This window comes from Mustela nigripes, chromosome 5 (assembly GCF_022355385.1).
Source record: "Mustela nigripes isolate SB6536 chromosome 5, MUSNIG.SB6536, whole genome shotgun sequence".
NCBI lineage: Eukaryota > Metazoa > Chordata > Mammalia > Carnivora > Mustelidae > Mustela > Mustela nigripes.
This window is the reverse complement of record NC_081561.1, coordinates 42319112-42391200: the sequence shown is the minus strand read 5'-3', so window position 1 is coordinate 42391200 and position 72089 is coordinate 42319112. Positions and strand designations below refer to the sequence as shown.

The following is a 72089-nucleotide window of genomic DNA, read 5'->3' as shown; positions in this document are numbered from 1 at the left end:
ATGCAGCCATCAAAAAAAAAAAAAAAATCCCGCCATTTGCAACAACATGGATATTACTAGAGAGTATTACACTAAGTGAAACAAGTCCATCAGAGAAGGACAATTATTACATGATCTCTCTGATATGATGAATTTGAGAAATAAGACAGAGGATAATAGGGGAAGGGAAGGAAAAATGAAGCAAGATGAAACTAGAGAGAAAAAAACTAGTGAGACTTGTGAGAAAAAAAAAAAAGACTAATCAAGGAGTAGGAGCAGAAGATAAAAAAAAGAAGAGAGATAATAGCAAATCTCACCATCTTGAATATCAGACTCACACCTATGGGATGTACCAGGAAAATCATTCTAGCTGATTGGTCAAAGTGGACAAAAAATCTGCCATGATTTATATCTTGGTCCAAAAGCAAGTTGAACCCACATAGATACATGATGAGTAGATACATGATTAGTAAAGCCGTGTTCTTTATACATTTCAACTAAAGAGTGTATATAAGGCAAAAACAATGAAAGAATCAGAGAATGGTCACTTTCACCAAAGGTTCAGCCCCAAATGTTATGGCTATGGCATACTTTGTCTACAAGAAGAAAGGGGGAGCTGAGATATAACTAGTTTCTAAGGATTTGTCGAGAGCTATGGAAATGAAGGTCTTAGAAAGAAAGAAGAAAATCAGTCCTGGGTCTAAAACATCAAGGACAATTTCAGACAATGCACTTTTCAAGCTGTGAATATTTTAGTATGCTAGCTGAGTGAAACACATATTATGGAATGTAACATGAGAAGAATTTCTGAAGAACATCTAAGAGGAGTTTTGAAGGAAACAAAATACTTTGACAGAAAAAAAAAAAAGAAGATAACAGCATGAATAAACATGTAATATGTACCACAAACATGCTAGAGAGGATAATGGATATATTTCTCTCTCTCTCTCTCCGTTTTTGTTTGTTTGTTTGTTTTTTGTTGTTGTTTGTTTTATTTTTTTTTTGTTTTTTGTTAAGAGAAAGAAAATGACAGTGAGTGACCTGAGTTGAAATCAAAAGATCAGAGTGGAGGCTTAACCAGCTGAGCAACCCACTTTCTGGGGCACAGACAGACTTTCTTGGTTTAATATAAAGCATCACAATTTATAAGTTATTTGACCATAGGCAAGTTATGTGTCCCTCATTTATTCATAAGTAAATAGGTAAAAGAATAACTTGTTGTTCAGATGATACGTTTCAGAAAGAGTAAACAGGGAACCTATTAATAATTATGATGTAACCACAGGTACCTAACTTAGACAAACTAAGGCATCTAGTCACCCTATTCAGTCAGTGAAATATTGAAGTTAAGAAGATTTGTGTTTGCTGTTTTCTCTCTTCAGTGTTTTCAGTGTTGTTTTTATCCCAAAAGATAGTTCAAAGTCTATATAATAAGTTCCACCATTACTGTACTCTCTGTATTCTACCCACCAAACAATGAGCTCCTAATACTATAGGCTAAACTTTTCTGTAATCAAACCTATCCAATTTCCCCCTTCATGCTTGTGACCTCAGCCATCAATCATTTATTTATTTATTTATTTATTTTCAAAGAGGGGTTAACAATATAAAATAACTTGATCTGATAGTTCTATGGTTATCCTTTAATTATAACAGGGCACAGAGTCATAATGTCTTAAATTCAAGGATAAGGTCTGAGAACTAGAGGACAAATAAGAAATCCTGTTTGTGCTACAGGATGTCCTTAAATCCTTCGGGTCTTTAAATCCCTTGGCACAGACAAGTGTACTTCCCTTCTTCGCTTACTTTTTAAAAACTTGCTTGGGAAACCCTGGGGATAATAGCCTAGTTCCAAATTCAGTATTTGTTCATAATAGCTACGACTCCCCAAGAAACAGTGAATAATCTTTGGTAAATTGCAATCACCTCAACAATAAAATGAGGTTATTTCCTTAAAAATAGTACAATATTTTCATGAATATAAGAAACAGAAATGTTGAATATTTAGCATATTGCCTGATATACTGAATATTCAATATATGCTACTTGGCTATCATTAATATTATATCACGAATTGTGGGTATTTATGCTGTTTCCTAATAAATAGTTTTAAAAATGTATAATGCCTTCCAGTGAGGAATTCCTAGATATTTTATGTTGTATTTCATTCTTCTCTCCATTATATGTATAAGGATTCATAAAATGAAACAAAACTCTGGGGCCTCTGCTCTTTAAATAACTACTATAATCCCAGTTATAAAACTATATAACCATCGTAAACAAATTTCAAAATAAATAAGTATGGATAAACTCAAGACTTTCTATTCCCAAGATACAAATAACACTCAGACTATAATGTGGGCCATTTCTTCATCAATCATATATACTCTCAGTTGCTAGTGTTAGTGTTCTCTCTTGTACCTGATGTTTCCCAATTTAAAACATGGTAATATTTTTTCAGTTTCCAAAGTGAATTCTAATTTGTCAGTCTATAGAATTTTACTTCTCTGAGCAGTGGACAGAGAAAAAAAAGTGTAAAAAAGTGGACACATTTTACAGTGGACAGTGGGGCATATTCATATTTCTCTAAAACTAAGTCTTCAATGTCATTTCCATATAATTAATATTCCATTATTCTAACGCAAAAAAAAGAAGAAATATAAATTACATGCATGCATTAAGAAAAAAAATGAGAAATAAGCAGTGGAAGCAATGTAACAGACCACCAAACATTGTTCTCATTACATCTATAAACACATTAGCTAGTTCCCATCTCCAATTCTTATTTGTTGTGGTCTCAGCAAGACTCATTATTTCCTGGTTTTCTCAGTTTTTTTTTTTTTTTTTAAAGATTTTATTTATTTATTTGTCATAGAGAGAGAAGCGAAAGCAAGCACAGGCAGACAGAGTGGCAGGCAGAGGCAGAGGGAGAAGCAGGCTCCCCGCCAAGCAAGGAGCCCGATGTGGGACTCGATCCCAGGACGCTGGGATCATGACCTGAGCCGAAGGCAGCCGCTTAACCAACTGAGCCATCCAGGCGTCCCGGTTTTCTCAGTTTTAAAATGGTGTTAATTATATATACTTTACATAGTTATATATTCTTTACATAGTTATGTACATGTTATGTAGTTAGTATAGTAATTAAATGAGTTAGTTTAATTTAAGTTTCTAACAAAATTCCTGCCACATAGCAAAAGTCCCATAAATTGAGGTTGTTTTTGTTTTTGTTTTTTGTTTTTTGTATTTTTTAAGTTTTATTTATTTATTTGACAGAGAGAGATTACAAGCAGGCAGAGAGAGGAGGAAGCAGGCTCCTTGCTGAGCAGAGAGCCTGATGCAGGAATCCATCCCAGGACCCTGGGATCATGATCTGAGCGGAAGGCAGAAGCTTTAACCCACCGAGACACCCAGGCGCCCCTAGATTGAGGTTGTTAATAGTATTTTTTTTTTATAGGTTCTTCATTGCCTTCTGCAGATATTGATTAAATTGAAGATTTGGAATATTTAAAACTTTGGTTCTCACTGATGTATTAAAATGTTCTAAAAAAGTTGGTGCATTCATACTAAAGCAGGAACCATGCTGAACTTAAAGCAATCTCAGCATTCCATAACCATTTTCCTCTGGAATCCTAGATAAAGGGGCCTCTTTGTATATTGTTTTTTAGTTCATTGCATTAAACGGAGAAAGATTTAGGAGAAATACTCTTGAAAATAAGACAGAATTAATAGGAAAAATAAGTTAAGACTGCAAGTAAGGTAAAGTGATTATAAAAAGGCTAATACATATAATCAATATCTAGTTTGGGTTATTGCCACCACCTCTAATCCATTGCCTACCTTGGTTTTTGCCCTTCTATATTCCACTCTCTCCCTAGCAGCCAGAGTGCTTTTTGTAAAATATGAAATAAATTATGTGATTTTTCTGTTAAAAATCCTCAGGTGCTTGCATTACATTTAAAATACAACCTAAATTCTTCATCTTGGTTTACAAAACCTGCATGATCTATTCCTTGACTAACACTCTCACGTGAATGCAACCCATTCTCTTCCTAGCTCCTTAGACTTCACCCTTTACTTTCTATTCTTGGAATACATTTATGTTCATTCCCAGAAAAGATACTTTGTACTTGCCATTTCCTCTTCCTGGAAAGCTCTGGGTCTCGATTTCAGCACTACTGTGATATTTTTATAATTCAGATCTTAACTCAATGATGTCTCTTTTGAGAGGCATTCCGAAACCACCAGATCAAATATAGTTAAACCCCTTCCCTGTCCACAATTCACTGTTCACAATATCACTCTTGCATTGTCTTAACATTTATTCCTTTCTGAAATTCCTATTCATTCACTGTCCTACATGTTGACTACAAGCTCCCTGAAACCAAGTTTGTTGCCCTTTCCACTGTTGTATTTCTAAGCATGCTGAACATTATTTCCTAAATGGCAGTAACATAACACATATTAGTTTAATGACCTGGTTTAAAAAAAATATGAATTAGAAGTTTGTTTACAGAATTTCGTCAGTAAATTTGAAAAAAAAAAATGAAGGAAAAATATTCAATGGCAACAAGCAAGGCAGAGTGTGTCTCAACCTTCACGACCTAAAATATATTGTACAACAACAGCAATTTAAAAACAGTAGGTATGGACAGAAGTATTAATAAACACACCACTGAAGTAGTATAATTGGTACACTACCAAAACAATTCATTCATCACTAAATTGTGTATAGTTTAATTCTTCCTTTTGGCCCTTCCTCTGGATCCCCTTTGACATGCCTTATTTTAGGTTCTCATCATCCCACCCTGTCTTTTAATTAGATAATGTCTTTAAAATATGAATTTTATTCTTGTTGGAATCCAGCATCAGTGGAAAATCATTCTGTTGTAATCAGACTTGCTTATTCACACATACATATTAAACAGTGCTGTAAAAAATAAAGTGAAAACCTCACTTTGTTTTTTACAATGTCTTTAAAAAAGTACTGTGTCATCACCTTAATAGGCAAAACTTAACAATAATCTGATAACGGGGCTAGGCAAACTAAGGCTATGGACCAATCCAGCCAGCCATCTGTTCTTCCAAATAATATCTTATTGAATCACATCCACACCCATTTATTTATACATCATCTATGGTTGCTTTAATGCTACAAGGATAGAATAGTTACAGAGGAACTATATGTCCTACAAAGTCAAAATATGCATCATGTGTCCCTTTACAGAAAAAGTTTCCTTGTTCCTGCTTTATACCATTGGTTTGTAGTGATAAGAAGCCATACGTTATTCAAATCACATTGTTGCAGCAGCTTTATAATATATACCTCTCTAGCTTTATAATATATACCTCTCTTTCTTCTCCCATGCAATGTAAAGATTACCTCTTAAGAGCCCTTATTAGCCTTTAAACATTGGTGACATTGGTGAACAGACATTACTTCATTTTGACTAGCTTCTTAATAAAACTGTTTATTGACAAGTTACCTTGTTTAGCAGAAAGCCAATAAAATGCAGTATAAATCAGTAGATTATGCTACTTTAAACTTCCAAAGAAATGATTAGTTTCTCTGAAGGGGTGGGAGATTACTGCCATTTCTAAATAACTTTGTACCTAGAAACAAAGATCTTTAATTTGTTGCACACAGCTTTTAACACACAGCCTCTTGACACAGTGTATATACAATAAAAACTGCAGATTATAAGAAAGTTTAAGATCCTGATGTTTATATAAAAGTACAAGGTTTTGATGCTTTTCTAAACTTCCATAATTAATTTTTTTGGCATTTCATTCATGGTCATTGGAAGAGGTCTCATTTGGAAAAGAAAGGTTATTTTGACAACCCATACCAGGCAAAGATCCCTTCGAGGGGGGATCTTGAGATCCCTGTTTCCAAACAATATCCACAGAAAATGAAAATTGTAAATTCACTGGTGATTCCCCATGTATAAATAAAGTGGCTAATATAGTCAAAATGAATTTTATTTGGAACTAAGGTCCTTTTCTAGAAGCATATAACTTATCCATAAAAAATGTTTTATTTTGTTTTTTTAATTTAATTTAAAGGCTTCAAGCTTTCTTTATGGTTGGAATTACAAAAGATGAAATTTTTTTCCTTCTGTAATAGAGTTTCTAGCCTCTTTAGCTCTTCAAAAATATTAGTTATGTCTTAGGATCAGAGAAAAATAATACCAATTGCCAGAGATTGTTTTGTCCTTCATCATGTCAATAGCCATTCTTCACTGGTCATTCTGATCTCTTCTTTAAACTTCCTTGAATTTTCTCTGCCTACACACAGACAGTTATGATTCATAGAACACAAATTTCAGAGCTAGGCATGTCAGCACCACATTAAATTCATGGTCATTGTTATCAAATGATCCTTAATATGGCAAAACAATCTTGCTTTATTTTCTAGTCAGATTGTTCTTTCCCTCAGAGCTATAGTTACTTGAAAACTATTCAGCAAAACAGAGTTGTCGAGCCTGCACAGGTTGGACACACATGAGCCAACTATGGCTTTGAAACATAGGTGATCTGAAGGAAAGGAGTTAAACTCTTTACCTCTCAGCTTTCTTTTCTGAAAAATGGTGATAATAATAAACCTATACCATACACTTGTAATAGCATTAATGGCATCTGGTATATAGTTAGCCCTAATGAAACACATTATTGTCAACATGCTGCCCATCACCCTCCTTCCCCTCCTCATTTTCAAGCATCTAACTCATTTGCTTCTCTTCCATTGAGAAAGTAGATCCAATTCAATAAGAGTGCCCCTATACATCACTGTCTCCCCTTTTATCATGTTTCTTCCTATCTAAAGCCTATCTCTTTCAATCCCCTAGTCTCTATATCTTTCTACGGGATGCTATTCATTGTTAAACTATTTGCTCTTTCTGGATCTGTCCTGAAAGATATAAACATTTTTCATCAAAAAATAAATTGTGAAACTACAAAACTTCTGTCTTATGATTCCTTTTGCATAAACTCAGCTTTTGGTTCCCCTTGCCTTTTGGGGATTTTCACTATTATTAATCACTGGGTGCTTCACAATCTGTATAAATTCCTTTACCTTGATAACACTTCTATAAATAGTTCCTTCATTGAAATGTCATATTTAAACCCTTTGTGTGTTCTTCTGCCTTGTGCCAATGTCACAAGTGACACCAATACCTGTGAGCTTCATGGAGTCAGCAGGAGTACTAGGCTAACAGTTTCAAGATGTTTTGATCATTCAGACTCTATTGGTGGCTTAGTACATGCAAGTTACTAAGAATATTGAATAATCTGCAATGAATAGCGACTGAAGACTAATAGGAAGTAAATGACCTATATTTCATGTATTTATGTCTTTCATGGGAAAAAAAAAAAACTTGCTTTTTATCTCAGGAACTAATTTCTCTTCTTTTCCAAAATAATTACCATTTCCAATCCTCACTTTACCCGCAATGCTAGAATATTTACTCTTCATCATTACATATTTAAAAAAAGAAGCAAATGAATCACTGTCCTTGTTTCCTTGGCCACAATTGCAGATGTCCCACAGAGGAAAAGGCACATTACATGTAAGAGGCACCTGTATTTCTTTTCACTAAGACACATTTAACTACTCATCTTTTGAAGCACAAAGGAAGCATAAAACCTTATGAAACACACCTTTTCAAATGCTAAAAATCAATTTGTCTGATAATTATATTGTGGGATAGTTCTTATTATAGTAATTATACACTTAAAATTCTATGCTATGTTATATTTAAATTCTATGCATCTACTTTCCGTTTTTCTTGTTCCTGCCTCCCACATCCTATGGCATTTGTGGAGATTACAAAATTGCAAATGCCAGATGGCAATATGATCATTAAATTTAAGCCAATTTCTTTTTCAATCATGAAACAGAAAGATCAAATTTGTAAATGTTTCTATTCTGGTTATTATTTCTATCTACATGAGAACAAAGAGTTGGACTATTTAAAAACAAATTATATCTGTAGACCATAGTATTTTCTTTTCTCAACTAAAGTCACATTTATGGTTCTTAGGTTTGATTGGCTAAATAATAATCTATCCTCTGAACAGAGAAAGTAATATAAAGTATTTTATTCTACATAGCTTATTGAAAAAACAGTTTTGATAGCATTTGTTGATATGCAAGTAAGCATAAAAATTTCAACAAAAAAATCATTCCTCACTGAAAGGTGACATCAACAAGAGAGTGGAATAGGAAACCCCAAGCCCTTCTTCACCCACCAAGATATCCATTCAATAATATATGGACCAATTCCTATTATAAGGAATAATATCCTATTATAAGATATACAGAAATCAGTAAAGAGGCTCGTATACCCCAAACTGAACACAAAAGCAGGCACATCAAAACTGGTAAGACAATTTATAGTATCCACTTGCTAGAGTCCCTCTGTCAGGCTCAGCAAGGTACAATCAGAAGGAAATGAGAAACTATTAGATTCTCCTTCAGGAGAGAAAGAGAAGACTGGAACAGGCATTGAATATTCAGACTTTGAAGGGCAAATCAATGCACTGGTTTCTGTTTTATTTCAACTAAGTACTACAGAAAAGAGTATCTCTTTAGAGAGCACTGAGAACAAAAGCAATGGTTTGAATTAACATGAAACTCACTTGCCATTGACCTTCCCCCTGGCCTAGCATAGAGTCTTGCCCAATTCAGAGCACTGATGGAAACCATCATACTCTAGATCCCTTGGGGGCTGATGAACATACAAAAAGTGAGCTCCAATGGACTGTAGTACAGAAAGCACAGGCCAATAGTTTGGTGCTTCTTCCAGGGGTGTGGGCATGGAAAAAGAGTGGAACATATGTCCAATGTTCCATCTTTTTGGTTTGTTGCTTAAGGGATTAGTTTCTATCTCACCATCTTGAAGTGCTGAAACCAAGCATAGCATAGATACCTGGAAGCCACTGAGAACAAAAAAGAACTGGGTTGCTTATGGAAGTCCAAAGAACCTGCAGCGCTTCAGATAAATGTCACATGGAACAAGGTGTTAGAAACTCTTGGAAAAAGGAAACTGAGAAAATCCCTCTAATTGGGAAATCACACACACACATACAAGTACAGAGAAGGCTGGTCTACAGAAAAGGTTTCAGAGGCCTCCAGAATCTCTAGAGGGCCTGACTGGTAGAGATCTTTTTATGAAGCCAGTTCATAAGGACTGGGAAATGGGGTCTCCTTGATCAAATATGTGGATCCTACCACAAAGCAACAATGCACACAAAAAAAATTGAGAAAAGATGGGACAGAAAGCTTATTTGAAGAATAATTGCTGAAAACCTCCCAAACTTTGCAAGGAAATGAGCATTCAGGTTCAAGAAACTCAACAGACCCAATTAGGATAAATTAAACTAAAATCAATCAATCAACCATTGAGACATGTTATAATAAAATTGTTGAAAGTCAAAGACAAAGAGATAATTTTGAAAGCACCAAGAAAAAAAAAATCATCACATAAAAGGAGCTACCATAAGCTTATCAACAAAATCAGACCAAACCTTACAAACCAAGGATGCCTGGGTGGCTCAGTCTGTTAAGCATCTGCCTTCAGCTCAAGTCATGATCCCAGGTCCTAGGATGGAGCCCTACATCAGGTTCCCTCCTCAGTGTGAAGTCTGCTTCTCCCTCTCTCCTCCAACCCTGCTCATGCTCTCTCTCTTTCTCTAGAATAAATAGATAAATCTTTAGGGGGGAAAAAAGATAAGACAAGACACGACGACAAGACAAGAAACCTTGTAGCCCAGAAGGGAGTGGGATGACATACTGAAAATGCTGAAAGCAAAGCAAAGCAAAACAAAATCTCTACCAACCAAGAACATTATACCCAGAAAAATTATTCTTGAAAAAGAAATAAAAATAAAGATTTCCCCAGATAATGCTGAGGGGGTTTATCACCACTACATCTGCTTTACAAGAAATGCTAAAAAGGAGTTCTTCAAATTGAAGTGAAAGTTCACTAGACAGCAACATAAAACCATATGAAAATATGAAGTTCACTGATAAGGGTAAATATATATACAAATATAGATTACTATATTAATGTACAAATTATTTTTGTGGTATAGAATTTAAAAGACAAATATAACTGAACTATAAAATATGTTAAAATGGGTATGCATGTGATTTTTTACATCAATAACAAAAAAGGATGTGAGAAGAAATAGAAGAGCGGAGCTTTTTGTACATGTTTAAAATTACATTATTATATCTAATGCAAGTCTCACAGTAACCACAAAAAATGCCTAAGAAATATATACAAAAGAAAATGAAAAAGGAATCAAAGTATGTAACTATTTTTTTTTAAAAAATCAATGAAATACAAAAGAAGATAGTAAGAAAGGAAAGCAAGAACAAAAAAGCAAAACAAAACAAAACAGAAGAAAACAAAATCCCTGTAAAACAGAAACAAGATAGCAATAGTAAATCCTTCCCAATGGCTGATTACTTAAATATAATGTATTAAACCCCTCAGTCAAAAGACAGAGTGGCTGAATGGATGAGAAAACAACTATATGTTACCTATAAAAGACTCTGCCTTTTATAGATATACAAGAATACACAAAGGCTAAAAGAGAAAGGATAGAAAAAGATATTTCATTGAAAGAGTAACCAAAAGAGAACAGGATTCACTGTACTTATATCAGACAAAAGAGACTTAGTCAAAAATTCTCACAAGACCCAAAGATGGACATTATATAATGATAAAAAAGGTCAGTTCACCAGGAAGATAAAACAGCCATAAGTAGATATGCAGCCATTACCAGAGCACCCAAACATATAAAGCAAACACTGATAGAACTAAATGAAGAAATAGCAACAAAACAATAAGAGATTTCAGTATGTTACTTTCAACTGTTGACAGAAGCACCAGACAAAGGATCAATAAGAAAACAGAGCATGTGAACATTATAGACTTAACAGACCTAATTCTACCCAACAGCAGCAGAAAACATCTTCTCTAGCACACAAATTTTCCCTGATATATTGCAAACTCAGTCACAAAACAAGTCTTCAATTATGAGGGTTAAAAATCATGTCAAATATATTTTCTGACCACATGGGATGAAAATAAGAATTAATACTAGAAGAAAAACTGAAAAATTTACATGGGAATATTAAACAATATATTTTGAACAAGGAAAGGGTCAAAAAAGACATCAAAAGGAAAAAAAAGTTTTTTTTTTCTAATTTCTTGAGAAAATATCTTGAGACAAATGAATGTATGAATGAATGAATGAATGTAAATGAATGTATGTATGTATGAATGAATGAATGAATGTAAATACAACACCAAAACTAATGATATGAATGAAAAGAGTAGTAAATGAGTCTATAATGGTAAGTGCTTGAATTTAAAAAGAAGAGAGCTCTCAAATAAACAATCTAAATTTTTATCTCAAGGATCTGAAAAATAAAAAACAAAATAAAACAAAAAAAGACAGACTAAGCTGAAAGTTAGGAGAAGGAAGGAAACAAAAGATTAGGGCAGAGGTAAATGAAACAGAAAATAAAAAAATAATATGGAAAAAAAGTTGGTTATTTTAAAAGATAAAAACAAAGACATATCCTTAGTTAAATTAATTAGGGGGAAAAAAGTCTCAAAACTACAAATGAAAGAGGATACATTGCACTGATGCACAAAAAAAGAAAGATATAATATTAAAAAAAGATAATATAATATAAAAAAAGAAACAATAATAACAATAACAACAGAAAAGAAACCCAGAAAATAACAAGTGATGATGAGGATTTGGAAAAATTAGAATCCTATACACCATTAATGAGAATGTAAAATGTTATGAAGTCTCACCAAAAAATTGTAAATGAAACTACCATATGATTCAGCAATGCTACATCTGGGCATTTATCCAATAGGATTGAAAACAAGATCTCAAAGAGATATTTGTACTTTCATGTTGACTGCAGCATTACCCACAGTACTGAGGAGGTGAAAACAACTTAAATCTCCATCAGTGGATGAATGAATAACAAAAATGAATAGGCAGACAATGGAAAATTACTCAGCCTTAAAAAACGAAAGCCTGTCATATGCTACATTGTGGATAAAATGTGAGGACATCACACTAACCATAATCAGCCAATAACGGAAGTACAAAAATACTGCATGACTTCACTTATATGTCATGTTGACAGTGGTCAAACACAAGAAGCAGAAACTGAAATCATGGTTGCCAGGGATTGAGGGAGGGGGCTATGCAAAGTTGCGCAATGAGTTTGGAGTTTCAGTCATGCATGAAGAAAATGCTCTAGAGATCTGTTCTACAACTGTTTTGTAGCATATATAGTTAACAATACTATATTATACACTTAAAAATTTTACCACAATAAAAATAAATATTGTTCCTTGTGACTAAATTAGAAACAAGGAAATTTTCAATCTGTGATTACTATCATTTTTATTATTATTTTATTATTTAACTATCATTATTATTGTGTTAACTGTTCAATAAAATGTTAGGCACCCAATCACTATCAACTTGATATACCTCATTATACACATATTTAAATTAAAATAAAGTTTAATATAAATCAAAATCTAAAATAAAATAAAAACATGAGAGTGAGCATTAAGAGACCTAAATTCTAATTCCAGTTTCAGTAGCCTGGGAGTCATTAGGTTTCAGTATTTTGATCTATCACATGGGGATAAACTGTTCTATTTCATAGCACTCTCCTAATAATGAAATATTATATTACAAAATACAATATACTAACACAAAAGAAAATTATACAAATGAACAATAGTATTTGAGCAATGATTTTCAAGTAGGCAGCAGAATTTAAAGAGTAAAGAAAACACAAAGATTCTTTTATTTAAAAAAAAAAAAAAAGAGGATTCTTTTCTTACCCATGTCACTAGATGTCTTAAGTAAGTCACTTATTGTTTGTTTTGTACCATGGCATCAACAGAAGGCCAGCTCCTACCAAGGGTTAAAACTAAAGCCATCCAAGGCACCTGGGTGGCTCAGTGGGTTAAAGCCTCTGCCTTCGGCTCAGGTCATGATGCCAAAATCTTGGGATTGAGTCCCGCATTGGGCTCTCTGCTCAGCAGAGAGCCTGCTTTCTCCTCTCTCTCTGCCTGTCTCTCTGCCTACTTGTGATCTCTGTCCGTCAAATAAATAAATGAAATCTTAAAAAAAAAAGCAAAAGCAAAATCTGAAACCTCCCACTACCTATATGACTCTCCATCAGCCACAACAACATTTGAAATTTCACTGTTGACAGGAGAGAGGGTGATATAAGATTAACTTCATTGTAACTACCTGGGGTTACTGATAAAGGAAAAAACACAACTACCTCATAACAACCATTTTGTGCTCACTCTAAATTATGTTTTTATTATAATGTAATTGTTTTGAAGTCATATCATTAAACATTTTCCAAAACTGGCCTAGTGGCCGCACCAGATTTTTATGTGGTAGAGGGTAAAGATGAGAGGTCACTAGAAGCAGCCCATGCATAGTTTTTGTTTGTTTGTTTGTTTTCAAAGTATATATACTTTTCCTAGTCCAATCCACTCCCAGTTTATAGAACAATCTCTGGACTGATTTGGGGGCAGAAAAAGAAGGGTAGGGATAAAGACATTCTTGGTTTGAAAAATCTCTTTAGTAGATTCTGATCCATATCACCTTCCAATTTGAAAAGACCCAAGTGTGGCAGAGAAGCTGGATCCTGAAATATACATGAATTATTTGTGAACATGCTAAAATCTTGTATTTAATTCCAAATCTTACTGTAGTGGTTTGCCTCTTCTACCAGTTTCTCTCAAAGTATGCCCTATACTATTCTATCAGAATAAAAGTTCTCATTTCTAAGAATATTTCCAGATCTACTAAACCACAGTCCTGGTGAATGGTTCCTAGGAATCTATATATTAAATGGTCTCCAGCGGTAAAAGTCACCCAGAAATTTGAAAAGTCAGGTCATTGCTTTATATGAAAACTTGTATTTATAGTTATTGTTTCAGCTAACCAATTCTCATTCAAAAAAAGGCAAATGTTGTTAGTTAAAGCTACATATATTAAAGTTAACACCATATTTTAGATTTGGACTTTGATTTAAAAAGGTGAGTCATGCATCTTCACTGAACTCTTCTTATCTTACTAATCATACTTGATAATAGTGCATTCAGTTCTAGGCAATGAAGTACAGTTACTTATAGGGCAGTCACATTATAAAGTAGATCCAACATTAAGTATGATCCTGATGATCATACCCTGTTTCTTTTATATCTCAGAAGAAACATCAATTTAAAAAGCAAAACATTTTGGTTTTGAACACTATTAAAGACATAATCATCATTTTATTCATCTATAGTACTGAAAAGAATCTAAAAGCTCAAAAGTCTACTAACAGCAGTATAATAAACTGGCTCATTTTGTTTTCTAATATGTAAGATAAATGGATTATTTGCATGGTAAAACTAATAGTTTGAGGTCCCTTTATTATTAACTTAAAAGGAATAAATATGGTTTAGTTACTATATGCTAAGAAAATATAATTTTTTAGGATAGTTCTATGGTAGACTCAAGTTCATTAGATAAGCTCAATTTCAGTCTTCTACTATATATGACCTAATAATAAATACTAGTCAAATTGTAAATACTAATCCATATTTTATTCCTTTTAGTGTAAGTTTTGTTGTACGAAGTTTAATTTTACTGACAATATGAAATAGGACAATAACTTCATTAGTTTAATCTAACAATATATTATTTCAATGCCAAATATATTAATTTACTCTTTACATAAGAGAATAGTCTTTGAAGAAAAGTTTACTTGAATTAAATCAACATTAAGACTTCCAGCAGAAGCTGAATGAGGAAAAGAATTTAATAAGAGAAACATTTTTTTTTTCTTTATGCTATGATATTCATGCTATAGCATAGCTGAATTTCAATGGCAGATTTCAAGCCTTTATCCAAACCAGACATGAACAGTGTACTGACAGAAGACAAGAGCTTTCAGGTTCAGAGACAAAGAGTTATTTTTCCTAGCATAACAAGCCACAAGAACATCAATTCTCCTTGTCCTCTGATCAAGATGACCTTAGCATTACCATTAGATTGACTAAACTTTAGACAGGTTTCTTCATGACTAGAGGTCCTGACCTCCCCTTTCTTAGAGCATTAACTTTAGAAAACTCACAATTACAAATTATTTCCCTGCCCTTTCAGATGTAAATTTGAATGTAAATCTCCCAGCTTCTTAACCAGTTTTACAACCCAGGAATGTGTTATCAATGACCTGCAAGCCATCCCTTTGAAATGTAATCACCAAGAAAGATAGTGCTCTTATCTCTCAGTCTCTGCAAAGGAAGCAAAACCTAATTTACATAAACATGAATTAACAAAGATGACCTAATCCCATTGACCAACCTCCCCCACTCTAAATTTCTCCAGCACTTTTCCACTAACTAACACCAATGCTTAAGAACTCTCTTGCTTTTGGGGTGCTCAGTGAGTTAAGCCTCTGCCTTCAGCTCAGGTCATGGTGTCAGGGTCCTAGGAATGAGCCTATCATGGGGCTCTCTGCTCAGCGGGGAGCCTGTTTACACTTCCTTCTGCCTGCTTGTAATCTCTCTCTCTCTCTGTGTCAAATAAATAATAAAAAGATAATAATAATAAAAAGAACTCTCTTGTCTTTTATTTCAGTTAGGTTGAGTTCAATCTTATTCCCCCTGATTACAACAGTCCTGACCCCACCACGGTTGTCCTGAATAGTCTTCCTTGCCTGCTTAATTCTACCCAATGCATTTTTAATTTTTTTTTTCCATACCTTCTATGTCCTTTGGAAGCAATGAAAGGCCCAGGTGGATACTTGACTAATAGTGGCATTATGCCATTTCTGAGAAAACAGAAATTTAGGAAATCTTAATCTCATAAAGGCACTGCTAGCAAATATGTCTAATTTGCTCTCCAAAGTGAGAGGGAAACATCTTTATTATCCTGGTCAAGGGACAAATCTCTCTACTGAACAGGGAGATGCTATTTCTATCTTCCAAGGCTTTTACTATCCCAACACATATCCAAAAAATGACTTTATATCTAAGCAATAATACAATGTACATAACAAACAGTTTATTCATTTGGTGTATAATCATCTGAAAGTATTAAGTTGCACAATTTTATAATGAAAAGTCCATTTTTTAAATTTATTATTCAATCCCTTATTTGTTTATTTAGCCATGAATTCAATGAACTTTTTTTGATTGCCTAAAATCTACTACATACACTGAAAAAGAGTTACAAGTTTAAAGTACAGTAAATTCATGTTCTCCAGGAACTCCTATATAGTAACAAGTTAACTTGCTAATTATCTACCACATTCAAAGAAGTCAGAGACAGAATGGCAAAGATAGACCCAAAATTTCAAAGAATGAGGTTAAGTTTGGCAGGCAAAGAGAGGAAGGGCATATCTATTGGGCAGAAAAAAGGGAAACAAACAAACAAAAAAAGGTAGAATGACTTTGGTGTGAAGTATTTGGGAAAACACCAAGTACTGTCTGGCAGTGGCTAGAGTTACCTAGAAAAGTAAAAGAGATCCTATCCAGGAAAGAAAATATGGGCTATCATAAAAAATCTGTAGATTCATCTATTTGTAGATGTAGATGTAGATGTAGATTCATCTATTTTGAGCTTGATGAGGGAACAGAAGGCTGGCTGAAGACAAAGCAAAAAGCTGACACCTTGCAATCTTCCCCCACCCCCACTCCTGGATGGGACATATGTGACATTCTTTAAGAATCTCCCAACTATCTTAATGTTAATGGCTTGCTAAAAGGGAAAAACAACCTTGATACGCGCAAGGCCTCCAGTTTCTGGTACCTTGTAGATCCTCTAATTCTATTGAAACTCCCTTTCCCTTACCTTCCTCCGACCCATGGTACATAACCTGCCACCCCTCACAACCCTGGGGCAGCATCTCTTCCTGACCATGGGTCTTGTCCCCATGCTTTAATAAATCACCTTTTGCACCAGAGACATCTTAAGAATGTTTTCTTAGCCATCAGCTCTGGACCTCTCCCCACTGAACCTCACTGAAATTCTAGAACTTCATCAAGTTGGAGAGTACCATAATCAAGATGTGGATTTCAGAAATGTCATTTGACTGTGGAATTAACTGGATTACAGAGAGGCAATATTATTAAAAAATATAAATTAAAACATTTTAATCTTGAAAAAACTATGGGATATAAACTTTCAAACTTCCCTAAACTCATAGTACATTCATTCTAAAAATAGGTTTGGTGTATTTTTATGACTCTTGATATATAGTGCCAAATTGTTCCCCCCCAAAATTGTAGAGCAGCACATCTTAATCAGCGTTTAAGATCAACACATTTCATGAAAAATAACCTAACCTCCAGATCACTCCTCAGATTCTGAAAAAGTATCATTTTGAAGATCTATGCTATCTTTCAAAATGTACACAACTTGTTTTCTCTTTTTTCCTTCATCTTGAAATAGATTACTATTCCTCAGTAAAATAGCAGATGAAGTAGTGGTTTGTATTAGGGTCTATATTTTATTAAAATAAGTAATGTGCTCTTAAAAGCTAGCAGCACATTCAGTGCAGAGTAAAGCTCACACTATGAGGGACATGAACAGGAATTGAACAACGGTTGAAGGAACAAGATTCATATTTTCTTCCATAATCCCCGTGTAAGGGCCTATTTAGCCAGAGCGGCTCCATCTCGGTTGAACAGCCATTTTGTTGTTTATGCAGTAAAACTTAACCTGACCATGTCCCCCACCCCCAGGGGACTTACTTAAAATCAAGTCTGGGAAGCTAGTAAAATATGGTCAACCAGTTCCACATAACAGAGCCCAAATACAAGGGCAGGTCAGGCCAGGTAGAGACAACCCATCACTATCTCCCTAAAAAATGTGGGCCCTGCCTTTTGGGTGCCTTTTGAGTGCCAATTCTGACCAAGGTTATAGGCTAGTTCAAATATCTACTATAGGGTAAACTAATTCAATTGGCCACCCATGTGTGACCTAGCATGACTATGAAACTTTCTCTGTGTGTTACAATCTCATTGGCCACCTGTGTGTGCCCAGGCTCAACCACATGGCCACTGCCATTTAAAAGTTAGTCTTTAAGGCCAGGAGGGGTCGCCCTCTCTGTAAGAGGTGGCATTGACCAGTCGGTTTGATTCTCGATGCTTGGGGAGAAATAAAACTTTGCTTGACCTTTGCTTTGTATCAGTCTCTCTCCTTTGATCACAAACCCTAACACCCTGGGATCTGGGACATTTATCATTAGAATGGTAGGTAAATAATATCCCCAGTACTATTTAAATTGGTCCACTCTCACTCTCAACCACATGTATTTGAAACCAGTTAAGTTAAATGAGAATAGTGAAAATCAACTATAAAAAGTTTTCAATTCCTTTTCTTTGCAATAATGCTAATTTTATTTATTTATTTATAAATTTATTTATTTATTTGACAGAGAGATACAGTAAGAGAGGGAACACAAGCAGGGGGAGTGCTGGAGAAGCAGGCTCCCTGCTGAGCAAGGAGCCCAATGTGGGGCTGGATCCCAGGACCCTGGGATCATGACCTGAGCCAAAGGCAGACATTTAAGGACTGAGCCACCCACATGCCCCCAGTAATGCCAATTTTAGTACATAGTTTTTGGCAAAGGGTATCATCAGTATTAAAAAAAAAGAGGAAAGGGTTGTTTAGTTTTTGAGTTGTATTTATTCTTCACTGTGATTTATCTATTACAATCCATTGCCTTTGAATTTATTAAAGTCATTACAATCGCAAATCAAATTTTACACAAGGAATTTGTTTGGTGGAGATGTAACAGGATGCTGATGGAAACAAGCATCCTTCCAGTTTAAGGTATAGTACAAGACACTTCCATGAAGAATTTATTTAAAAATAACAAGTTCTCTTGAGTAACCCTTATCTCCGTAACTATATAATACTGGAATTTTAGGAGAGGTTATCTGAAGGGAATTTATAGGTTTAGAGAAAGCTGTGGCATTTTCATTTTTTTTTCTTTCTTTTTTATTTTTTTCCCCTGGGAGATAGGAGAGGCCTTCACTTCCTCGTCAAAGAAGAAACACTTGTAGAGAATGAAGGTGCCTGCAAGCAGGGCACTTTCTTCCTCATCCAAATGCTTGCATAACTGCAGAAACTGATAGGCTTAATACTTCATGAGAATGTAAAATGATGTGAAAGTTCCTGACAGAGGTTGGTATATAGTCTAAGAAGTTTGAAAATGTATATGAACCTCGAGACTGTTCTCTGCTAGAGAAGTCAAAAGGCAGGAATCTTGAGAAGCTTTCCATGGCAAGGTGAGGAGAGAGGTGACAGCAATTAATCAAATTTATCTCCATTATTGGGCAGTATAAGTATGTATAAGATTTCCAGGGACCATGGGGACAGTGCAAGATGACAGCTTGGCTAGTGTTCTTTCATGTAGTCCCCTTCATGAGAGGGCTAGAGTGGGGATAATGAAAGATGGAGGTGAACTTTTGCACAAGTCACTACATGAGGACACAACCTGTATCAAGCTACAGTGTAAAGTCAACGTCCCTCGAACACTTCCAAAAAACAGCAAGCATAATCCATGAAGAAAAGTCTCCCTTTGGTGGTGACCACATAGAGGCATCAAGGCTACATTTCAATAGCATCCATTCTATAAACTATCAAATATGCCTACTCTAATCCTTTTGTTCCTCGTCTCTATTGGTCCATAAGCAAGAAACAAGGGTCAAGCCTGTGCTTGGGGAGAGAGAAGTTGTGAATATTATATTAAATTGAAGTTCTGTTTAGTTGAACTAAACATCTTAATAACTAAATGTCAGAGTTGCTTTAATAAAATTTTTCTTACAACTGAAATTGATTGGAAAGCTATTGGATATACTTAGACTTAAGCAAAGAGAATTTAATAAAGTATGATTGAAGGCAGAGTCTATAAAAAAGTAAAGGCAGTTTCCTATTCATAGCCCATGAAGTTCAACCTCCTTTTCCATTTCAATAATCCGGTTGCAAGAGTATTAATCATTTTACGTATTTGCTTCAATATTTTCTTCTTGCCCTTTTTCTAATCTCTTTATTTTGGTTATATCAGAAGAATATGTTTGTCCATATCCCTGTGTGAGGTGGCAAATATGTTCACATTTTTATACTTCCTTTGTAATCTCTTTTATATCCTGAGTCAGCCACATTGTAGAAGGTACAACAATGTTTACAGTACATTTTCCTTATATTTTAATGTTTAATACTTTAATCTTTCAATTCATATTGAATATTTTTGGTCCCTGAGATAAGTGTACTGGACCCTGTGATGTGTTCCTCCCACTCACTCAGGATTAAAGAACTTATCGCCAGCACCCTGAAGTGATTCAACAGATAGTCTTTAACTATTATGCAACTCCAGCAATTATTTCTGTTGTAGAGTACTGCCTTGGCAAAAGGTGTTGACCTTTGTGTCAACAGCCTGCATTGAATGATAGGTGGATGCACAGTTGGGAAAAACTTGACCCCTTCTCTTTTATTTGAAACAATCTAAGGATTAGGACATCTTTAGAGGTCAATATTTAGTGATATCAGAGCCCATCTTCTCTGGTTATCCAATTCTATTTTTTTCCCTGACCTTCCATGGGAAGAGATCGCATGGGCCCTTGATTAATACTAATATCCACCTCTGCCTCTTGAACCCAACTTACTTAAATTGGATCCTCTTCCCTGTAATAGGTAACAATTAATACAACACCATTTACTGAATAATTTTTATCATCTCTGTGGGTTTCTAGGGGGTCACTCACTAAGAAAGTCTCACTAGTAAATTCAGTGTGATGATGTGATTGTTTAAGTGTGTATGTGTGTGTGCTTGTACACACACATACAGAAAGGGTAGTAGAATTCATGTGTTTGTTAAGGAAAGTTAAGGAGAACCTTAAGAAAATAAAGGTTGGATCCATATTATAAACTTTTAAAATGTCATTCTAAGGAATTTTGACTTACCTGTTAGGTAATAGGGTATTTTTAAAGCTGGAAAGTATGACATCTGATTTTTTTAGTAGGAAAGTACTGTAGCACTGTGGTGTATGCATCAAGAGGAGCAATTTAGAGATTATTATAGAAGCTGAGGTAAGAAACGAAGAATATCTGAAGTAGGATGTTGACACTGGCAAATGTTACAAGGGACTCTCTGAACGATTTTGAAGCTAGAATTGCTGGGACCTGGATGACAATATTGTAAAATTGAAAGAGAGCTTCCTTAATTAATGGTGTAAACTATTTATACAGGTTAGTAGAGCCCAATGATACATTATTTTTAACTTAAAATATTAGAAATATAATTATTCTGTAGAGAAAAAGGGCTAATTTATTCTTTAGTCACACATTTATACCTAGGCTGATTCCACAGACCAGTGATAAATGATGCATTAAGTATATTATTATTGTTTTTGAGCTGTTGAAACTAAGGAATATTCAGACTTAAATTTACACATCTTTAAAGCATAAAAATTGCAACTGAATAATTTATAAGCAGTAGCTTTGAGATTACTTAAAAAGAATACAGCACAATTTGAAAAACATAACTTACTACAAAAATCGCAAGGTTATGTATACAAAGTAAAATCAAACTCCAGATGATATTCCAGTATCTATAAACATAACAGTCCAGTTGAAAATTTAAAACTTTAAATATGATATATGCTGAAGTGAATCACAGTGGAAAAATGTGAGTAACAGGTTTATCAAGGTCAAGACCCCACAACTTTTTAACTTTTTGTAATAAATCACCAACTTATTTTCCCAGCACTAAATTAACCTCTCTGGGAAAAATAAACATAAGGATTATTTTTAAAAATTGAGTTGAGGGGCGCCTGGGTGGTTTAGTCGTTAATCTTCTGCCTTGGGCTCAGGTCATGATGTCAGAGTCCTGGGAACTGGCTCCATCGGGCTCTCTGCTCAGTGGGGTAGCCAGCTTCTCCCTCATCCACTCCCCCTGTTTGTGTTCCCTCTCTCGCTATCTCTGTCAAATAAATAAAATCTTTAAAAAATAAATAAATAAAAATAAAAATAAAGTTGAATTTAAAAAGAGGAAAACTTACCCTATTTTACTTTGGCTTGCTATGATATATATACATATATATATATACACACAACATATATACACACATATATATACATACACATATATATGTATATAAATCTTTGGCAATCACATTAATATTTTATTATTTCATCTTCTTTCAAATTTCATATGAGCTGTTAATGATCTTTCTTTATAAAATTGATTTTTAAAAAATCAAATATGCAAAAATAGAAAAAGCATGTAAAATATTAAATATAAATTAGAGATAATTTGTTAAAAGAAGATCCTATCAAACTTGTGACCTAGTATCAACTGAAAGTGGATAAATATTATAGTGTGAGATGTCAATATAATGATAAATATGCAAACAAAAGTATGAATTTCCAATGAATTATGCATAAGTTTTTTTTCCATATACAAAGGAACTGAATGCGATTATTCAGTGCTTACAAAACCTATAATATTTATAATCATATAGAAGAATCCAGTTCTGGGGATACGTAAAGCCATGCTTTAAAATGTGTCTACAAACTGCTACCAACTTTAAAAAAATAAGCAGAAGGACTATTTTCAATGCTTTGCATAGGGATGAGAGTTTGAAAGAAATATAATCGAAGCTAAATTCAAATTATAGGGAAGCTTTATGTTCTACATTTTAAATTTTAGATATAATAATCCTGTTGTTATGGTATAAGTTACCCCCCCCCCCGCTTTCATGGTAGATACTTAGACATCTACTAAACAGGTATAATAGACACCAAGTGAGATTGTAAATATAAGCAGAATATATAGCTTGTCAAATGATCCTCTATAAACAGCACCATGGAAGAGAGAATATAAAGTACTTTTCCTTTCTTTCCAATAATAACAAGAGGTCAAGTTGGTATCAAAAAGCCAAATAACAATAAGAAGTCAAATTCTTTCCTCTCCCACCCCCACTCCCTCTGTCCCTTTCTTCTGTTAAAGAGTTATTTGTTTAAAAAAAAAAAAAAAAAAGAGTTATCTGTGAAAAGTTCCAAGTCAGAGAACAAAGACTTAATATCTAAGTGCAGTTTCAGCCTCTGCTAGGAATGTGATCTCAATCAAATAGTCTAGAACTTTCTAGCCAGCACTGGTGAGGAAATCCACCTGACAGACCCCCAAAGGAAACTGACCTTGCCTGAAATAATCCTTTCTTTTGTTTATGACTTCCTTGATTCTCCTCACTTTCTGCCTATAAATGTCTTTCATTTTCTATAGCTCCTTGGAGCTCTTTCTATTTGCATGGAGGGATGCTGACTGATTCACGAATGGTTCAATAAAACTATTAAAGCCTTTAAATTTCACTTGGTTGAATTTTATTTATTAGCACTTCCTTCTGTTAGAGGCAGTTAGTTAGGTTCTAACAAGATGCCTTGGAGGCCTACAAAGAGGAAGTCAAGGCCAGCTCTCTGGAAAGTCAGAGGCATCATTCCAAAACAAAGCCAGGAGAAGCTGTATCAAACCAGATGGGCCTAAGATAGCAGGTGCCACACAGGAAGGCCCTGACCAAATAAGAAAGAAAAGGCAAGAAACAGTGCTTCTAAGAAATTCCCACCCCAAGTAATGAATATGCCACCCCCTCATTAACAACTGTCAATAAAAGATAAGACACTCAAACCCCAGGGCTTACAGTTCTTTCTCTCTCTTGAGCTCTCTGACTTTCATATCTGGAGTGTACTTTATACTTTAATAAACTTTCCCACTGTGTCACTTGTCTGCTGTGTTCTGTCTGTCCTTGAATTCTGTCACTTGTGAGGAGACCTAGCCTCTAGTGATATCCTGGGGACAGGCTGAGTTGAGGCCTCAGGGGTCAGGATCAACCCTAGTTCAACCAACAGCACTTCCTTTTCCCTTCTCTTCCCTTTCCTTCCCTCCTTCCCTTTGCTTTGCTTTTCTCCTGTCTTCTTTCCTATACCTCCTTTCTTCCATTCCTTCTTTTTCCCTCCCTCCTTGCTTCAAATCTTCCTTCCTTTTTGTTCTTTATATGTTTTACAATGAATATGTAGTGTGCATAATTTTGAGTTTTTATATAACCCTGTAACCTTATGAAAACAAGGAACATATGGTGGAATTGAGAACATTGGTTGAGGCATAGCCTTCAAAAGTAAGTACTCTTCTGTTTTCTTTCTTTCTTTTTCCCCATCCTTTCCTTTCCTTCTTTATATTTCTTCTTCCTCCCCTTCCTTCTTCTTCTTTTCTCTTAGGTCCCGAGCTTTAGAATTTTACTATTAGAAAAATAACAGAATTTGGAAACATGTAGAATTTTAAGTTCAAAGGTGTGGAGAGATAAAATTAGGAAAGACTAATGGGGCCATAAGGATTTGCTTTTATGCATCTGAGGTTGAAAACTCCATTTACACTTAAGAAAGAGAGACTGAGAAATGTAGAAATCTTGGAGAATTTATGTTTCTTGTGGAATAATGGCTTATAGGACACTAAGAAAATGGTCAATGCACAAAATGACGACTCCTCCCAGCTTGCCCAGTCCAGTCCTGGTTTATGTTAGTTGTTCTATAGATTTGTCATTAACTGCTTTAGTGTTTATAACTTTCAAGAATGTCCTGAATTGGATGTTATGGTTACCAATCAAGAGGGAACCCTTTAGGGAAGCTGAAGAAGGAAGACAAAATCTAAGGCAGATACAAGGATTGAAGATTTTGTTTTACAGCTAAGAAGGACAATGTAAAAAGCATGTATAATAAAACATATGCACATTGCATACAATGATAGTTATATATTTTATTTTTTTAAATATTTTTATTTATTTATTTGATAGAGAGAGATCACAAGTAGGTGGAGAGGCAGGCAGAGAGAGAGGGGGAAGCAGGCTCCTTGCTGAGCAGAGAGCCTGATGCGGGGCTCAATCCCATGACCTGAGATCATGACCTGAGCCGAAGGCAGAGGCTTAACCCACTGAGCCACCCAGGCGCCCCATATACTTATATATTTTAAAATGTAGTAAATCTTTATGGAGTTTAACTACATTGCTATTTGATTCTTCACAATTTATTTGGTCTTTTGAATGTATGATATAAATTTAGTCTCTTCAGTTATTATTAAAGGAGACCTCTTCAGTTATTTTTAAAAAGAGAAATGTTTTGAAAGAAGTGGACACCAAAATGGTGGTTGCCAGAGGCTGCTGGTGGTGGTGGTGAGGGGAAGAAAAAAGGAGATATTGATTAAAAGGTACAAAGCTTCAATCATGCAAGATGATTAAGTCCTAGAGATCTACTATATACCATAGTGCCTATAGTCAGCAATACTGCATAGTATACTTAAAAAATTGCTAAAAAGGAAGAAGAAGCTTGGAGGTGGTTGATACGTTTATGGCATTGATGGTGGAGACAATTTCACCCGTTTACAGATCTAGAGACTCGTCAAGTTGCATACATTAGCTGTGCACAGCTTTCTATACGTTAGTTATACCTCAATAAATTAGTTTTAAAAAGAGATAGATAAATATTTGTACTTAGACAAACAAATATATATCCTTTCCTGGTCTTGGTTTTTAGGCAGAGACAGTCCGTGGGTAATCAACAATAATGAGGCAGTACAATTCAGGTAATCATAACTCTAAATGCCAATAAGAGTTCATATTCTGGAGTCATCCGGTCTGACTTGGAATCCCAGTTCTAATACAGACTGGTTATGGGCCTTTTGTAAATTATGAACTTGTACAGAAGGATTTTAAGCATCAACTAGATAATTGGGTTTTCGTGAAATTTTTCTAAAAATACACTTTGTATAGCGCTTAGACATTCATTACTTATCAGTATTTTTTCCTATTATTTCATGTTGAGAATACAAAGGAGATAATGTATATTCCTTACCCTGAATGTGTGTATAATCTCAGGAAGTAAAAGAGTTGCATGGGAAAAATTATAATAAAGTATAAAATTTGCTGTCATGACTAACATTTGGGTATAATGATGAAATCTTTCTAGTAAAGTTGGAAAAGATTTCAAAATAAGGGAGAATTAGATGTAATATCTGAAAACTTAGGAATTGAGATAGAAGAGGAAATAACTTTCACAAAATCTAGATTTTACATGGAAGCTATATATTTTTCAGTAGTACTGGAATATTATATGCAAGGGCAAAGAAGTTGGCTAGGCACTTAGGAACAAGTGTATATTTTGGACCTCAAATTATTGGGTTCCATTAAATTGAAATTTCAATAAGGGAATTAGGTGTATATTTTAAAAATATCCTCATGGTGACATTAAATACAAAATCAGAAGAAAAGAGATAACTCTTGATATTTATCATTTTTTATGGTGAGAAAATGACAAATAATCTTAGAGTAATATTAATTAATGAAAAAATTCAAAAGATATATGGCTTGCAAGGAATGAAGGAGTTAGAACACAATTCTGTGTTTTTACATTCCCTGTTTAAAAGACCTAATGGTCGTTATTGTTCCATATAGTTAGCCTCAATTCAGAGACCGTAAGAAATTCTTCTTCATTTGCTGGATTCTGATTTAGAATCCATATACTTCAGATCCAATGTAATATTTTTTCTTCCTTCATGATAGTTTCACATATCATGTGATAAGATATCATGTGATAATAGACTTTTCAGTAGGAAAACAGGAAGTCAATAGAAGTCAGCAAAGGAGAAAGGAAGAGGAAGTTAGGTGATAGACATAATCAAATTTGTACCTATTGAAAAATGAAGGATTTGATAATCACTATTTTTCATGCCTTGACTTCTATCTTAGCATGTTATGTTTAAGTGGGACAGTTCCTGTTTTATAAGGGTACTTCTACACAGGTCAATAAGGCTCTATCAGAAAATCGATTTTCATTTTTTTTTTTTAAGAAAATCAATTTTCTATTGATTATTATGGAAAACTGCTTTTATTCCATAGTCAGATATGGAACTATATAAACATAATTATATAATTATAAAGCATTACTGCAGATAGTCTATGCTCTGTGCATATTCAAACACACATATACACACAAATACAGAGCAATGTTTAGAACTGGCCAGTTAACCACAATTTTGACATTTTGTTCTTATATTATGTCTAAAATATTTATACTAAAACTGCATAAAATCCTAGATTTCTATTGGGATTAATCACATAAAGGGTCTATTTAATAATGCATGGTGATTATACTGGAAGGGAATTATCAACCCTATGTGGACAGGAAATTTTTAAAAAGATGACCTAATAGATCTCTTTCCAACTCAGAACCTATAAAACAAAGGATCATTCTCCCTGCGCTAGTGAATATTGAGATGAAAGTTACAGAGTCTACTGTATTATTCAAAACTTCTGACCTTGGTCACCTGGCCAACATCCCTGATCTCATTAAACTCTCAGTCATATTCTCAGAGATGTATTAAAATTTGCCAAGTCACTGGTAAAAGGAAAAAAAATATATTATTTATCTGAATAACTTTAGGTTATTACCATATTTGGTTTAGAATGCAAAGTGGTACTAAAATATAATATATTATTTTCTAAATACTATATAAATGCTATATGATTGTTAGAAAATTTTGAATTAAAGTTGATAACTTAGATCTGACTTCTATCACTTATTGTGAAAGTAATCTAGTTGTACATTTATGCATTTTGCACAATGCATTTTATTTTATTTTACTTTTTTAAAAATTTTTCTAATTTTTATTTTTTATTTTTTATAAACATATATATATATTTTTTTAAAGATTTTATTTATTTATTTGTCAGAGAGAGAGCGAGCGAGAGCGAGCAGAGGCAGACAGAGTGGAAGGCAGAGTCAGAGGGAGAAGCAGGCTCCCCGCGGAGCAAGGAGCCCGATGCGGGACTCGATCCCAGGACGCTGGGATCATGACCTGAGCCGAAGGCAGCTGCTTAACCAACTGAGCCACCCAGGCGTCCCTAAACATATATTTTTATCCCCGGGGTACAGGTCTGTGAATCACCAGGTTTACACACTTCACAGCACTCACCAAAGCACATACCCTCCCCAATGTCCATAATCCCACCCCCTTCTCCCAAACCCCCTCCCCCCAGCAACCCTCAGTTTGTTTTGTGAGATGAAGAGTCACTTATGGTTTGTCTCCCTCCCAATCCCATCTTGTTTCATTGATTCTTCTCCTACCCACTTAAGCCCCCATGTTGCATCACCACTTCCTCATATCAGGGAGATCATATGATAGTTGTCTTTCTCTGCTTGACTTATTTCGCTAAGCATGATACGCTCTAGTTCCATCCATGTTGTCGCAAATGGCAAGATTTCATTTCTTTTGATGGCTGCATAGTATTCCATTGTGTATATATACCACATCTTCTTGATCCATTCATCTGTTGATGGACATCTAGGTTCTTTCCATAGTTTGGCTATTGTGGACATTGCTGCTATAAACATTCGGGTGCATGGGCTCCTTTGGATCACTACGTTTGTATCTTTAGGGTAAATACCCAATAGTGCAATTGCTGGGTCATAGGGCAGTTCTATTTTCAACATTTTGAGGAACCTCCATGCTGTTTTCCAGAGTGATTGCACCAGCTTGCATTCCCACCAACAGTGTAGGAGGGTGCCCCTTTCTCCACATCCTCGCCAGCATCTGTCATTTCCTGACTTGTTTATTTTAGCCATTCTAACTGGTGTGAGGTGATATATCATTGTGGTTTTGATTTGTATTTCCCTGATGCCGAGTGATATGGAGCACTTTTTCATGTGTCTGTTGGCCATATGGATGTCTTCTTTGCACAAATGTCTGTTCATGTCTTCTGCCCATTTCTTGATTGGATTATTTGTTCTTTGGGTGTTGAATTTGCTAAGTTCTTTATAGATTCTGGACACTAGTCCTTTATCTGATATGTCATTTGCAAATATCTTCTCCCATTCTGTCAGTGGCTGAGGTCGAAGAGGTTGCTGCCTGTGTTCTCCTCAAGGATTTTGATGGATTCCTTTCTCACATTGAGGTCCTTTATCCATTTGGAGTCTATTTTTGTGTATGGTGTAAGGAAATAGTCCAATTTCATTTTTCTGCATGTGGCTGTCCAATTTTCCCAGCACCATTTATTGAAGAGGCTGTCTTTTTTCCATTGGACATTCTTTCCTGCTTTGTCGAAGATTAGTTGACTATAGAGTTGAAGGTCTATTTCTGGGCTCTCTATTCTGTTCCATTGATCTATGGGTCTGTTTTTGTGCCAGTACCATGCTGTCTTGATGATGACAGCTTTGTAATAAGAGCTTGAAGTCCGGAATTGTGATGCCACCAACTTTGGCTTTCTTTTTCAATATCCCTTTGGCTATTCGAGGTCTTTCTGGTTCCATATACATTTTAGAATTATTTGTTCCATTTCTTTGAAAAAGATGGATGGTACTTTGATAGGAATTGCATTAAATTATGTAGATTGCTTTAGGTAGCATAGACATTTTCACAATATTTATTCTCCCAATCCAGGAGCATGGAACATTTTTCCATTTCTTTGTGTCTTCCTCAATTTATTTCATGAGTACTTTATAGCTTTCTGAGTATAGATTCTGTGCCTGTTTGGTTAGGTTTATTCCTAGGTATCTTATGGTTTTGGGTGCAATTGTAAATGGGATTGATTCCTTAATTTCTCTTTCTTCTGTCTTGCTGTTGGTGTAGAGTAATGCAACTGATTTCTGTGCATTGATTTTATATCCTGACACTTTACTGAATTCCTGTATAAGTTCTAGCAGTTTTGGAGTGGAGTCTTTTGGGTTTTCCACATATAGTATCATATCATCTGCGAAGAGTGATAATTTGACTTCTTCTTTGCTGATTTGGATGCCTTTAATTTCCTTTTGCTGTCTGATTGCTGAGGCTAGGACCTCTAGTACTATGTTGAATAGCAGTGGTGATAATGGACATCTCTGCGGTGTTCCTGACCTTAGCGGAAAAGCTTTCAGTTTTTCTCCATTGAAAATGATATTTGCGGAGGGTTTTTCATAGATGGCTTTGATGATATTGAGGTATGTGCCCTCTATCCCTACACTTTGAAAAGTTTTTATCAGGAAGAGATGCTGTACTTTGTCAAATGCTTTTTCAGCATCTATTGAGAGTATCATATGGTTCTTGTTCTTTCTTTTATTGATGTGTTGTATCACATTGACTGATTTGCGGATGTTGAACCAACCTTGCAGCCCTGGAATAATTCCCACTTGGTCGTGGTGAATAATCCTTTTAATGTACTATTGAATCCTATTGGCTAGTATTTTGTTGAGGATTTTTGCATCTGTGTTCATCAAGGATATTGGTCTATAGCTCTCTTTTTTGATGGGATCCTTGTCTGGTTTTGGGATCAAGGTGATGCTGGCCTCATAAAATGAGTTTGGAAGTTTTCCTTCCATTTCTATTTTTTGGAACAGTTTCAGGAGAATAGGAATTAGTTCTTCTTTAAATGTTTGGTAGAATTCCCCCGGGAAGCCATTTGGTCCTGGGCTTTTGTTTGTTTGGAGATTTTTAATGACTGTTTCAATCTCCTTACTGGTTATGGGTCTGTTCAGGCTTTCTACTTCTTCCTGGCTCAGTTGTGGTAGTTTATATGTTTCTAGGAATGCATCCATTTCTTCCAGATTGTCAAATTTTGGCTAAGAGTTGCTCATAGTATGTTCTTTATTAGTTTGTATTTCTTTGGTGTTAGTTGTGATCTCTCCTCTTTCATTCATGATTTTATTTATTTGGGTCCTTTCTCTTTTCTTTTTGATGAGTCTGGCCAGGGGGTTATCAATTTTATTAATTCTTTCAAAGAACCAGCTCCTAGTTTCATCGATTTGCTCTATTGTCTTTTTGGTTTCTATTTCATTGATTTCTGCTCTGATCTTTATGATTTCTCTTCTCCTGCTGGGCTTAGGGTTTCTTTCTTGTTCTTTCTCCAGCTCCTTTAGGTGTAGGGTTAGGTTGTGTACCTGAGACCTTTCTTGTTTCTTGAGAAAGTCTTGTACCGCTATATATTTTCCTCTCAGGACTGCCTTTGTTGTGTCCCACAGATTTTGAACCATTTATTTTCATTATCATTTGTTTCCATGATTTTTTTCAATTCTTCTTTAATTTCCCGGTTGACCCATTCATTCTTTAGAAGGATGCTGTTTAGTCTCCATGTATTTGGGTTCTTTCCAAACTTCCTTTTGTGGTTGAGTTCTAGCTTTAGAGCATTGTGGTCTGAAAATATGCAGGGAATGATCCCAATCTTTTGATACCGATTGAGTCCTGATTTAAGACCGAGGATGTGATCTATTCTGGAGAATGTTCCATGTGCACTATAGAAGAATGTGTATTCTGTTGCTTTGGGATGAAATGTTCTGAATATATCTGTGATGTCCATCTGGTCCAGTGTGTCGTTTAAGGCCTTTATTTCCTTGCTGATCTTTTGCTTGGATGATCTGTCCATTTCAGTGAGGGCAGTGTTAAAGTCCCCTACTATTATTGTATTATTGTTGATGTTTATTTTACTTTTTATTAACTTTTTAATTTTAATTTCAATACAGTTAGCATGCATTGTTATATTAATTTCAAGTGTACAATGTAGTGATTCAACAAATCAATACAGCATTACTCAATGCTCATCAAAAGTGTGCTCCAGATTCCTTTCACCTATTTCACTCATAACACCACCTGCCCTCTGATATACTTTATTTTAATTAAAGTATTTTCAGTTAAAGTTATTATTATTGTTTTTAACAAGAATATGTTTTTTTACTTGAAGCATAGAGTGCATGGTTCTGAAAGAAAGCTGGAAAATCTATAGTGTAAATATTAAGTACTTAATATTTAAGAATTATATTTAATATGTAAAGGTTGTACAACTTATTACTGCACAACCAATAGACCAAATAAGAAATCAAACAGCAAATCAAAATATGTCTCAAAACAAAAGAAAAAAGAAAACCTGATACTCCAAAATCTATGAAATGCATTAAAGGCATATGTTAGAGTGAAATTTATGTTATAAAAGAAAGAAATCTATGCTATAAATGTTTGCATTAAGAAAAATATTTCAAATAAGCAACTTAACCTTAAATCATGAGGAACTAGAAAAATAAGAAAGCTAAAATTTAGTGGAGGAAGGAAATAATAACAATTAAACAGAAATAAAGAAAATGGAGTCCAGTGTAAACAATAATATAGCACTGAAAGTAATGGCCAATTTAAAAATAAAAAATAAAATAGGCAATGCATTAACTTCATTAACTAAGAAAAGAGAGGGAGAGAAGACTCAAAAACCAAAATACGAATTGGAAGAGAAAACAATACAATAGATAACTATAGATATACATAGTCTGGTAACAGATTACTACAAATAAGTATATACTAACAAATCAGATAACTTAGAAAAGATAGTTCTTAAATTGCACAGTTACTATGATTGAATCATGAATCCTGAAATCTAGAAAATTTCTTAAACCAATAATGACAATGAAAATCAAAGTAGGAATCAAAAATCTCCCAGCATAGAATAGAACAAAACCATATGGTTTCATTGGTAATTCCTATCAAAACATTTAAAACATAATTAGTGGCAATCATTCAATCTGCAGGTGTCTTGAGGTCTAAAATGAGTTTTGTAGGAACTCAGTTCTGGTGGAGCTGGTGTCAAGTCTCATTTCACAAGCAGGCCACAGCCACCTAGTTAAAACTTGTCACATTCAGGCCAGGAACTAAATACTGCCCACAGCAGGTAAGGACAGTCTCTGCAGATGACTGACCTACCTGAGAGACAGAGCAGCCAAGACAAAGCAGCAAAGTGCATGTAGCACATACTGGAGATACTACCTGAAACATAAGGTCCTGGGCACTGCATGACCTCTTCTTAATAAGGCCATTACTTTCAGAGGACATTACTGGCTTTTCTAACACAGAGAAGAAGGCAAAATCCTAGACAAAATGCTGAGACAGAGGAATTTATCCTCAACAGAAGAACAAGATAAGGCTACACGTGGAGATCTAAGCAATACGTAAATAAATAATATGTCTGATGGAGAATTTAAAGCAACAACCAGAAGGATAATCACTAGGTTTGAAAAAAAACCAGAATACATAAGGGAAACTCTTACCGTGTAGACAAAAGAGTTAAAAAATAATCAGAGATGAAGAATGCAATAAAAAGATTGGAAACAAGCTTGATGCTATAAGCAGCAGGCTGGAAGAAGCAGAGGAATGATTTAGTGCCCTAGAAGACATAGTAGCGGGAAAATATAAAACTGAACAAAAGAGAAAAAGAACATGAGAGTAGACTTAGGGAACACATTGACTCCATCAAATGTAATAACATTCATATTACAGGAGTTCCAGAAGAAAAAGAGAGAGAAAATTTATTGTAAGAAATAAAAGCAGAACACTTCCCTTATATAGGGAAAGAAACAGACATCCAGATCCAAGAGGCCCAGAGAACTCCCATCAAAATCAACAAAAGCATGCCAACACCAAGCTATACTGTAATTAAATTTGTAAACTATAGTGATAAAGGAAAAATCTTGAAAGCAAGACAAAAGAAGTCCTTAACTTACAAGGGAAAACAGTAAGGCTAGTTGGAGATTTCTCAATAGAAACTTTGCAAAACAGAAGGAAGTAGCTTGATATAGTCAAATTACTGAATGGAAAAAGTCTGCAGCCAGCGGTGCCTGGGTGGCTCAGTGGGTTAAGCTTCTGCCTTCAACTCAGGTCATGATCTCAGTGTTCTGGGATCCAGTCCCGTATCAGGCTTGTTCCTCAGCAGGGAGCCTTCTTCCTCCCTCTCTCTGCCTGCCTCTCTGTCTACTTGTGATCTCTCTCTGTGCCAAATAAATAAATAAAAAATAAAATCTTCAAAAAAAAAAAAAAAAAAAAGGTCTGCACCCAAGAATATCCTATCTAGCAAGGCTGTCATTCAGAATAGAGGGAGAGATAAAGAGTTTTCTAAGCAGGTGCACCTGAGTGGCTGTCGTTTAAACATCTGCCTTCAGCTCAGGTCATGAACCCAGAGTCCTGGGATTGACTCTGGCATCAGGCTCCTTGCTCAACAGAGAGTCTGCTCCTCTCTCTTGGTCTTCCCATCCCCTCCACTTGTGTACAAATCCCTATCTCTCTCTCTGGCTTGGTTTTACCCTATCTCAAAGAAATAAAGCTAAAGAAGTTTGTGACTAAATGAACCCTACAAGAAATAGTAAAGGGGGCTGACTCATGGAGTGCAAAGGACAAACATGACAAAGAGAAGAAAAGATCAGAGAAAATCTCCAGAAATGACAAAACAAGTAATAAAATAGTAATAAATAACCTTTCTATAAATAATTACTTTGAATATGAATTGGCTAAACACCCCAGTCAAAAGATACAGGGTGTCTGAATGGATTAAAAAATAATAATTATAAAAAATAAAAAAACAAGCCCCATCTATATGTTGAATTTTATAGGGTAAAGTGGTACACGGATCTTGCATATCATAAAAGTAGGGAAATTTTCATAATAAAAATAATTGTAGGATCATTTTAAAGACATTACAAATAAAATTTATAATTTATTTTAATATTATTGCTTATAATAAAAATGATTTGAGAATTTAAAATGTATGACAAACTCAAGAAATAAATACAGAATTTCTTAGAATGCTTAAAATACTTAAAATACAGAATTCATACTTATTTTATATATTCCTATTATAAAATTAACATTGAATAAAGAGTGTATGCATATCCTCACTTTTTAAAAATTAAATATATATATATATATTTATTTGACACAGAGAGAGATCACAAGTAGGCAGAGAAGCAGGCGGGGGGGGTGGGGAAGCAGACTCTCCACTGAACATAGAGCCCAATGCAGGGCTCGATCCCAGGACCCTGCGATCATAACCTGAGCCACCCAGGCACGCCACGTGTCTTGACTTTTAAAATAGACCAAATTGAATTTGCTAAGCTTGCCATGGTTTGTATCAGGATCACAAAAGTATTAACTTACTGGATAGCTAAAAAATGCTAATAGTAGCCAGAATGTATATACAACTACATTGGTGAATTCAGTTTGGATAAAAATATATCCTTAACATCTTTTTTTTTTAATTTTTAAAAAATTTTATTTATTTATTTGACAGAGATCACAAGTAGGCAGAGAGGCAGGCAGAGAGAGACAGGGAAGCAGGCTAAGCAGAGAGCTTGATGTGGGGCTCGATCCCAGGACCCTGAGATCATGACCTGAGCCGAAGGTAGAGGCTTAACCCACTGAGCCACCTAGGTGCCCCTATCTTTAACATCTTAGTTTTTAAAATTACTATGATTACCAATTGCTAATAATTAAAATGATACATAAAACATTAAATCTTCTGAGTATATTTGCCATTATGAATAGTTACTTCATGATGTACGTTAGACATTTTTTTAAAAACTGTTTCATAAGCAAATGTGAAATTAGCTGTTATGTGCATTTTCACAGCAAGATGACTTTTACAGTAAGTTTTTTCCACAGGCATGCTTTACAATGTATGTATGATCATCAGGGCTTGAGTGACCCACTGGGGTCTGATCTGGTATTCTGTTTGCACAGGCATTTTCTCAATAGACCTGACATTGATCATCTGTCAATTTGATTTGCTAATCTTATGAGACTCATTGTAAACAAAATAAGTAAATGTTTGCAAGCCCACAGAGAAAACACTACAGCTATGCATTTTGTTTGTTTGACATAATCATTCTGTTAAAAGTTTAAAAAACAGAAGTAAAGAACAACAGTATTTTTTTCTCTTTTTGAGTTCTTACCAGATGATTAGGTGTGAGGCATTTGTATTTAAAAACAACTAATCCAAATGGTGGAAAAGCCCAGCTTGTGAAGTAATACAATTAGACAATGTAGCCAGTAACAAGCATGTATCAATGAGGTCCTGAAATCACCATGTCATTTTACCTATTTTACAACCTGTCAGTATACCAGATGCCTAATAAATCATATCCCTACCACAGTTTATAAGCCAAAATAACACATTTTCAGAATCTATAAATCAAGCCAGTATGTGACATTTCAAAGAAACTGCACTGCCACAACTGATGCACAAGATACACATACGACTTATATTTTACAAAAGGCTACTTAAACACTTGCTTATTACATAAGCTTCTTGTACCAACACAGCAAGGTAATATTTATGTGTGTCAGAAAAGGAAGAGGTGTGTAAGCCATTATGTGGGGAAGAACTCAAGTATTACAAATAGTGTATCTAGACAATACACATTTGTGCGACAAAGATACAAAAGCATCTTCAGATACACATTAAGAAATGGCTGCCTTTTGAGGTGCCTAGGTGGCTCAGTGGGTTAAGCCTCTGCCTTCCGCTCAGGTCATGTTCTCAAGGTCCCCAATTGGCCTCTCTGCTTAGCAGAGAGCCTGCTTCCCCATCTCTCTGCCTGCCTCTCTTCCCTTGTGATCTTTCTGTCAAATAAATAAAATCTTTAAAAAACAATAAGGTTTTAATAAAATGGCTGCCTTCTTAAGCAATGAGGCAAAGAAATATCCATCTTTTATATACAGTTAGGGGTTTGCATTCTAATTTCTAAGTTCTTTATTGCCTCAATAAAAATGTTTAAATCTCTGAATATAAACAATGAGCATTTGCATTTAAGGAAATATTTGTCATAATGGAGTAAATAGCTCCAACATCTTCTAATGGACGAATTTGTAGTTTACTCAAAAATATCGGTGGGCTTATATAATTAATACTTGCTTTAAAAAATAAATGAAACCAAAAATAAAATTTTGGGGGTGTGTGGGTGGTTCAGTGGGTTAAAGCCTCTGCCTTCAGGTCATGATATCAGGGTCCCGAATCGGGCTCTCTGCTCAGCAGGGAGCATGCTTCCTCCTCTCTCTTTGCCTGCCTCTCTGCCTACTTGTGATCTCTGTCTGTTAAATAAATAAATAAAATCTTTAAAAATAAATAAATAAATAAAATTCTGTTTTATCATAATAGACAACTTTTTCTCTGATTATAAAACAAAGGAGATATAAATTAATGGAAACTAACCATAATTATTTTTAATATTCCAAAAATAATTTTAAAAAGATCCATCATTTGTATTCCCTCTAACCAACATTAAATCACATGATATTGGTCTCATATCCTCCTCTGAGGGTACTCTCACAATTGCTGTTGTGTGCACTATTGCTTTGTGAATTTCATTGCACCTACTGGTTCCTTTTCACATGGAGTGCTAACACATTTACCAAGCTGCACATGTCTATGTGTTATTCTTTGATTCACTCATACACATTTCCTTAGTAAAATTCTATGACCTTTCCAACAGCACAGTTTTTACTAGTCCATTCCAGAATTTGATTTTTTTCTATTTTTTTTCAAAAGAATTTTTGTTTTAATTTATTTCGCTTTACTTTGTAGTTTCAAGTTTTTATTTAAATTCCAGTTAGTTGGGGCGCCTGGTGGCTAAGTGGGTTAAAGCCTCTGCTTTCGGCTCAGGTCATGATCCCAGGGTCCTGGGATCGAGCCCCACATCGGGCTCTCTGCTCAGCAGGGAGCCTGCTTCCTCCTCTCTCTCTGCCTGCCTCTCTGCCTACTTGTGATCTCTGTCTGTCAAGTAAATAAATAAAATCTTTAAAAAAATAAAATTCCAGTTAGTTAACATAGAGTATAACATTGGTTTCAAGAGTAGAATTTAGATTTCATCACTTACATACAATACCCATTGCTTATCACAAGTGCCCTTCCTTAACATGTATCAGCCATTTCACCTATCTCCCTGTCCAACCCCCTCCAGCAACCCTGTTTGTTCTCTTTAATTAAGAATCTGTTTATGGTTTGCCTCTCTCTCTCTCTTTTTTCAAATCCCCCACATAAAGCAATAAATATGGATTGTTTTATTATAGGGAGCACTAAGGAATCCGTCTTCTTGATAGTTTTCGAAACAGATAATTTCTTATAACTAATTTCCTACACTGAGACAACAACATAACAAGCAGCTTTTTAAACCAGTCAAATAGATAAAACAAAATCATCTAGAGCTCTCGTCTTTGATCAATCCTGGGTCTTACATTTTGTTCGTGGATTAAATTTACTTCTTAATTAAATTTTTCTTCTAATTTTTCTTAGCTTTCTTTAATATTAACAATGGCATTTGATTTAAGTCAGGTAAAAATAATTTGATTATATTTCACTTGCATGCTGATTCCTTTGACATCATGTTTGGATTTTTGTTGTTGTTACTTCTTAAAGGTGGGCTGGTATGGTTTTATGGATGCTTATTTATATCTATTACGAAGCTGAACCCTCGCAATTTTATTCCTCTAGTAATTTATGTATTTTCAAAATTTTCTGAAGTTGTACAAGGTATTTTACAAGCCATTCTCTTTTACATTTTAAACATTTCCTTTTAACTGAAAATAATTATGAATTTCCTTTACTGAATAAATATTTACTGAATTCTATTTATATCTTTATATCATATTAGACACTGGTGATTGCAAAAAAAAAATTAGATGCAGACTCTGATCTGAAGAAGTTCTCAAAGAGTTAGAGAAACAAATGAGCAAACAGATGTGAGAAGTACTAAGATACACAATTTAATAGATATAATAGCCATGAATATGTAGAATAGCTCTAAACAAACTGATCAGGATATCCACTCATGCATTGAGATTTTTAACTTGATTAGGTGATAGTGAAGGGTTAGAAGAATAAATATTGGCATTCTTTAATAAAATGACAAAACCTGTAAGATAGCTGCAATGGCTGGAGAAAGAGAGCCAGAGAGAGACATGGTTAGGTACCACAAAGCATGGTAATCAAAGTCCAGATAATGAAGATCTTGTTCTAACCACCTGAGTCTGGATTTTACTCTTGAGGCAATGTATAAACACCAAAAGAGTTTAAGAAAGGGAGTTATAATCACATTTGCGTTTTTGGAAGGATCACAGAGCAATATAGCTGCCAACAAGATCAGACCCTATGAGACCAATTAGGAAAACCATGGCAATGATCCAAAGAAGAGAAAGTAAGGATTTGCATTAAGGCTGTGCCAGATACACGGATAAAGGAGGGAAAACATTTTAGTGATCTATATTAGGAGATAGAGTCTGCAAAACTTACAGCTGGAAAACAAGGTCCAGGTTAAAACAATTATATCCTAGGGTTAAATAGGAATAACATGGTTAAATATGATACATATTCCCTGTCACAGAATTAATTATCTTAACTTTTAAACCATATATTTAATTTTTATGGTGGTATTGATTGAAATGTTCTTTCTTCTTTCACATTTTTAGATTAAACCTCCTATGCATAATGTTGAGCTGTAATATTTACCATATTTAATCAAATCCAGGGCACACTTTTCCACATTTGTCATGCCTGATATTGGAGTGTATCTTACATTTCTCTTTATAGTTAACATATCACCATCACCACTGAGCACAAGGCCATTTCATGTTTTACTTTATCTGTTCTTTCTTACTTCCTATCCCATTGCCTTACTCTCAAAAGAAACCATTTATAATGTGCTTGATATATGTTCTTAAGCATAGATGTATTCTTGTAAAATATGTTGTGTTTTTTTGTGTGCTTCAATTCCATTAAGGGCTTTGTAAATCCCACCTCTGTCCTAGTTTTCTTATCCTGCCCTGTTTAGGGACCAATCCATGCCACATTATCTGGTTTATTGCTTCTTATTGTTACATGTCATTTCATAGTGTGACTTACTGCATTTTATTTATCCATAACTCTAGAGATGGATATACAGGTTGCTTCCAACTCCCTGTTGCCATATATACCATCCTTGTTCAGATCGTTACAAGATTTACCCAAATCTCTTCCCATAGTTCTTAAATTATTTTTTTTCCACAGAGCTCTGAATAATTTCTTTAATTATGGATATACAAATATTTAAAATTATCCTTCCATTATTCAACAAATGGCATTGAGGTAACAGGCTACCTATGTGCAAAATAAATAAATAAATAAATAAATAAATAAATGAGTTTTTATTTTGCTCCTTATATAAACATAAATTCCACATGGATAAAAATTCAAACATTAAGGAGAAAAGAAGTCATAGTAGTGCCAGGAGAAGACATAGAAATCAAGAAAGAACTGCCCACCTTTTAGCTCCCCTGCCATCTTCCTTCATTCTTGTTCCTCTCTCTGCAATCAATTTACCTCACAATTGCCAGAATGATTTTTAAGAGACTGAGTAATAATACACACCCTCAGTTTAAAAAAAAAATTCTAAAATTCCGTTTGCCATATAATACATTGCACATTTCCCACAGCGGTATAGCAAGGGCTCTGACTATCTAGTTTTCTCTTCAAATGCATCCCGTACTGCTTGGGGTTTTTTTGTTTGTTTGGTTGGTTTTTGTTTTTGTTTTTTTCATACTGTGCTATAGTCACACAGCATTTCCTTTTGATTATGCCTGCTTCAGGGTATTTGCACTGTTCATGCCATTTGCCTGGAGTGCTCTTCTTTCTGCTATTTGGGTAGGTGATATTCCTCCCTGTTATTAAGATGTCAGTTTAAATGTCAACTTTTGAGGACCTTTCTGACTATCCAATCTAAAGTGCCTTCCCAAGAAAAGGCTCTTCACTCAATCTGAATTCTCTACTTGGATTTTATTATTGATTATTTTCTTTCTTATTTGTATATTGATTTTTCTGCTCTTCCTTAGAAATAAAAGTTTAATGAGATCAGGAAATTTTGCTGTCAAATTAACTGCTATTTTCTCAAAATCTAGAATAGTGCGAGGAACATAACAGATACATAGAATTATTGCTAAGTAAATAAATGAGTCAAAGGATACATACATATCTGGAATTTTTTATAACAATGTTTTGTAATTTCATCACAGCTTAGGAATTTTTGTAATGTATTGGTTGCATTCTTTTGATACTTAAATGTTTTTCTGGCTGCACTGTTAATCCACAAAGGCAATATTGAACATCCAGATACCAAGCTGAGACCAAAATCAAATTTAACAAGCTAATCTCAACATGTCGTGCCCTATAGGCTAATGACTGACATGTGTTTAAGAAATCATCATCTCCACAGGTTTGTGAGAAGATTAGAAACAGTTTTCTCCCCCACCATGCACATTGGCTTTCAGTTGTTCACTCTGTGTTTTGGAGGGACTACTTCTCTATCTTGTCTTTGACTTTTTTTCCCTCCAAAAGGCAAAAGATCTTATTTTCTCCCATTGCATTTATTTCTATTTACTAGAGCTAATTACTTTTATATTAAATTTTAACCAGTTTCAAAATACAGTGTAATTTATAAAAAAAAATTTCATTAATTTGAGCTTACTGAGAGAGTACTTATGCTGATTTGACATGATTGACTTTACTATCATAAGAACAAAAGAAACAGATAAGCTCATCAAATATATAAGGCAATGTATATATACATACATGTACATGTGTGTGTGTAATTGCTTATATATTAATTTTATATGTTAAATAGATTAAACCATAGTACCCAATTTTTGGGCAAACACCAATAGCAGTAAGCAGTATTTTTTAAAATGAGATTACAAGTACATCCCATTTTATTGTTCTTTGTTTTATTGTGCTTTTCAGATATTCCATTTTTTTACAAATTGAAGTTCTATGGCAACCTTGTCTCAAACAATTCTAATTGGTGCCATTTTTCTAACAGCACTCCCTCACTTCATGTCTCTGCATCACATTTTGGTAGTTCCTGTACTATTTGAAACTTTCTCATCATAACTGTCTTTGTTACAGTGACCTATAAACAGTGATCTTTGATGTTATTATTGCTTTTGTTTGGGGACATCACAGACCATGCATATTGAAGACAGCAGTCAACCAATAAATGTTGTACATATTATGACTGCTTCACTGACTGTCCATTCTCCCATCTCTTTCCCTCTCCTTGGGCCTCCCTCTTCCCTGAGACACAGCAATATTGAAATTAGGCCAATTAAGTACTCCACAATGGCTTCTCAGTGTTCCAATGAAAGAAAAATCACCTATCTCTTACTTTAAATCAAAAGCCAGAAATGATTAAGCTTAGCGAGGAAGGCATGTTTAAAGACAGGCTAAAACCTAAGCCTTTTGTGCCAGTTAGCCAAGTTGTGAATGCAAAGGAAATGCTCTTGAAGGAAATTAAAGTACTACTCCAGTGAACACACAAATGATAAGAAACCAATACAGCCTTATTGCTGGTATGGAGAGAGTTCTAGTGATCAGGACAGAAGATCTCATAAGCCACAACATTCCTTAAAACTAAATCCAGAGCAAGGCCCTAACTCTCTTCAATTCACTGAATGCTGAGAAAGGTGAAGGAGCTATAGAAGAAAAGTTTAAAACCAGCAGAGGTTAGTTCATGAGGTTTAAGGAGAGAAGTTTTCTCCGTAACATCAAAACACCAAGGGAAGCAGCAAGTGTTAATGCAGAAACTAGAAAGTTATCTAGATCTAGCCAAGATAATTAATGAAGGAACTACACTAAATAACAGATTTTCAATGTAGATGAAAGAGCTTTCCATTGGATGAAGATGCCATCTAGGAATTTCATAGCTTAAGAGAAGTCATTACCTGACTTCGAACAATCAAAAGACACACTGACTCTTTTGTTAGGGGCTAATGCATCTGGTGACTTTAAGTTGAAGCCAATACTCGTTTACTGTTCTGTGAAACCTAGGACCCTAAAGACTGAGACCAACTGATACCTTTGGCTGTACTCTATAAATGAAGTAATAAAGATTGGATGACAGCATATCTGTTAATAGTATGGTTTGTTGAATATTTTAAGTCCACCATTGAGAACTTCTCTGAAAAGGTTTCTTTCAAAATATTACTGCACATTGACAATGCACTTCAACAACCAAGAGTTCTGATGGTGATGTATATTGAGATGAATGCTATTTTCAAACTTTCTAACAAAACATCCATTCTGAAGCCCATAGATCAAGGAGCAATTTAGACTTTCAGGTCTTATTGTTAAGGAATTACATTTTTTTAAGGCTGGCGCTGCCATTGATGATGATTCTTATGACAGATCTAGGCAAAGTAAATTGAAAACCTTCTGGAAAGGGTGCATCATTCTAGATACCATTAAAAACATTCATAATTCTTAGAAAAAGTTTAAAATATCAACATTAACAGGAGTTGATTCCATTCCTCAAAGATTACTTTGAGGAGTTTAAGACTTCAGTGGAGGAAGTAACTACAGATATGAAAATAGCAAGAGAAGTAAAATTAGAAGTGGGGGCCTGAAGGTGTGACTGAACTGTTGAAATCTCATGATAAAACTTTAACAGTTGAGGAGTTGGTTCTTATATATAAGCAAATTAAGTGATTTCTTGAGATGGAATCTACTCCTGGTGAAGATGCTGTGAAGACTGTTAAAATGACAACAAAGAATTTAGAATATTACATAAATTAAGTTGATAAAGCAGCATCAGAGTTTGAGAAGATTGACTCCAATTTTGAAAGATGTTCTACTATGGATAAAATGTTATCAAATAGCATAGCATGGCATGCTATAAAAATATCATTCATGAAGAGAAGAATCAATTGATTTAGCAAACTTCACCTTTGTCTTATTTTAAGAACTCATCACAACCACCCCAACTTTCAGGAACCACCACTTTGGTCAACCAGCAGTCATTAGCATGGAGGCAAGACCCTCCACCAGCCCAAAGACTGTGACTTGATGAAAGCTCAGATGATAGATAGCATGTTTAAGAAATACCAATAAAGTATGTATGTATGTATTTATTTATTTATTAAGATTTATTCATTTATTTGAGAGAGAGAGAACACATGGAGGTGGAGAGGGGCAAAGGGAGAGGGAGAGAGAGAAGCTCAAGCAGACTCTCTACTGAGCGCAGAGTTTGAAGTGGGGCACAATCTCACCACTCAGAGTCCACAACCTGAGCTGAAATCAAGAGACAGAAGCTTAACTAACTAAGCTGAGGTATCCAAGCACTCAAAATAAAGTATTTTTAAATTAAGATATAGATACTGTTTTGTTGTTGTTGTTAGATATAATGCTATTGCTCACTTAATGGACTACAGTAGAGTGTAAGTATAACTTTTCTATGCACTGGGAAACCAAAAAATTCATTTAATTTGCTTTATTGTGATATTCTTTTTATTGGAGTGGCCTGGAACTGAACCGGGGATAACTCTTACATACACCTGTACATTTAAATCAGCAGATTTTGACTATAGCAGTTTACCATCCATAATGTGGGTGGGCTTCATCCAATTTAGGGGTCTTAAGAGAAAAGACTGAGATTATCCAAGGAAGAAGGAATTCTGCCTGCCTTAAGACACAGAGCTGCCACATTAACTATCCCATGCATCTCCAGCCTGCCGGACTGCCTTACAGATTTACATAAGAAATTATTTTTCTTAAGGGAATATTTTTATAAATTTAATTATGTTAGTTGATGACTTTCAAATTTATATCCTAAAGTGTGAATGATACCTTTAAGAACTGTAAATTAATTATAAATAGATATAATATTAAAATCTTATTATGAATAGATTCTATTCAAAAATTTGAATAAGCAAAATGTATTGGTTTCATATATATTTACTTTCTCCAAATAAAAATTGAGTTTTAATTCATATTTTAAAATATCAAAATTGTCCATTTATTAGCCATATTTATATTTAACTTATAATTCTATGAATGCCAAATTATTACTTTGGAAGAAGACTGAGTTCTGATAAATATGTTTATCTAAAATTGTGAGACGCTGACATTATGATGAGTAAAGTGTGCTACTCATATTGGGAAAGTCTAATAAGGTTCTTCCCAAGGTTTGAGAAGAGAAAAATAAATTGCTTTCTGAGCATTAAGTGTAAATCTATCATGTAATAGATTGCCATGGAGCTACAAAGTCACTTTGAAGATGTCTTCTAAGGCTGTCAGATCTGGCTGTAATCTCATAACAGCACTATTAGTATGTCTGGAGAATGACTGAGTGAATTAGAAGTGAGGGTCCTTGAGAAGGAAGCTGAAAAGAAACCATAGAGGCAATCCAGTTCTAAGGTGAAGCAAATTATCACATAAAAACTCCACCGGTAATACCCGTGTTAAATATATCTCCATTGTGCACATGGAACTTTGGACTTTTTTCTGTGTGTTATAAAGCATGCAAATCATTAATAATGCATAATCCCTAACATGAGTTGAATTTTTAATTCATAGATACTGCACTGAGCATATTACATGCAATATTATATTTAATACTCAACCAGATATGTACTTTTACCTCAATTTCATGAATGAGCAAAATTAATTTGTTTAAATTTGCAAAGCTAATGAGTGACAAAGAGTTTTCAGCCTTTCACATGTGTCTGACTTCAGAGACCATATTCAACTACCATGCTAATCTAATATTTCCCCATTCAGATCCTAAATTCAACAAGTACAGTTAGAATTATAGTTCAGGTTTACAGATTTTGTTTTGAAGGAAGAAACATGTGTTTGACGAAGAAAGTATCACTCCGGATTCTGATGCTGTTTTATTTCTTGCTATAAAATAACAAACTGGAATACATTTATAATTTAAGCTTCAACTATATTTTATTTCTGAATAGCTTTTCAAAATATAGAGTGTAAAACCAAAGGGTAAACACTTTATATTTTTTCAAGATTGTTAGCCCCATAAATATAGTAGGTACTGTTTTGATCATCTACATTAGAAAATTCACTTGGTTAAAGTAAGTATGACCTGGAAAGTAGGAAACACCATGCAATGCTCTCAAATCAGTTTTCTGAGAACATCAGGAGCTGTTAAATGTTCAAAGACAATGATACACTTCAAGTTCTCTTTAAGTAAAACCCAATAAATGGCCTGAGATGTAATTTAATAATTTGCATTTCTTCTAGTTTATTCAAAGATGAAGATTGTTTCTTTGGCATTATTTTCAGGAAAAAACTTCAGAAATATTAGCTTTATTATCTTTTTAAATAGAATACCCTGGAAAACACACAGTTTTTGTGAGGTGATATACTTTAATCTTTAACTTTTTGGATCTCACTATAGAGACAGAAGTGAAATAAAGTATTTTTTTTTTAATTTCAGTTGGGATACGAAGTAGCAAAAAGATTTAAATTTGCTCAGACTAACTCTTCCAAAGATGTGCAGACACCACCGAAGTTTTTGTGAGGCTCAACAAACATATACAATTTTTAAGATTATTAAATGATTAGCCTCCTGACCACTTGAGGTACACATGGGGAACCACTGAATACTTTAGATATTGCCTTTTAGAGCAAGTACCTAGCAGATGTCAAAGAACCTGGGTCATATTAGATGATAATTGGTGCTGGAATTCCTAATAAGAGCTCGTTGGCAATTCTCCACCAGAAAGGTTTTACTTCCTTTATTTCCTTTCTCTTTTTCTAAGCAACTTACAATTGCTTTGAGGCAACTGTAGAAATTCAAAGTGCGACAAGTTGTGCAATGCAGGTGTTTATTTTTGGTTTTGTTTTAATTTACTCAGTATTTGTTGAATGCCCCCAAATGACAGTTTCAGTGTTGAGTTTGAGGATTTAGTTGGAAAGAGAAATTATGGCTGCACCTTGTTCTCACAAAACCTATTCTTTAATTGTAAGGCAGAAAATCTTTGAAATCTGTTCCTTCATTGTGTATGTGTATGTATATGTGTGTGTTTGTGCTTTCTGTCTGCTACAACATAGATGTTCCTTCACATTAAGGTATTTGAGTTCTTGAATACTGAGTAAAATTTATAATTAATAATTTTAAAACTGTTTTAGGGATACCAGGATGGCTCCGTTGGTAGATCTGCTTCAGCTCAGATCATGATCCCAGTGTTCTGGGATTGAGCAACGTTGGGCTCCCTGCTCAGTGGAAGGCTGCTTCTCCCTCTCCCTCTCCCTCTGATCTTCCCCCCACACCCTTCAACAAACTATGCCAAACAGGTGCCCTTTAAAAGCAATTTTAAGGCAATTAAAATTGTAATTGTGATTTAATAGTCCAGAAATATAAAGACTAAAAGAATTTCTTAATAATTTCTTTAAAATCTGAATTATTAACAACTGTGATTTTGGTTCAGAATATAGACACAATCTACTAGTAATACTTTATTTTCTGAATCCTCTTAATAATATAAATTGACATCCTTATTACCTGAATATTAACTTTCAAATTAAAAAAAAAACATTACAGATAGTAATATCAATGTAGCATAAAACTATATTACAAAATTTATATGCGCACATATGATAATATGTATTTTATGAAATTCAATATTTAGCAATTTTTAGACAGAAATTTTTAGGATGGAAAGATGTATTAGTACCTAGGACAATATCTCACAATACTATTCGATTGATCTTTTTAAAATAAAGTTAACCCTTAGTTTAAGAAATAGTCTGTCATTTCAAATCATACACAAAGTAAATATAAGTGGTTCAAAACATATAATTTCTGAATATTAATAATTAACCAAACATTTTTAGATAATAAAAATCTTAATATTTTAAAAGTACTGATGAATCCTATTAAAGCATAAATCATCTAAATAGTAAGGTAAGACTGATAGGATGTTAATAAGGTAAGGCTATTTGACATTCAAAGCATCTTAAATTTTCTTTTTAAAAATAAATCATCATATCTGATAAGATATAAAGTTTAATTAACAATGTTAAAAGGAAATGTTGCCTTTAGAGTGTCACTGAGAAGGAACATTTTGGTGAGTATGAACATGAAAATAAAAGGCACATCTAAAAAACTTGGTTAAGTATTTCCAGACTTATGGTTAACATCTTTTATAAAACTAAGTGTGAAAACTACACATTTTATCTTGCAATTGACATTTCATAGCCTATATATATGCTAGTGGACAGTAGGAAAAACTTTAAAAATCTCAAGAAATCATAAGTATCTTATGATTAAATAACTGGTGTTACCCTAGATCCTACTGCTCAGAGGAGACAAACATATTCTTTGTTTTCAGATCAAAAGAATACAAAGCATTTATTTTTCTTGATTCAAACAGAATGAATATTCTTAAGCATATGACAAAGAAGATTTTGCAAAAACATTTTGTAGAGAACAGGTAAAAATACTTGGTTAAAGGAATGCTTATGAGGACTAAATAGAGACCTTTGTGGTTGTATTCAATTCAGCTAGGCAGTTTTGCAATCTTGCAATAAAAATAATTCCTAGGTGGAATCAAGTACAACTTACCCCTGATTTTCAACCATTAGCCAAGGAAGCTTGCAACTCTGGAAGGCTTGTGATTACAGTTAATGTCTGCATATGCCTAGTGTGTTTCACCTTGTTTCTCAGAACCCTAATCAAATAAAGCTTCTTTTATATGTGGCTTCTGAAACAAGGCGCTAAAAGCCCTAACCTGTTGTACTATAAAGGTAAACTCATTAAAGCCATGTACAGGCTGACATAAGGCTTGGCCTTTATTTAGCTAATCTGGAGATGAATACAGAGAGCCATCTGGAGCTTTGTATAAATCCATAAGCAAAATACTTCTCTATAATTTAATTATTTCCAATTTCATTTTTAACTCACCATTTTCATTGCTAACTTCATATGTCTCAGACTGAATGTTTTCTTGTGTTTTCAGGGATTATTACAAATTGATTTTTTTTTTTTTTTAATTCAGATACAGACAGTGGAAGAAAGAAAAACGTCTTACGTTGCTAGGGAAACCTGATGCTGAAGGTTTAGTGACAACCTCAGATGGTATAGTACAGCAAAGGCTGTCAGGATAAAAGAACAGAAAGAGAGCCTGCTGATGCGAAGAATGAATTTAAAATGTTACTTATTGATTCTACGATGAGCTTTATAAAAGAAGTAATGCAGACTCTGTCTTTTTCTAAAGAAGAATTATGGAACTATAATAAAGAAGGCCTCAAGGAATTTATATCATTGAAAGGCAGAATAAATGAAATCTCACCTCCATCTGTGAGTTTTTACAGAACAGGAATTACTGGATACTCTAGATTTTTGTCAGATTTATTAGTATATCCAGATCCTGCAGTTCCAGGGGAATATTTGCCTTACTTTTATCTTTATATTTTGAAATTACTGAATTAAATATAAATCATTGTATGATATTTGATCCAGTAGTTAATATGTGAAAAATATATTTCAATAATATTCTAATGAAACAAACTAAGACCATTTTAAAATAGTAAAACTACACTACAGACAAATCATTCATTTTTATTTGCAGCAATAATTAAAAGTATATGTTTTAGTTTTATATAATTTGTATTGTTTATTATATATAGCTTATATACTATTTTCATATTTTAATAAATTAAAATGCTATTAAAATTTTGCAATACAAAAAGAGGAAATGTTTGGTGTTGACTCAAAGAAACCAGTTACTCATAACTATATGGAGGTCTCCCTAAACACTGAGACATTTACAGATATGACATTACAAAGATTACAGGACACATATCCATTGATATCTGGGTAAAAATTTACCTGTTACATCTTGCTTTTCATAAGACTGGTAGAAAATTACTTCAGATTCCTTTGATAAAGAGGTAAGTCTTAGGCTCATTTATTTTCCATCTTCCCTTTTCTTTCTCTCCTTCCTTTCTTCTTACCTTTATTTCTTCCTCCCTTCCTTTTAAGTGATTAGGGAATTCTCTGATACTGTGATATTTGGTTAAAGGGAAAGGGAAATATGAGAGTAAATCAACTTCACAGACATTTGTGGAGGATAGGTGGAAGGTAGAAGGAACAGTAAGTATAAATTCCCTAGAGTGGACTACAGAAGAGTAGAGTAGAAAATTGGAAGAGAACCAAGAGAGGTTAATGAGGCAAATGATGAGTCAGATCATGTATGTCTCCATTGGTCATTTTATGGACTTTAGCTTTTACTCTGCATGTGATGGAAACCTTCAGGAAATTTTGAAGAGAAGAAAGACATGACTTGAGAAATCTGAAGAGAAGAAAGACTTGACTTACATGTTAAGGAATCATTCTAATTATTATAGGGTGACTGCAGTGAGGGTGGGGGTGGGAAGAAGTGAAGTCAGATAGGAGGTTATTCTATTAATTTAGGCACAGCTATCTGATCAAGATGATAGCAGATGAAAAAAAAAGAAAAAATCAGATTCTGGATGTAAGCTTAATATAGAATTGACAGAAGTGCTGATGGATTTATTATGGGCCACAAGAGAAATACACCCCAAATCTAACCACTTTGTGTCATTTCTACTGCTATCACCCTTGTCAGAACCATCACCATTGATCACAAGTTTTAATGTGAAATGCCTCTTACCTATGTTTCTCCTCTTGCCTATCACTCCTGCCCCATCTATATTTTCAGCAGAGTAGCCAGAGTGATTCTTTTGCATCTTAAAACATAAAATGTCAAATATTTAATTGAATCCCACATTGTTTCCCATCTCATGGCCTAGAGTAAAAGACCATGGTTGCTACAATGGCCCTAAAAAGACTTTCAGAATCTGTCCTTCTTTTACGCCTTTGGTTTTCTTTACTTGCTGATTCATTTTCAGACACACTGGTTTCCTTGTTATTTCTCAAAGATGTCAAGCATATTATCTTCTTAAGTCCCTTTTCATGCTGACCCTTTCTCACATCACTTTTTTTTTGCAGTTATATTAATTTCCTCATGTGAATTTTCTTACCACCAGGTATTTGAGTTAACACTCACCTTCCCAGTTAGATCTAACCCTTCCCATTTAGTATTACAACTCAATCTCCTCTTGCCAGTCTGCCTCACCCTGCTCCATTTTTCTTTTTTTTTCCCCCAGTACTTGTCATATTTCATGATACTATATTATCTGCTTATTAGTATGCATATGGTTTATTGTTGATTGTCTACAACCTCCTTCTATATTGTACTCATTAAGAGAATAGAAATGTTTTTATTCTTCACTATCGTACAATTCCATAGCACAATGGGTTGCAGATAGTGCTCAATTACTACTGAGTAAGTAAATGAAAGAACTATAGCTTCACATTTTATGACGTGAAATAATGGCAAAATGGAGTTTTTTATTGGTGAGGCAAGAATCTGGGGAAAAAAAAAGCTGTTTGTGGTGGGATAGGGAAGGGGATCAAACATTAATTCCTGGCATATTATCTTTGGGAGGACTGTTAAACATGCAAGTGAAGAAGCCGTAGGAACAGTTAAGTATCTATGTTTGGAGGTCAGAGAAGGGACCCAAGCTATAGTCATTACCAAGCAGATGGCACATAAAACTATGGAACTAGATAAGATTTTCATTTATAGGTCACCAACAATTTTGAGATGTTGGAAATGGAGAGGAATCAGCAAATTAAAACGCAAAGGTACCATAACTAAAACAGGAGTAAAAACAAGAGAGTGACATCCAGAAGGCAGGTGAAGAAACATTTTAAGAGGAAGTGAGAATCTGTTACATATTCTGCAGACAGGTACTAAGGACCCTGGACTACAGACCCCCTCAATTATTCTAACTTTCATACACAGCTAAGGAAATGGGAGACAATCACATCCTGACACAGTAGTCCAAGGAAACACAATCCAGTGGGTGAGCTCAGGGCTTCTCTGTTTCTGGCATCAAGTGTGGCTCTCTACTTCATGCCCCCATGCCTATGTGATAAAGAAGACATCTCTCAAAATTCTTGATGAGAGTAAGACCACAGGCCTTTTCTACTCCCCATCCCTAAACTTAGAATGGAAGCTATTTCCTTCCCTACCTCTCAGCCTGAAAGCAAGTGGAAAGGGAAGATATTCTTCCTCAACTATGCGTCTCCAAATGCTGCCCTATTTACAGACTGAGTTTTTGAATTCAAAAACCAAAACCATAGGGCGCCTGGGTGGCTCAGTGGGTTGAAGCCTCTGCCTTCGGCTCAGGTCGTGATCCCAGGGTCCTGGGATCGAGCCCCACGTCGGGCTCTCTGCTTGGCGGGGAGCCTGCTTCCCTTCCTCTCTCTCTGCCTGCCTCTCTGCCTGCTTGTGATCTCTGTCTATCAAATGAATAAATAAAATCTTTAAAAAAAAAAAACAAACCAAAACCAAAAAAACAAAACAAAACAAAACAAAACAAAACAGAAAACTAATTAAACAAAGCAAAACAAAAAGAGAGAGAGAGAGAAGAAAAAAGAGAAAAAAAGGGAAAAAATGCCATGTAATACTTAACTTCCCTTGTGATTGCTCTCCTCTATATTTTGTTAGAAAGATTAGGAAAAGAAAAAGTTAAAGTATTAAATTTTGTTAATATAATTATCTGGGAAAATTAGACTATATTGCCATAGTCACGTGGTCCACAATCGGTCATTTGGAAGGCAGACCCAAAATCTAATTATTCATCCCAATATTTCCCTCCTTCTTGACAATTCAGAGTAGCCACTCACACACCTGGAAAATCTCTTATTCATAGGGAATTGTGTTATCTCATGGCTGCCCCAGTAAATAATAATCAGATCATCAGTTTCCTTCCCAGGGCATATTTTATAAAGGCCTATGAAGGAGAATAGTTAAGAACCTGGACTCTGGGGTTGTGACCTAGAGTAAAACCTAGCTCTACCAATTACCAGTTTTGTAATAATGCCTTAAGCAAATTAGAGATTTTCATTTCTATAAAATTAATATCAAAATTATACCTATTTGGAGGAATGTTAAGAGAATTAAATGACTTAATACATGTAATACACCCACCCACCCACCCACCCATGAACACACACAAACAAAACAAAGAAAACTCATTTAACATATGACTAGTTATTCAATATATTTTACTTAGTATTGTTCTAAATTCATGTCTAGGGCTTGTATATAACCAAGTCAGATGTTTTTATGGTTCCTTGACAGTATAAAATGAAGATATATCTCTGCTTTATTTTTCTTCTTCATCTATTCTTTGCTTCTGTATTTCTGCAGTTATTTCTTAAACAGAAGCAAAAGCATAGGCCTATACACATGCATGTGCATGCATGTGTGCACTTGTGCACATACACACACATACAATATGGACAAATATTTATAAACAGATACACAGGGAAAATTCAGAAATGTGACTCCACCCATAACAAAGTTAGCCTTTTACAACATTAGAGGATATCACTTAGGGATCTCAAACTTAGTTGATCCAAAACTCATCATTTCAAGATGTACCACTTCCTAAACATTCAAGCAATTTTCTTTAAAATAAAGGATACTTTTGGTCTCAAAAATAATTCATGTCCCCAAAAGAAATAAAAATAAGTGTAAAAAACAATGTTAGGAACTAAAACAATAATGCCCCCCCATTTAAAGTTCTTGAAAACATTTAAATCATATATAGTTCAATTCTCAGCTACAGAATAGCACTGCCAAGAGTTATGTTTGATTGCTCTTGAAACTATTCACTGCAACCTTCCTCCTAGCGATTTTAATTTGTTCCATACCTGGAGACATCCCCCTTTGACTCAAGTTATCCCTTGAGTTACTTAACTTTGTCCCCTCTTTCTTAAAACTTGTAAGACTAGTGACCCATTTTCTTACTACCTGCTAACTTTTTAATCTCTTTCAATTTTCCTATATTTCCACAATGCTACAACTTTCTTTATAATGACCAGTAACTGCCTTATGATCATTTCAAAAGTCTTCATGATTCTTTCTTTAGAATTTAGGATTAAATTTCAGTTCTACATTTCACTACTTATATGACTGTGGTCAACTTATTAAAATCTTGAGAATCTCAGATTTTTACTACTCAGATCTGTTATCAAGAGAACATTCTAAAACATATCTGAAAATACCTTCTACAATAAAATGCCAATAAATGTGATTTCCCTATCTGGCCTTTTCCATTCTATCCTCCCTCATCCTTTTAAATCTTTAGACCTTGACCCTACTTCTTGAGAATCTGTTTCCTTGACTTCTATGACACCACAGGCTTCTGTTCCCTCTTCTTCTTCCACTGCTGCAGCCCTGTTTTCCTGGTTCTGAAGTGAAGTAGATTCATATTTAATGGCATTATATGACTTAACCATCAGTTCTTCCCCATATCCCTCCCGCTATTACATGACAATGAAAATCCAATTTTTTAGTTTCAATTCTTCCTTTTGCTATTTGCACAAAGACTTCATCAAGACTCTTTAAGCCCCTTTCTTGGCATGATTCCAGGCATAAACATGACCAAGTAGGTCATTATTTGAGCAAATCAAAATATTGCAGTTTAAAAAAAAAAACTGATTATTTTCCTAATACCCTAATAATGAATCAATTTCACTTTATGAGACTAGCTTTAATAGGTCACTTTTCACTTCAAAAACTTTCACTGGCTTGTTCAACCTAATACTAGTGTGGTATTACTTAATCACCTGCTTAATACCTTTTATTCTGGTAAATAATATATAGATGATAACATGTTTATAGATCAAGAAATTCTAATGAAGTGGGTATTTTTCCCTCCATTTCTGAAATGAATGTCGGTAAGAGTAAACAGACTCTGTAAAACCGCAAGACTTTTGATTCGTACTTTGGAAAGTTTCAAACCTGCTCAACCTACCCTATTTATCACTTTTAAACTAAGATGGGGATCTACTTCCAGGGCCCCTAAAATGGTGTTACCTTGCATTTGTTCTTGAGTCTTGTTTCAATTTTATTTTCTACCTGTCCTCAAATACTATATTACTCTTTTTTTAAATTAAATTAATTTATTTTTTAAATAAACATATAATGTATTTTTATCCCCAGGGGTACAGGTCTGTGAATTGCCGGGTTTACACATTTCACAGCACTCATCATAGCACATACACTCCCCAATGTCCATAATCCCACCACCCTCTCCCCTCCCCCCTCCCCCCCAGCAACCCTCAGTCTGTTTTTTGAGATTGAGTCTTTTATGGTTTGTCTCCCTCCCAATCCCACCTTCTTTCATTTTTTTCTTTTCCTACCCCCCAACCTCCCCACATTGCATCTCCACTTCCTCTTGAGTAAAACTGCTCTATGTATATGACATTCTGGGAAAGAAAAACAAGAACACAAAATAGAGGTTGAAAACAAATGAGCATGGGAAAACTTCTGCAGTGTTAGAAATATTCCATATCTAGACCATGATAGTAAGTTTTGAAACAGTACGCTAAAAAGGATGAGTTTTACTGCATGTAAATTATACCTTGATAAATAGCAATTAAAAAAAAAAACTGCTTAAAACAACATTTCATTAGTCAGGGTCCTCCAAAGAAACAAACTCAGTAATTTGAAAAAGAGAGAAACAGAGTGTGTGCATGTGGGAGAGTGCATGTAGGCCCACCAACATATGTTTTTATATGTATATATTGTCTGTTAAAGATATATAGTTCATATACATTTGTGTGTGTCTATGTATGCATGTATGTATGTGTGTGTGCGCTCATATGTATGCACACATGTGCATGCGCATGCACACACACACACACACACATTTTCTGCAGGGTCAATTAGCACACTGGAAACCCAGGGAGCTGAGGTTATGCTTCCATCTGAATCCAAAGGCCTGAAAATTAGGAGAATTAATGGTGTAGGGTACGGTCGGAAGACTGGCAGGCTAGAGATCCAGAAAGAGCCAAAATTTCAGTCTGTGTCTAAAGCCAATGTCAGACAGGAGGAATTCTCTCTTGCTCAGGGGAGGGTGAGCCTTTTTATTCTATTCAGGTCACAAACTAGTTGGATTAGCCCCACCCACATTAAGGAGGACAATCTGCTTTACTTAGTCTACCAGTTTAAATGTTAACCTCATCCAAAACATTCAGAATAATGTCTAAGTATCTGGGACTTGTGGCACAATCAAGTTGATACATAAAATACCATAACCATTCATATTTATAACCCTTAATATTAAACATCTTAGCCCTTAATATTAGTGCAACTGCACTTGTCAGACTTAGCTTTTTATCATACTGAAACTAGCTACATTTATTTCAGTCCATCTGATATCTTTATTTCTCCTGTAGTTACCTTGCTTATTGGGACATGTTTCTACTCTCTCATTCTTAATTTTCATTACCTGGAAAGCCACCTTCCTTAGTACTGAGTGAAATTCTAAATTTTTAAGATTTAGTTTCAGAATTGCTAACTTTAACATGTGAAAATAAAATAAATTACTTATCTGTATATTAATAATTGTGGCATTTGTGAGGAATATTCTAATAAAAATCATGATTTCTTGAAGGACCATACTCATTAATAGAAAAAGTTTGAAAAATTTGGTGTATTTTTAAATTTTTTAAATAACTAAATGGTCAGGGAAAAGAGAGAGAAGACAAATAAAATAATTTTGCATGTATGATTTCAGTCATGTTTGAGGTTAGTATTTTCCCAAGATAAATCTCTTTATCCTCATAACAAAATTACATAGTATTAAAAATAAAATTTATATGATCAGGTATATAGACTCTAAATAACTGGCCATAGTTCAAAATATAAGTACTGATTAGATGATCATAGCCCATCTTTGTAACATTGGTCATGTTGAATTCTCTTGTTATCAGTAGCAGGAAAGGTTTAAAGTTACATTTAAGATTCACTCAGATATTATTTCCCACATTTTAACACATATTTACTAAAAATCACTGGTTATTACTACCTACATTTGTTGAATTCATTTATATACTATTCAAGTTGTTTTTAGGAGTTATTACTAATACCAATAACACACAAGCCTCTACCTTGTGGTTTAGAGGTAAATATAATTCAGCCAGAAATTAACTGTCTATGAAATAAGTGGGTAATCTTTAGAGAATGCAGTTTTTTAAAAATTAATTTTACATGAGAAACTGGAATCTGTAGTAGTAATTATGCATTTTTTTTCTTTTTTTTTTTGCATTTAGTAGAAAGATTATGATGCTTTGATAACCAGAGTGTCCCTCCATGGAAAGTGAATGCCAGGAAAAAATATATGACAAACATATAACTTATAGCTTCCATGGTACTGAGTAAAGCACCTGTTTTATTTCAAAAAGAGCTATAGAATACTAATAGGAAAATAGCACTTGTGATTTAAGGCTGAAATTAATGATCAATTCATTAGAAAGAAATTGTAAAATAATACACACACTATATACATATTACATACATATGTATTTGTGAGTATATATTACATATACGTATTTATATATATAGAGAGAGAGAGCAATTATTTACACTGGAATTGAGCCAGAGCTGAAGGATTAGCAAACATATTATAATTGAATTAGTTGATAAAGAATTAATAATCCAAATTGTCACACTAATTTTATATTACTACCGTATCTCATTGCAAAATTCCACACCCAAATCACAACATTATATTTCTAAAGAAGTTGATGGTTGATTATATTCATTTCTTACAAAATGTTAAGAATATATTTTTACCATGGTTAGGCAAAGTATATAGTTGTTATCTGTACTTTTGAAAACAGATGATGTCCAATATTTAAAGTGTCTCTTAAGACACACTGAAATAATACCCACTGAAAATAGTATTAATTTAAATATTATTGCATTAATTTATTGCATTATACATAATAAATAAGAATTATGCATTTGGAATACCAAAAATACGTTTTTAACAATTTGCATTATTCTTAATAATCTGTATTAATAATCTGAATATACAAGTGATAAAAATCATAAGCACACATTTCTTTAAATTTGGATTCATCTGTTCTTAAAATATGCAAATTTGGACTAAGCTTTTGAAGTACTTTTTATTTCAAAACCAAATACCAAAATTAAGGTTTTTGCATTCTTTCTTTAAAGATTTTATTTATGTAAGTGAGAGAATGAGAGAGAACATGAGAGGAAAGAAGGTCAGAGGGAGAAGCAGACTCTGTGCTGAGCAGGGAGCCCAATGTGGGGCTTGATCTTTGGACTCCAGGATCATGACCTGAGCTGAAGGCAGTCGCTTAATCAACTGAGCCACCCAGGTGCCCAGGTTTCTACATTTTTTAATCAATTGCTTACTTATGGAAGAGTAAAAAGAGGTTCAGAAAATTTCCTCACAGCATTTAATATAGATACTGGCATAAGAGTACTGTGGACAAATGAATGAAGATTTCAAGTAACATAGTTTGATAAAAATTTTTTTTCTAATAATTGATATTTGAGACATCCTTTTGAAATTTGACTAGGATAAATACATGAAACAATTTCAAGTTTAATTCTTTTGATATTTTTTAGTTAAGATAACTTTAGAAAGATTTTTTAAAATATTTATTTATTTATTTGACAGAGATCACAAAGAGGCAGGGAGAGTGAGAGGGGGGAAGCAGGCTCCCCGCTGAGCAGAGAGCCTGATATGGGGCTGGATCCCAGGACCCTGGGATCATGACCTGAGCCAAAGGCAGAGGCTTTAACTCACTGAGCAACCCAGGTGCCCCTAGAAAGATTTTTTAATTTGGAAAATAATTTCTTTTTTTTTTAAAGATTTTATTGATTTATTTGACAGACAGAGATCGCAAGTAGACAAAGAGGTAGGCAGAGAGGTGGGGGTGGGGGGAAGAAGGCTCATTGATGAGCAGAGCTTGACCCCAGGACCCTGAGATCATGACCTGAGCCAAAGGTAGAAGCTTTAACCCACTGAGCCACCCAGGAGCCCCAGGAAAATAATTTCTTTCTGTAAGGATATTTGTTTTCTATAGCTCTCTATCTACTTATTCATAAGTGTTACAGTTAGTAGCCATAAGTTAATGATTAAATTTCAATAAACAAAAATTTTATTATTCTTGAAACTGAATAATGAGCAGTTAGTCACTCATTTTTCCAAGTGTAGCAGATTATATATATACATATAGTTGGAATGAAGATGTCAGCTGCCTGTAGGTACCAAATTTCTTCAACTCATTTCTGTTAGAACAGCTTGAACCTTCATGTCCTGGAAAAACAATCACATTCCATAACTTTGTCTGGGATTGTTGGGAGTGGAAGTATGTGTGTTTCCTTATGGCTTTCCCTTGTGATTCCCAGCTCCAGATTTTTACCTCTACTAAATTTTCCATCTTTGTCTTTGATTCCTGTTCAGGTTACATTTTTCAGACTACATTGGTTACCAGTAGATGTTACTTAAATTCCTGACTTTTCAAAATACCATTATAACAAAACTATGGACTAACACATTACTGAAGATTTGAGAAAATGGTGAAAACTAATAGCATAGTTCTATAGAAGGAGCACCTGAAAGCTGAATATTAGCCATTCTTAAACTACATTGTACTGACCATTTTTCACCTTGGCATATTTCTTGCTGACACCTTCCTCTACAGTCCAGATCTGACATACTGTCCATATTTCTTGCTCTGTTCTTCCACCACCTTTTCCCAGTTGCCCATATATGCCAATTTTTTCTTTTATTACTCTGAAAAATAATTATCTTTTACTTCATTTCTTATCTAGCATAAGTTCCTTGGTATATTCTAAATTCATGGAAAAATAGGCCTTTTATTCATTAAAAAAAATCATTTACTCCACAGCATAATTATGACACTTTCCTAGATAATATAAGTGAGTTGTATTTTTCTTAAATAGTATATTTCATCATATAGTTTTTAAATTTTTTTGTACTATCTTTAATTCTTTTTTTTTAAAAGATTATTTATTTATTTATTTGACAGACAGAGATCAGAAGTAGGCAGAGAGAGCGAGGAGGAAGCAGGCTACCCGAGGGGCAGAGAGCCCGATGCAGGGCTCGATCCCAGGACCCTGGGATCATGACCTGAGCCGGAGGCAGAGGCTTTAACCCACTGAGCCACCCAGGTGCTCTCATCATATATTTATATGATAAAATCTTTGTGAGCTTTATTAAATATACTTCACTATGAGTGAAGTCATCTATCTCAATATGTGTTTTGAAGTTTGCATTCAAAGTAATATTTGATCTTATTTAATGCAGATTCTTGAAAGTTCAGTGATTGCTTAACTGAATATATCATACGCTTTCTCATTCAGATAATGGAGAATAAGAGGAAAGTTAATAAAATGAACTTGATTGAAATGATAATTTAAAATACACTATATGGCATTCTATAGACTATACTAAGATTAGATACACAAAATAACTAAAATACTCTGTATTCAAATAAGAAATTGTGAATTCCTACAAAAATGGTAAAAACAAGTAAATTGAACACTGTATCCTTCCATAAAAGAAAAAAAAGATCTTATGTTTTTTAAAAAAATAGTTGAATAGCATGAAGTTTTATTGGGTCACATTATGCTATAAAGTATAATCACAGACATCACGTTATTCACAATCATCAACAATTAACGGTTCATATATGGCTTCACAGGTGAATCTACCAAACATTTAAAGAAAATTTAATGCTCTTCCAAAAAAGTAAAGAAGAAGGAGTATTTTGAAACTTATTTTATGAGGCCAGCATTACTGTGGCACCAAAGATAAAGACATTACAAGATAAGAAAACTGTAAGCCAATGTCACTGATGAACATAAATGCAAAAGTTGAACTGAATATTAGCAAACAGAATTAAAAAGCACACTGAGAAGATATACAGCACCACTGAATGGAACTTATTCTTGTGATGCAAAAATGTTTTAACGTATACATTAAATAAACAGGATATACCATAATAACAGAATCAAGGATAAAAGCCATATGACCATCTCAATAAATGCAGGAAAAAACAACAATCCAACAACTGTTTATGATAAAAAATGTCAACAAATGCGGTATAGAAAAAATGTATACCAACATAAAAAGGACTGTATATGACAAGCCCACAGTTAATATCATATTCAATAGTGAAAAGCTGACATCTTTCCCACTAAGCTCAAAAGCAAGATAAAGATGCCCATTCTCGACCACACCGTCTGTGGGGTGATTCGTGGTGGACGTTTTGAGGGCAGCTGACCTGCAGCCTGTGCGTCCCAGACCGCCTCCCGTGGAAGCCTGAGCCGGCCGTGTAGCTTTCTCCCTTAGTCTCATAACCATGTCCACCAACAAGAATGCTAATTCACCAGCTGCCCGCCTTAACAGATTCAAGAACAAGGGGAAAGACAGTACAGAAATGAGGCGGTGTCGAATAGAAGTTAATGTGGAGCTTAGGAAAGCGAAGAAGGATGACCAGATGCTGAAAAGGAGAAACGTAGGCTCTTTCCCGATGATGCTATCTCTCCACTGCAGGAAAACCGCAACAACCAGGGCACTGTAAATAGGTTGGTTGATGACATTGTCAAGGGCATACATAGCAACAATCTGGAAAGCCAGCTCCAGGCTACTCACGCTGCTAGGAAACTGCTTTCTTGGGAAAAGCAGCCCCCCATAGACAACATAATTCGGGCTGATTTGATTCCAAAATTTGTGTCCTTCTTGGGCAGAACTGATTGTAGTCCCATTCAGTTTGAATCCGCTTGGGCTCTCACCAACATTGCTTCCGGGACCTCAGAACAGACCAAGGCTGTGGTCGATGGAGGCGCGATCCCAGCGTTCATTTCCCTGTTGGCATCTTCCCACGCCCACATCAGCGAACAGGCTGTGTGGGCTCTAGGAAACATTGCAGGGGACGGTTCCGTTTTTCGAGACTTGGTTATCAAGTATGGTGCAGTTGATTTGCTTCTGGCTCTCCTCGCAGTTCCTGATATGTCATCGTTAGCATGTGGCTACTTACGTAACCTTACTTGGACACTTTCAAACCTTTGTCGCAACCAGAACCCCGCACGCCCTCTAGATGCCGTCGGTCAGATTTTTCCTACCTTAGTTCGTCTCTTGCATCACAATGATCCAGAGGTCTTGGCAGATGCCTGCTGGGCCATCTCCTACCTGACGGATGGTCCAAACGAACGGATTGAAATGGTGGTGAAAACAAGAGTTGTGCCCCAGCTTGTAAAGCTTCTAGGAGCTACTGAATTGCCTATTGTGACTCCTGCGCTAAGAGCCATAGGGAATATTGTCACTGGGACAGATGAACAGACTCAGGTTGTAATAGACGCAGAAGCGCTTGCTGTCTTTCCCAGCCTGCTAATGAACCCCAAAACTAATATTTAGAAGGAAGCCACATGGACAATGTCAAACATCACAGCTGGCTGCCAGGACCAGATACAGCAAGTTGTGAATCACGGATTAGTCCTATTCCTCATTGGTGTTCTCTCTAAGGCAGACTTTAAGATACAAAAGGAAGCTGTCTGGGCTGTGACCAACTATACAAGTGGGGGGACAGTTGAACAGATTGTATACCTCGTCCATTGTGGCATAATAGAACCATTGATGAACCTCTTAACTGTGAAGGATACCAAAATTATTCTGGTCATTCTGGATGCCATTTCCAACATCTTTCATGCTGCTGAGAAACTAGGTGAAACCGAGAAACTTAGTATAATGATTGAAGAATGTGGAGGTTTGCACAAAATCGAGGCTCTACAAAACCATGAAAATGAGTCTGTGTACAAAGCTTCATTGAACTTGATTAAGAAGTATTTCTCTGTAGAGGAAGAGGAAGAGGAAGATCAGAATGTTGTGCCAGAAACTACCTCTGAAGGCTATACGTTCCAGGTTCAGGATGGCACTGCTGGGACCTTTAACTTTTAGCTTGTACAACCGATGCAGAGAGTTGTTTGTTGTGATGCAGAAAGTTGTTTGTGGTATGCTTTGTTTGGTAGAAGTTTGTCTTACTGTTTCTCTACTAAGTACTCTTTTTAAATGTGTTTTGTTATTGTAGCACTTTTTATAACAAAACTCTACTTGACCAGTTCCAATCTATAAAAACTGTATGAAGCTCCTTCTCCCAGTGGGTTTCTTATTTCTATGTGGACTCTCCTATCTTGCAGTGTCCTGTAAATAAAGATTAAATTCCACCCTTTAAAAAAAAAAAAAAGATGCCCATTCTCATCATTTCTATTCCACATAGTACTGGAAATAGTAGCCAGAGGAATTAGGTAAGAAAAATAAGTGGTATCCAAATCAAAAAGGAAGAGATTAAATTGTCTCTGCAGACAATATGATCTTACATACAGAAAATTCTCAAGACTCCACCAAAAAGTTATTAAAACTAATAAAACAATTCTGTAAAAGAACAAAGCTGGAGACATCACACTTCCTAATTTCAAACTACATTACAGAAATTGGGTAAACAAAACAGTATTATATTGGCAGAAAGGGATATATAGACCAGTGTAATAGAACAGAGAGCCCAGAAATAAACTCTCACATATACAGTCACTAATCTTTAAAAAATGTGCCAAGAATACACAATGGGAAAAGGACAGTCTCTTCAATAAATGGTACTGGATAAACTGAATATTCATATGCAAAAGAGTGAAACTGGACCATTATCATAAATCATATACAAAAACCAACTCAAAATTGATTAAAGACTTAAGTGTAAGACCTGCAATCATAAAATTTCTAGACAAAAACTGAGAAAAAATTTATTGCTATTGGTCATAACAATGAGTTTTTGAATAGGACATTAAAAGCATAGGCAACAAAAACAAAAACAGAAAACTGACACTACATCAACCAGAAAGCTTCTTTTTTTTTTAAGATTTTATTTATTTATTTGACAGAGACAGCACATGCATGGGGAGCAGCAGTCAGAGGAAGAGGGAGAAGCAGATTCCCACTGAGCAGTGAGCCAGACGTAGGGCTTTATCCCAGGATCCTGGGATCATGACACTCCAGCTGAAGGCAGACACTTGACCACTGAGCCATCCAGATGCCCCTAGAAAGCTTCTGTACATCAAAGAAAGCAACCAACAAAAAGGCAATCTATGGAATGGGAGAAAATATTTGAAACCATGTATCTGATAAGGGATTAATACACAATATATATAAAGAACTCATATAACTTAGAAGTGAACAAACAAAGCAACTCAATTAAAAAAAATGGATAAGGATCTAAATAGACATTTTGTTTTTGTTTTTGTTTTTTGTTTAACAAAAACAAAAGGAACAGATATATATGTAAAGAAAACAAAACAGATAAGTGTGTAAAAAAGCAAACACTAAACAAAATATGTAAATGTGTTCAACAGCACTAATAATCATAGAAATTCAAGTCAAAACCACAATGAGATAGCGCTTCACTCCTGATAGGTGGCTATAAGAAATAACAGATGCTGTTGAAGAAGACAACCATTTTGTATACTGTCACTGGGAATGTAAATTGGTATAGTCACTACTGAAAACATTACGCAGTTTCCTTAAAACAATTAGAAATAGAACTACCATAAGGGCACCTGGATGGCTAAGTCCCTTACGCATTTGACTCTTGATTTCACTCAGGTCATGATCTTGCAGGTTGTAAGATTGAGCCCCTTGCTGGGTTCCATGTTCATTGAGGAGTCTACTTGACATTCTCTCTGTCCTTCACCCTCTGCCCCTCCCTACCACTCTTTCTCTCTCTTTCTCTCTCTCAAATAAGTAAAATACTTTAAAAACTAGAACTACAATATGATTCAGCATTCTTACTTCTGGGTATATAACCAAAGGAAATGAAATCACTATCTTAAAAAGTTATCTGCACTCCCATACTCACTGCAGAATTATTTATCATAGCCAAGATATGGAAACAATTTAGATGCCCATGAAAGGATAATGGATAAAGAAAATGTCATATATATAATGGAATATTTTTCAGCTATAAAAGGAAATCCTGCTGTTTGCAACAACATGGATAAAAATCTGGACATTATGCTAACTGAAATAAACTAGACAGAGAGAGATAATTACTGCATGATCTTACTTATATATGGAATATAAAAAAGTTTGAACTCATAGTAACAGAGAATAGAGCAGTCACTTCCAGGAAATGAGGGTAGGGTAGGGCCAGAGTAAACGGGAAGATATTGGTCAAAGTGTAAACACTTTCACTTTTAAGATGAATGAGTTCGTTGGATCTAATGTACAGCATAGTAAATATAGTTAATGTACTGTATACTTGAAATTTGCTGAAAGTAGATCTTAACTGTTCTTAACATACATTAAAAAAAGAAGATGCATACATGTGAGGTGATGGGTGTGTTAATTAACTTGATTTCAGTCATTTCACATTGGATATATATATTAAATCATCATGTTGCACACCTTTGAAAATATAAATAAATAAATGGTATTTCTCCAATTGTATTTTTACTTATAAATGCTCTGTAAGGAAAATAATTAGGATTGCTTGTCTAATATTTTCATTTGACAGTTTATATATTTTAAATGAGAACTGGTTATAATATATAATTTTATCCCTATTTGAAATCTATGTAGAATGCATAAATCTGGGATTTCTCAGCCATGTAAATACCAAAGCTCCTCGGGAGAACCTTCTTCTCTCAATACTTCCTTCTATCAAAAACAGAAGCAACTTCTATTTCTTGTGTTAATGATTATGGAACTTATATTTTCCCATTGTGGCAAGAAGGCATACCTTACATAGCTCATTGTTCTTTTTTTTTTTTTTTTAAGATTTTATTTATTTATTTATTTGTTTGTTTGTTTGTTTATTTATTTGGGAGCGAGAGCACAGAAGGAGAATGAGAAGGAGAAGGAGGACTCCCTACCAAGCAGAGAGTTGGTTGCAGGGCTCAATTCCAGGACCTTGAGATCATGCCTGAACTGAAGGCAGAAGCTTAAGGGACTGAGGCACCTACGTACCTTACAGCCCATTGTACTTAATCTGCTTCATAACATAACATAACTTCATACATATTCTTTCCCAAGAAGAATACACTAACATAAACAAAACAAAACAGTTAAAAATGATCAGCCAGATAATAATCCAGGAAAATCATTAAGCTTTTTTAGTTCCTCAAGTTTATCTGTGAACCCTGCTTTCATTTCCTTTTGTGAGTGATTTCAATCTTCCCAAGGCAATTCTAGTGTCACCCTACCTTTTAGGTCATTCCTTAATATCCAGTTCCTTACTGAGCTACATGTATTCACAGAAATTCTCCATACTCTAAATCTGTCCTTTCCTTTCTGCATTAAAATTTATAAGATAAGAGTTAGATTATCTATCAATGCATACAACTAATTCAATCTAGAAAATCAATTATTTTAAAATAATGTAATATAGAGCCAATTTTGTGATCATAGTTTAATATTTCAAGGAGGATTTTTGAACGTTTATTAAAAAGTACTGTACACAAGGTACAAAGGGGATCTTTATAATTGGCCTTCTTAGCACATTTTAACTTAAATTAAATATGCAACAAATTGCCAAAATCTAGCAAGATAACAATTTTGAGAGATTTAACAGGGGCAACAGAAGAACACTAAGTTCTTTTACTATTCCCATTTATATTGTATTTAGTTTTTACCTGACCAAGAAAAGATCTGTTAAAATTTATTTTTAATTTATTTTGATGATTTCTTTAGTATATTCTGAATACTTTCTTCCCTTTAATAGATATCCAACCTGATTTTGATATATGTTTAAATTTGTTTAAGTACCACAACACAAGCTACGTAAGTTATAAACATTTGAACAAAGTTTTTCCATTACAATTTAATTCAAGGAAGTCCTCAGAAAAGAGCCAGTTAAACATACATTTACAGGCTATTAGCCTTTATAAATGCCTAATTTTAGTTTTTATCAGATCTTTCTACTCTTGTCATAGATGCAAAACTTGAACTATGATTATCACTGTCGTGCAGATAAAATGTATATTTATTTTTCCATTCTTCAGTGATATATGAGATAAATCATTAGAACTAAAGAGATACCTGTTAGATACTAAAGTAAACCACTGATGTCAGCTGCCAAGTCATCTCATTTAACTCAAAAGGAGAAAACTTTGGCTTTTGACTCTGTATTTTTGTTTCTTTAGCTAATGACAACTGAATCTCGACTGCCTGGGTGTGCGAAGATGATGGATACTATTCCACGGCTTGTATTCTTTTTTGTAAAATGCTGAAATTTGCTTACCCATTATCACTCAGACTATGAGTTATGGATGTACAGTTTTTTCCTTCTCTGGGATTAAAGTCTCTCTCAAAGCACAAATTAATGTACTTTTTGTCTATTGTGTGAGTAGGGTCTAATATATATGGTAATTTGGCTCATACTAGTTGATAGAATTCATTTTACGTGAAGATAATAAGCATGAATTTCAAAATTAAATTTCTCAATTGGATACTTGTTGGACAAATGCATTGATTTAAATTTATTCCCATCACTTACAGATACTTTATTCCAAGGCTAGCATAATTTACACAGCATACTTCCAGTATTCTTTGGTGTACATTGACATCTAGAGAGGGTTTTTTTTTTTTTTTTTAATTTTCCCGCATAAACTGCATATATGTAGTCAACTGTCAAGATCCTTCTCTTTTTAGATCAACTTTTTTTGGGGGGGTTTCATTTTTTGTCAGACATTATTTAGTTTGTAATCATTCTTGGAAATTTTCTCATCTTATTTTAGACAATGAAGACTCTTGAACTCTTACTTTTTCTCCATAAAGTTCAGATCTTGACTAATTTCAGATATTGTTCCTATTGATACTTCTTTCAACATGTTTTACATACTTACATACCCAAACACACTCATAGGTTCACTTTTCCCCCTTCTTTAGGTAATCACATTAAAGTCCTCAACAAAATTACATTTCCTTAATCATTATAAATTGTGCTAAAGCTTTATGTGTTGTATCAAAGAAAAAAATTGCACCAGACAAATTTCAACTGGTTAGGAAAACTCTACTAAGACTGCAGCAATATTTTTATATTTATATCTCTTTATATTTATATATTTATAACATAAATTGCATATATTATATATGTTTATAATATAAACTTATATATATTTATATATTTATATCTCTTTTGAGAGACCAGAACACCATCTAAACTCAAATTTGCTGAAACAAAAAGCAAGGATGTTTTAAGAGCTCGTAGCTAGGGTTAAAGTACTGGAGAATGTTATGGAGGAGGTTAGTCAATGGACTATGTGGTACACATTGAGTTATTACTAAGTCTGCAAATGTTTTCTCTGATGGAGCCGTCTGTGTTTGCTAGTTGGTGCCCATCAGAAACTAGGCTACTCCCCTCCCATTCTGACTGGGATGGGGGGACACAATCTTTCTTGATAACTACATTTCAAAGGAATGGCGTTTAGGTCCTTGAGAAACACATTCCTGAGTCAAAAATCCCACAAGAGGGTTTATGAAGATTTACATCTAAAAGGGGCAGAGAAAGAATTTAAAATGACAAGTTTTCTAAAGAAAATGTTCTAAAAAAACAGAGGTCAGGTCCTAGAGTCAGAAAGAAACCCATCTAAAGTTTAGTCAAGCTGAGGGAAATGTTAATACACTAACTAGAATATTTAATATTTATTAATATTTATTTTATTCTTTTGAGCACCTGTCTCTTAGGCATAGAATTTTCAACTATGTCAGGTTACCACTTTGCCTTAACAAAAACAATGTAAATTTCACAAAGCAGGCTTTTGTTCTACGTTCTAAACAACCAGAAGATGTCTGACATATGATTAATGTTCAATAAATGTCAGCTGATACTAGTCTTTACAATTCTTCAAGAGATAACATAGCTATTCAAAATAATTTTTGCCACTACATTATTATTATGACATATGACCTTCATACTAAATATTCAAACAAGTTTTGTATTCAAAGAGAGAAGAGTAACAGGAAAAAGACTACAAAGTGGAATATGTTGCAGAATCAGTGAATAACATTTAATGCCAATAGTTTATTAAGACCCTATACTTATATTTTTTATCCTCTCCATTTTAATTCTTCATTTTCTTACCTATCCTCCATCAATAGTCATGTTGTTTAAAATAACAACTCTGATCATACCACGCCTCTGATTAAAAGTACCTCTCTCTTTCTCTCATACTACTTCACATTTACTAACTCTAATATTCCTCAAAATAACCCTATGAAGTAGTCCTATTACTGTCCCCATATTTATAGGTATAAAATTTGAAGTACAGAAAAGTTAAGTAACTTCTCCTAAGCCACACAGCTACTAAGTGTTAAGAGCTAGATTCTATGAACAAAGTCTGGTTTCAGTCTGTGATCTTAACTGCCACCTCAAGTGAATCTAACAACTTCATCTTGGCCTACAAGGCTCTTCATGATCTAGACCCTGCCTACATTTTCATCATCTTTTGGTTCTCCTCCCTGTCTAATATGATTTAGCACCACCATATGCCTTACTGTTCTCAAACACACTGTCCATTCCTGTCTTAGACCCTTAATTTAATCTAACCCTTACCCCTGCAAGCATCTTTCTCTCCCCTAACACTGTATGAGAACTGAACCTTTATCCTTTGGACCTCAGCCTAAAGATCGCTTCCCTAATACTTATCCAAATATTTCCTTACCTTCCTCTCCTCTCTACTGCTCCATCTTCTTGAATTTTTTCCCTACATCCTTTCTGATCACAACTTTTAATTAATATTTGCTTCTTTGTGTATTTATTCTCTGATTCTTCTCTAGACTTTAAGCTCAATAAAGACAAGGAACATATCACCAATGTGTATCTGGTTTTTAGCATATGACTTCAATAAATGCATAAATAAATGAAATACAGTTATGAGTTCAATAAAATTTATAAAACTTATGTAACTAAATACAAAAATAAAAAATGCATATAAACACAAAGAACAGCAATGATGAGTTTTGTTTTGTTTTCTGTCAGGCTACAACAAGCTGAACGTAAAGCTGAGGTTGCAAATAACAATATTTTTTTACTCTACTACGGTATTAGTTAGACCTAGTCTAGTTCAAATTCTACCACCAAAAAAGAAGGAGTGAATGAAGTAAATTCTGTATCCTTCACAACCTAGTCTCCTAGTTTCTAGTGTGTTTAAGTGGATTACAGCAACTTCAAAGTAGCTGGAGGCCTTCTACTTCTGCTGTTGTCATTACCGAGTTCTGAAACACCACTGCCAAGCAAATGTTTCTCCAGGGCTTTGTCTAAGATTAGTTGAATGTAGTTGTGTGCCTAATATTCAGTTTGTCTCTTTAATATTCCTCCCCTTCCCTCTCCTTTGACAGTGAAACTACAGCTATTTTCATCCCTTTTGTACCCTAGACCCTATAGAAAAACTTCTCAACCAAAACCTTCTTGACAAGTTAAATAGTTCAAACCAAACAATACCTCACTACAGCCCAACAGGTTTTTTTTTCGTTTTTTTTATTTTTATTTTTTTAATAGATCCTTTTGTTCTCCTCCTTCTTTTAGCCTGGAGAATTGACAGAGAGCAAATCCATCCTCTGCCTTTGTTTCCCAGTGGAATAAAGCTGAGTAAACTCTGAAAGGAGGATCTGGCAAGGGTTAGTATATACTCCCTGCTGGAAGCCCATTTGCTTATTCCTTTCTCCTGATAGGCTCCTTACCGCTAAGTTTGATTGGCAAATTTAAAGGATTTCCCCCCTTTCTTTAAATCTTTTGCTATATAATCATAATCTAAGTGTTTGGGAGTTGGAGAATAATCAGAGTTCAAAAAATTAAAGCTTCTTGGAAGCGATAAGATTTAAGAGGGAAAAACAAAAAGAAGCATGGAAAATGACAGATTTTGTGATTCAAAAATGAGTGCATGTTATATTCATGTCACTAGAGTGGGGTTGATAGAAAAGTGAGATAAACATAATCGGATCAAGTGAAACAGATGAATTTACAGGACATGAAAGGAGTCTGAATTTACAAATGTAGTTTCATAGAAGTTAAGGATTCAGCTTTGGAGTCAAACAGCTTGAGTTTGGATTTTAACTCTGTGGCTAACTGACTTTGTGATTTTGGCAAGATACTTAAACCCTGTGAGGTTCAGTATGCTTATATTAGTAGTCTTATTATATATGCCTCAGATTGATAGGAATACATATAATTACATGCTAAAGCACTTACTGATTATTGATGCCCCTTCATGCTTCTCAACATTGCTATCATTATCAGAGTTAATATTTGATCCAAAAGGTGACTAGGGACAACTACACTTACCTGAATAGGAGGAGCACTCATCAAAAACCTCCAAGTAGTACAGTGTATTACACAGAAGGTATTTAATCAGCATTTAATGAGTAAATAAATAAAAGTTGTAGCATGTAGACTACTTAGGGGAAGTTTGTTTAGAACATGTCCATAATGTCATATATAATATTAAAAAACATGCAAAGGATATGTTCTAAGCAACATAGCAATGGAATTAAACAGAGATTCATAATTACTTTCTATCCTATCCCTTGCCATAGAAGAGTGATGGACAAGGATCTGAATATGGCTGAACATGGTCATTGTTGGTTTTTGTTGTTCCCATGCTCACCAATTAAAAAGTGTAAGTACTGCCCTAAGAAGTCAAATATAGATTATATATATATATATATATATATATAGTCTTACTGTATGCAGTATTTTTATAAGGAAAACTTTGAATTAAGGAACAATTTAAGAATCTGTATACATTTTTAAATGAAGTAAATAAATAATCAGACTTCATGGGCTTTAGATTTCCCAGAGACAAACTGAATAAACTAAAGGAGACTTTCCTGACACTCCAAGCTCTAAAAATTACTGGGAAGGACTTTTTTTATTCTTTGATCTTCATTATACAGTGTAGGGGAGATGGAAGAAACAGCCTCAGAAGCTGAATGGAATGGACTGTGGCACTTTGTGTTATAATGCCAATATCAATTCCCCAAGTCTACTACACTAGGGATTTTTAACTTGAAGGCTGACACATGAAGTGATAATGGCCTTTCAACTCCCTCCAAAGCATGCTCAGGCTCCCTGTTTTTAGAGCTCTATGACTCTGTCAGCATGTAATTTTGCAGGCTTATGCTTAGGGAAAAGGATTCATGGACAGTGTTAGGCTCTGCAACTGTAATAAAATGCTCTTTGAATGAGCACAAGGTTTCCTTGACACATATTAGAATCTGACCTTTAAAAATTTTTTAAACTCTAAACTGAATGTGAATTATTTGACCTCTATATCTTGTTATTTGGCCCCCAGGAATTTGAAGTATGTATATCAGGTAGCAGAAGATGTCTATTCAAAGAAGAGAAAGTAATTTTTTTCCCCTAAAGGAAATGGAGTTTGAATGGCCAAAATTTCCTAGAAGCTCAAAAGGAATCCCCATATAGAATTGATTTAAAACCATAATAACTTTCATAATGAAAAGATTATA

General features: G+C 34.5%; 1 pseudogene; it reads left to right on the top strand.

Annotated features, from left to right (window-relative positions):
• Positions 1-60892: 60892 nt before the first annotated feature.
• Positions 60893-62535, top strand: LOC132017229 (importin subunit alpha-1-like; annotated as a pseudogene).
• The last annotated feature ends 9554 nt before the right edge of the window (positions 62536-72089 follow it).